Raw genomic sequence first — 60,948 nt, 5'->3', positions numbered from 1 at the left:
GTAAAAGTTGACATGCAATACATGAATTAATAAAAAAGTATCTTAACATTAACAAAACATCTTTTGCCCCCCATGTGATGACGATTACAACGTCAAGCCAGGCATCTAATTCTTTCCCGAGTTTCTGAGTTGTTGTTCTTGCAGACGTTCATGTGCACTTTCCAACCCAGAAACTCATGTTTCCACCATGACTGACAGAACATGTTTATAGTTGCCGTGGAAACACATGTTACACATGTTAAAGGCCGTTACAGGAAGTGGAAACTGCTACTGAAAGCTGCCGTACTGTTGCTGTATGTGATGTTATGTAAATTAGACTTGGATACACCGTCGGTAAACATATTCTCTTCCTCAGGTCGGTTTCACTCGTTCTTCTCGACGTCAGTCAACTCTGAGTTTGTTTTCATCGGGGGTGAAGGAGCAGAGAGAACTCCCATGATTCCCCGCCAGCCTCTACGTCATCTTTTGTTATTGCTTTGATTTAGAGCCCCCTGGTGGCTGAATTTATATACTGTGCGTTTAAAACACGATCTGTAAACCGGACTACAGACTGGTAGACTCTGTTGGCTTCAGAGATCTTGTTGGTAAAATACTTACAAATTGAAAATGACTGCAGTGTTATCTGAAATGTGCGATCACTAATATGAGGATTGAAGTAAAAAATAGTAACGCTGAAGTTACTTTCTTAAGTAAATAGTTACTTTTATAATGCAGTAACTTTTTCATAGTAGTAACTAGTGACTGTAACTAGTTACCCTTTTTTTTTTTCAAAGATTTATTTTTGGGCTTTTTGGGCGTTTAATGGAGAGACAGGACAGTGGATAGAGTTGGAAATCAGGGAGAGAGAGCGGGGTATGACATATGGGAAGGAAGCCACAGGTGGGATGTGAACCCGGGCCACCCGCTTGAGACGACAGCCTCCATACAAAGGGGTGCACGCACTAACCACTGTGCCACCAGTGCCCCACTAGTTACTGATTTTAAGTAACTCGCCTAACACTGTTTTTTGTTAGACTTTAATAGAAAATGACATTAGCTAATAAAACCATTCTTCTTCTTAACTATCAGGTTTCCTTCAAACCAAAAGTAAACATAAATCCCAAACAAGAGTCAGAACTTACAAACACTTGTTCAGGCATGTAGCTGGTTTGACACTTTCCTGAATCACACCTGGTAACGAAACAAACAAACAAACAACATTCAAATTACAGATGTGATTTTTGTTTTACATGTGACACACATGTGAAGAAAACAAGCACTGAATCAACATGTCTAATAATCTTCACAGTATTGACTGTGACACTGACACTCTAATTAACCCGGTAGAATTATTAAAGTATGCATGCACGTGTACGGCACTGTGGTGGATGTAATCATGTCTCGGTGTGGTTGCACGTGCAGCAATTACAGGATACTTTTTAAAAGATTTATTTTTGGCTCTTGTGCCTAACCCTAACCTGCCTCTATTGTAGAGATAGGACAGTGGGTAGAGTCAGAAAGACAGTCAATAATTTACTCTTGAACCACTCTTCTGCAAATTAATTTAATTGCAATTTTATCTAATTTATTGAGCTCTAATTATATCAAATATTTTGTATTTTTTCTTTATTTGCTCATGTTTATTAACCATGATGATAACTGTAGGAGTCTACTTAATGTCATTGATGTTAACATGAGACTGTGATAGAGCTGGGGTTGTTTCACCAGAGAGTGGAGCCATAGTGACCTTTATTTGATGATCTCAGGGGGTCGTTAGGTTGACTGGAATTAAGGCTGAGACAGGATTTCCAGCATGGCCGTGCACCGCCACCTTAGGGCTTCCACAGCCTCCTCTGTAGTAGCAGATGGGTGACGTCAGTGAGGCTTTTTTATAATAATATTTAGTCTATGGTTGAGACAGATATCTTGTAACATCAATCATATCTTGTGTTTGGATCAGTTGCACAACACATTGTCATGTTAGACATGTTGTGGATTTGTCACACAGATGTTATTGCTTAAAGAAATACAAAACTATTTATCGGTTTGGTAACCTGATATGACCAACAGTATTTGTGTGTGTGTGTGTGTGTGTGTGTGTGTGTGTGTGTGTGTGTGTGTGTCTGTGTGTGTTAATCAGTGAATTGAAAAGTTTTTTTATGCTATCTTAAAATGGCACAAATTAGACCACAACTCAATTGGATAAGATTGAATGAGATGTTTTTTATAAATCAAATCACAGAAGGAATACCAATGGCCAAAATAGTCACATTTCTGTCTATAAGTTTATTATTATAAATTTATTTACATCGACCCTGCTTGTGCAAAAAACTGCCTACAGGACCCCCTGTGGTTCCTCTGATGCAGTTTTGACCCAGTACTAATATTTTGAAATGCTAAAGCTGCCTTAATATAGACCGGAGCTTAAAGTCAGGGTTGGTAATTTTCTCCAGATTTATTTTCTAAGATTTTGGTTGAAGTTGTCTTTAGGTCCTGACAGACATTTATAACTCGTGCTCTGAAAAAGGAATGAAGAAAATCCATCATCTGTAGCAGTTTGTAAGTCTGTAAAAACTTGGACCAATGTCTGCCACGAGGTACCAATCTGATGAACCTGAGCTGCAAAAGCACAGAACAAACAAAGAAGTCGGCTTAACTCTCCTCATTACTTACCTCACACCACTAGCAGAAAATAACCCAGTATATAAAACCTGTTCCGAAAAAAAGAATGTCTGACTTAAGTTTCGGAATCAGTGTGCAAACATGATTGACACCACATGAGATCTTATTTCTTTTTTTGAAAGTCCGTCAATTTCAGACAGAAAAAAAAACAGACTCAGTGTGCAGTGGCCTTGACCGTGAGTAACTAAAACCTATGGTTGCATGTCGACTTAAGAGCTTCTGTAACATGCTAATGCGCTGATTTGTTCAACATAAAAAGTCCCTTGACCAGATGGAAAGTATCGTTGACAGTAAACATGGGCGTGTGTTCACAAACTTAATTACTGTTTATTTATTTATTTTTTATTTAGTGTGGTATAATTACCTGTATGACATCACAGCAGGTAAAAGCAGTTTGGGCAGCGGCTGACTGGCAGCAGAATGTGGGTGTTTTCCCACAGTGGGCAGCAACTGCAGGAAAAGAAAAGAATGCTGATGATGTAGGAGAGTGCTCATTAGCGAAATATGCAGAACACCTTGGCACGAAACTTCCTGTGAAATGTTTTTTGTTTTGTTTTGCTAGTCATCTGAATTTCTTGGTGTTTATTTTGAAAGCTTTATTAAAAAAAGGAAAAGTGAAAATAGCTCAACTCTTTCTTTCTTAATGTTCAAAATAAATGAATGACAGAAATGTTCCTCTGATGATAAATGATTTTACCATAGGTTTCCAGCCTGAGGTAACAATATAGGATGCATGTGTTTTGTAGGAGGCCAGTAACTGGTCATGATCCTGCTCGATGCTGCATGGAAAGCCATCAACAAGAACAGGCTGGGGTACCGGTAGCGCAGAGGTTTGTGCGCGCGCCCCCCCCATGTACAGAGGCTACAGTCCTCCAGGCAGGCGGCCCGAATTCAAATTTGACCTGTGGCTTTTCCTGCATATTGTTCCACTCTCTCTCTCTCTCTCCCTGATATCTCACTCTATCTACTGTCCAACTCTACAACGAAGGCATAAATGGACCAAAAATAAACCTTTAAAAAAGAAAGAAAAAGAACCGGCTCATGTCTGAACCAGCAGTTCCTAAACTTTTTTGCAAAGGTGAAAATATTCAAGCCCCGCATCCCTCCCCTCCCCACACACCCCTCATCACCTGACACAGCGACATACACTAAAAACAAAACCCTATATTTTTAGACTTTTTCCTCAAACACTGGCTGCAAAAAGTACACAGCAGCAGTTCAGTGTGACGACAAACCTGAAAAGAAACTGACAAGCCCCAAAGTAATTAAAAGTGATACCGTAACATGAAACTTCCAAACGTGTAGATTCATTTTCAGCCTCGTGTTCACCTGGAAGTCCTCTCACAGAAGGTGCCCTGCTTTACAAACAGTGAAAAACAAAAGGTGTGCATTGTTTCATAACTCCGGGCCCTCCCTAGGGGTCCTGCGCCCCACTTTGAGAATCACTGGACTAAATCAGAATTTAGATCTGGGCTGTAAAGTATAAAGTATATTCATTTAAAAAAAAAAAAAAAAAAACAGGATTAAAGAAGATAAATGATATCTACGCTGGATCTTTACGATGACTTGGCCAACTCTATGGTGTGTTCTGGCAAACGCAATCGAATAAACAGTGAAAGATAAGGATCAGCAAACGCCAGGCTTCATGTTATCACTGACTGTAAGGTGAAGATAGATACATGATGTAAATAAAAATCTGCTGTTTTTCTGTTTAAAGATAATTATCTTGGACTTATCTTGAATTCTGATGTGCTCGTGTTTCCCTGCAAGGTGAGTGGGGTTTACGTCTGAGCTGCAGAGATCGAAGTTAAACTCACAAAGTCGACAAACTAACACCATCTACGTTAAGAAGTTTCTCCCCATGTTACAAATCCAAACAAAGATAAAACGGGGGTTAAACTAAAACAGTCTGGCAATGTTTGCTCCCATATGTGGTTGAAATGAGAGCTTCTGTTGGGATTTTGAGGTACTGGTTTCTCGTTAATTTAAAAAAACAACCAGAATGTGTATGCATTACACTTCTGCACTAAGAGGACACGTATCCATTCATTTTATTTTCCCCCTTTTTTTCTGTAACTAATATATTAGACTTGTTATCTCAGTTTCTTCTTATCTCAGGATATCAACGCTGTTGTCTCACGATAACAACATAAATGAGTCCAGATCTTAAGTAACCAACCAGGAAATGACTTATACTGTATATATATATATATGTTATAATGAAAACAATGCATTAATTAAAATGTATGGATGAAATAAAAGTCCACTTAGGGCCTCTGTAGTTACCCTCTTTATTTTCACTCCTTTTCCTTTCTTCCTATTTTAAACTCTAGGTGTCAGAGTTACAAAATGCCACAATGTTTTGACACTTTGGTACTGTTTAGTGTTCGTCCTGGTCTGGTTGTAATTGGTTTTGCGGAGGTTTCATTTAAAGAACGTTGTATTCTTTTAAATATTAAAGCACCTTGTTCTGCACGTCTTTACATTTAAATTGATTTGTTTACAAGAACAATCTAGATACATATATACATTTAACTCTTTGCTTGTTTATGTAGGTTTGCATCCCTTTAAGTTTTCTGAAAATTTGAGCGATGCAGTTCAAAGAGTGTTTTATTAAACCTGACATTGATATAGAATAGAATAGAAAAGAATTACTTTATTGATCCCAAACTGGGAAATTGTGTCGTTACAGCAGCAGGTTGTCCAAACACACAATATGAGTAAAAAACACAATATTAGCAAATTTAAACACAATATAATATTAAATACAAAGTAAATAAGCACTAAAAATATCAAAACTAAGAATGTGAATATATACAACCAGGATTTAACTAAACATTACTAGTCTTAAATATGAAAGATTAAATGTAAATGTGCAAAAACAGAGTTGTAAATGGACAGTATTGACGTTGAAGTTAAAGTGCAGGAGTGTAGACATATTATTAGCAGAAACTATTCAATATAATGATGAGTGGGGAGTGGAAGGAGAGGTTGGTTCAGGTGAAGTTCAGACATGTTTGACGTACATGAATGTGCTGTGATTCTGTAATTCTGTGCCAGCTGTGACACATAAGTTTGACAACGATAATAAAAAGTTGACGGCATGCACCCAGAAGGATAAAATCCAAACACTGAGTCAAACATGTTCTTGTTATTTGACTCACATCCTGATTAGAAAATGTGTCACGCTGCATCTGAAAAAGCTTGATTGTGCCTTTAATGTGGATTAATGGTAAGGAAATTCATGTGTTTCCAATTCAAACTCAGGATTTTTGTTTGTCATTTTTTTTTAACTGCAGGTAATCGCTCATCAGTTCTGAACATATCTGCAGTGACAGATAAGCCCCATTATCCAACAACGTTATCTTGGCTCATTTAAAACCATCGAACCTCTTACTATTCCTGCAAATGTTTGTCGTTGGGGTTTTAACGAGGAAGTTACAGAGAGGTAAGTATGAAGTTATCAGACATCTGATCGGCCCTGTGGGTAAATACATTGTGTTATTTAAGGGAATGGTGTGAGCCTGAGGAATGCATGCAGGTCAAACTGGAAAAGTCACTTCACCTGGCATGTATCTGAGCTGTTCAGATCGGCTTCTGAGATTTGGATGTGATAGGAATTGGTGAAACGTTTCACAACACCCAGCTTTCTTTTTTTCTGTTAGAGTTATTTTTTTTGGCATTTAGAGAAACACACAGCATATTCAGAAATGCTGCACAAATGCAAACACCCCAAAAAAATGTGAATATACTTCAACAAAAACAAACGCGCTGCAAAAATAAAAAAACGACTGCATTAACGGAAAATGAACAAGTCCAAAACACAACAACTGTAAATACAGAAAAGCTGCAACTTCAGCCTTTTCAACAGAAGTACCTACTCCATGCCTGTAGGGGCGCTCTCTGGGACAGTTTTTTTTTTGGGGGGGGGGGGGGACAAAATGAGGGATTCCAGGCACGGAGAGATTTGACTTATTTCACCACTTTTGGGTGACGATAACCTTTTGGCTTTGGGCCATGCATGCGTGTTACGTCCATGAAACTGTGAAAAACATTTTGCAGGAAAGAAAACGCTAAAAAATCTTATCTAACATCGACGGCTACTAGGAATGGAACAATTCTCTATATAAATATTGAACCGTTCTTTGCGGCGTCCATGGTTCAGTACGTACTTGTGAATCACATTTTTTTTTTTACAGTTTTGTGTACAACGAGCTTTCTCTCGCTGAATTGGTTCTGTTTCTGTGTGCCTATGAGTTCACGCGCTGGGATGAAGAAAAGCTTTACTGTAAGTGAATATCCAATCAGTACGCGCTAAAGTTGCAGGAAGCGGACAGCACTGGTGTCAGATTACATACATTACTTAAACATGGCGTTGATGGAAGGCTGCAGTATGAGGAAACGACGCTCTTTTCCATTGCTGCGGGGACATTTCTGTTTCAGTGTCGAGGATAATGACAAGAAAGGAAAAACGGTGGAAAATTACTCTCTGCAGACATTGTTTCATAGGTGTCGTCTTCTCTAATGGAAAAACTTAGGAGTTTCTCAGACAGACTACTTCTACAAAATAATGCACACCGCAAAAACTATGGCGACGGCCGACGATCTCCTTGGTGTGTCAGGGCCTTAAGACTTGCATTAAACTCCTATGAATGGAGTTTTAGGCAACAAAAAAAAAAACAGCCATTAGCACCAAATAGATAACCAAGTTATGTATTGAACTGTGGGCTGACTGTATTGTTTCCTAAGATTTATTTTTGGGCTTTTTGGGCTTTTATTGTAGAGAAAGGATAGTGGAAGAGAGAGAGAGGGGAAAGTCATGTGGGAAACGAGCTGCAGGTCAGATTCCACCTCGACCGCCCAATCGTACATGATTCATGTGCACTAACTAGTGTTGTAGTCAAGACCACGCTAACCGAGACAAAGACATTCAGAGTGCTCCGAAACCGAGACATTTAGGGATCGAGACCGAGTCAAGACTAAGACCATAAATATCAATTAAAAAATCACTCACTAAGAACGTAACATCGGGAATTTTGCGGCCTTAACCGAGGGATAAAAATCAGACAACAAATGTATTGAAGTTATTTGTTCTTAAAGAAAGACGAGTGATGACGTGGAAAAGTGACCTATCAGTGGTGGTCTTGACTGGTATTGATTTAAAATCCAGAGTCTGCCCAGTGTGAGACCGAGACAAGACAGAGTAAAAGTTCTTTTGATTCCGAGTGGACACCTTCAAAAAGTGGTTTCGAGACCGGTCTTGAGACCAAGACAGATTTTGAGTACCGGTACTACAACACTAGCACTAACCACTGCACTCTGGACCTTCTTAAATTAAGCTAAATAACATGTTAATAACAGTCCTGCAGCTTTGACCGTCTTCTCATTAAAGGGGTCGTGCTGACCGGCATCTCCAGAGGATAATAGTCACTATTAGGTAACAGTATTACCAAGTAGCTACCTCATGCAACCCCACTTCAAAAAAAAAATGAACCCCACCCTTTAAGGATTCCATAAGAACTTTCACCTACACATCTGACGGTCACACCTCAATAAGTTGAAGGGTAAAGATGGCAAGAAAAACAACCACGTACAGAAGTGAGAAAGGCCTCTGGCGGTGACATGACACGTTCCAGATACACAAGTTAGCACCCAGTGTTCAAAATGGGACCCACAAAAAAAACTGCAAGGTCATGTATATTTGTTCTGGCCCGTGAGTTATGATTGTAAACTGGGATAATGTAGCTAACGTGTAGCATAATGCAGACTCTGTGTACTCTAAATCTGTGTCACCAGGGATGGAAGATATATTTTCACTTCCCTTCAAACCTTTTTTATCTTCTAAAGGAAGAATGTGAAACTGAAGCTTTAGTGTTTATCCAGCTCTGCATGGGTCTGTAAACCTTTCTGTGTTCTAACCTCTCTCCATTTTTCAAAAGCATCTCCAATATTGATCCTAGTTTGAGCACGTTTCTGCTCGTGGAGCTTATTAGAAACATGCAGAGGCTTTTTAGGTCGGGTACAGTCACTTCTATCTGAACCACTTCTCTTGACCCGCTTCCATCGCTGCAACACCTGTTGACCTGATAACTGCTCTCATATTTGACAAACTGAGGGGCGTCCAAAACGGCCATGTGGGAGGGTTGCTTTAAAAGCGCCTACCTTCTCTGGTCCAAACAAATCCAGAGCATTCAGGACCAGAATCTAAAGTTAGAAGGAGGACATACTGACTGCTGCATTGTTGTCAGAGAAGCCAGCACTTCAACATAGCATGTTTCCTTAATGTCTGATCAGATAGTAAGATACCTTTATCATCTAAATCAATAGAGAAACACGCAAGTGAAAGTGTACGTAGTGTATACACCTATCCTTTACCAAATCGGGGTCACAGGATCCCAGCTGTCATTGGAGCACAGTGTATATGCCTAGTATTATTATTATTTTTATTGTATTATACTTCCTTTATTTAATTCATACTGGATATATATTTGCTTTTTTACTTTTTGCAAGTTATATTCCTGTTTTTTTGAGCTGTTGTAACAACAACATTTCAATAAAGTTTTATCTCATCTTTATTTGTTCTTCTTTGACACCAGCATACTGAGATATCTCAGGCACCTCAGATTCAACTTTGGAAGAGAAGTCGTTTAAACTTTTCTCTCTTAGTTGCACAATTTTTTAAGAAGTTGCTTGATATCTTTGTCTTTTATTTATGATACAGAAACAAAAGAAACCTACAACTAACACTAAAATATATAAAAACTTAAATAAAGAGAAAATACAAAATGAAAATCAAATCCCAAACCTGAAACCTTGCTGTCTATCATCATAGTAATTATGATGCAAACAATGTTGGGTGTTTGATTTTGTGCAGGTGTAAGCGTGTGTATGTGTGTATGTGTGTATCCACCCATGAGCGAAACCTGTTGGTAATTTCCACCGTCGTCACAGCTTCTGCCTCTTTTGTCTTATCTCGACACGTCTTTAAGGTCAAACGCAGGTGGAATTGGAAAATCTGATAGTGTGTGTAGTGTTTCCTCATATTTTGACCCCATCTGGCTTCTTCTACAAAGAAATTCCTTTCCATCTCTGCCAATAAGTGCAAGTTTGTTCTTAAAGCTTCAAGGACTTAAAGCTAACTCTGGCTGAGATTACACAGAAAAGGAAGCATTTGACTCTAAAAGATCCTGTTCAGAACATTTTAATGAAACCTAAGACAGTCTGCATATAGTGACCTCCAGCTGAAAACATGACATTTTACTAAACATTTTTTAATTCATTACAGTTTGGAAATGTAGACAGGAAGTGTCCGAATCAATGCTAAGAATGCAGATCTTAACCTTTTGACTTTACAACAGCTTAAACCTCAGTGTGCAACCACAGTGCTTTATGGGTAATGGCTCTGAAAGGACAGAAAAAAAACACAAAAATGCAGAGCAAGAGTCAAAGAAAGGTGGAGTAAGAAAAGTTATTTCATCGTAGAACAATAAGTATGGAAAAGGTAAAAATACATGAAAACTTTATCGAACAATCTGTAAAACATTTACCATGGATGTCAAACGATTACATTTTTATTTGCGCTTAATCGCTACATTTTAAAAGTTAATCGTGATTAATCAATCGCATGTTTAAAATTCCATTATTTTGCCTTTAAAAACTGTTTTTTTAAGCTGTTATTTTCAAATGTTGTACAGTCTTAAGATGAGTGTACTTTACGCTTTATTTTGAAAGAACATAAAGAAATTCCTGAAGATAAAACGTTACGACATTACCTTAACCGCGGATGATTGATGTCACAAGGTGGATATTACAGGAAGAAGGATAAAGACAAACCCAGCAACAAATACAACAATGAATAAAACAGATTTAAAGCTACAAGTGTGGTTATAGACTGACTTGTCAACTGAACTGTCCGGGAGTTTTTTAAAGGCAGAATGTGCAACATGTTACACATAAATACAGCCTCTGAAAATAACTCTGTGAGTCATGACTGTCTACAATGGGTGTAACACCCGAGTCCCACTGTCTGTGATGTTTTCAGAGTTTTCAGAGTCCTATCTTCACTTTGTTTACATCGCCAGGACAGCTGGCTGACTCCTCCCCTCGAGTATAAAAGTTGTTTAATTGAGGGACTAGAGAAAAGAAGAATAACATACTGTACTCACTGCTTAACTGTGTTTCTAGATCACGCTCATTTCAGGTAAATTTACATGCAGTGTGAAGATACCAGCATAATAAAGATCGCTAGCATTAGCATGCTAACACAACAATGCAGCGCGAGTTGTTTTGGTTTCATGCTGGTGCTCAAGGGCGACACCTGCTGGATCAAAAAATCACATATAAAGCCTTTAACCAGGTAGTTAACAAATCGAGATCAAGACCTCCTTCAGACCGGTGACCGGGGTCAAGAGGGCAGCTACACACATCACAACATGTGTAGAGAGTTTGAGGATGAATGAACTGCAGTAACACCTTCACCACCTCTAACTTTTTCTGCTTAACTGTAAGATAAGCAAAACAAGCACATAGAAGGATGAGTAATAATAACAAACAAAACTGACTCATCTCCGTGAATGTCCTCAATCCAGTCAAGTTATGGGAGCTATGTGCCCGTCCGTGAATACGCCTAGTGAAGCTGGGTGTTGGCATGAACAACACAAACAGAAGAACGGTATAGCTGGAAATGAATGAAGCATATTGTTTAAGTTCTTTTGTTCTTTTGTGCTTCAGAAGCACTTATTTAATATGACCTTTAACTGGACTCGCTCGCAGAGCTAATCTCCAAATTTAAAGTGGCATGTCCCAGCAGTGAGCTACAGGGATTCATGATAAAGTTTGTATTTGCACATTTATAAAATACTCTGTATCAATAAAAAAATATATATTTTCTATTAGTGTGCATTAGTCTCTACTTCTCTACTTCTAAATCCATTTGTATTCATCCCTCCTTTGTCACTATTTTATGTTTCTTTTTCAGTCACTGTAAAGCACTTTGAATTGCATAAATAAAGATTGATTGATTGAAGTCTTTCCAAAGTGATATGGCTTTATCCGAGCTGGTTGTTTTTTCATTAAGATACAACAGTATAAATCAGGTAGCTGGTGCAGTCATGTTGTATTGATTTAAGAAATATCTGCTAATCTATACCGACACTTCCATCATCTCACACTAATCCTGAGGACATGACTTCCCGTATTGGTTCTTGAGATTACAATGAGATTTAATTGCTTCAATTATGTCTGTATGTGTTGCTTTTGTTTGAGTGACCGTGGCTGACACAAAAAAAGAAGCTGACCTGTTGAGTTCAGGCTTGACCGGTAAACGTGCGTGACCTGGTAGTTTCAGTGACCTGATTAAATTCACAGCTGCACGCTCTCTCCTACTTGTGAGCGATTTGTCACGACTATACACGAATATGATGTAGTGTAACACCATTTAAATTATAGCCTCTCAAGAGAGTCGCATTACAAAGAATCCATTGTCATATTTTGATTATTATTCTATTGTGTCTTAATTAAATAATCTTTCGTAATTGACTCCATCTGAATGTCGACTGTTCTCATATAGGATGATGACATTGATGGATATTTTTATTTATAGAGATATATCAAGGACTCAAGGAATGAAAGAATCCATGAACAACATGAAAATTTAAAAGTAAAGCCAGACATCTGGTCTTCATAACAAGGTCACATGTTATCCTCTTTTTTCAAAAAGTTTAAATAAGTCTCAGAGCTCCCTAAAACATGTGTGTGAAGTTTCTTGTTCTAAATCCACCCTGATCCTGTATTTGATCATGTCTATAAACCCCTCTATTTCAGCCCTGCTCAGAACAGGCTGTTTCTGTGTCTGTACCTTTAAATATGTAAATGAGCTGTGAATGTGAATGTACCTTTTAGTCTTTGTTATACAGTTTGTACCTTTAAGTGTTTTACTGTGTTGTAGTTTGTGTTGTGTGAATATATAAGTGACATTCACTTTAGCGCAACAAGGTTAATTTTTACATTTCAGGTTAGCTAATTAACTAGCTTGCCTGCTAGCGTAACCATACGTTTGCATACGGCGCATGGGGGCTGGAAGCCATGGCAACAGTGAGTTCCACCAATCAGAGGCATCGCTGTGACACTCTATGATCGGGGGCTAGTGTAGTTCTTCTGCCCCAATATTGTCAATAAATCATATTTTTTCTTAAAAGGAGGTTGACACAGCAGGGGTTCAGCTCGGGACCCCCCCCCAAAATAACTGTGCTAGGCCGGGGCCCCCCACTGTCGCACAGTGGGGGGCCCCGGCCTCAGAACACATCGTCTCAACGTAGTACAATTTAATGAACAGACACAGCGGTGATGTGTTGTTGCAGTTATGTGCAAACTGACATTTAAAGGATGTTGTTACAGATCACTTTTATTTCAGCATAGATCATGCAGAGCAGTGAACCAGATCCCTGCGGAACTCCCTGTAACACATGACCGTGTGGTCAGGAACACGGTTACAACTCTTTCAACAAGTTTTCTAAGGACACCGTGATCATCTGGATCATCACAATGAAAAGCATGTCCAGGTGAGGTGAGACACCTGTCGCCATGATTCAGGACTAACCATCCTCACAAACAACACATTCCCTGGAAACTGAAGTGACACCTGTGAACACCTTGAGCGACCCGCCTGTCCTCAGTAAGAAGAGGCTGACATCGTTTACACATAGACATGTTGAAGAGCTGAATAAAAGTCTGCATGCAGGGCTCCAAAAGGAAAAGCAACTCCTCAGAGCACTTCAGCCAATCCTCCGTTTAAAGATATAACATGAAAAAAGCTTTTTTCTTCAGGAAATCTCTGCAGCAAATTTCAGCAGATCGACTTCAATCAAACATCTGAACTGAGCTGGAGCTGAGGTGGGTTTTAAGCCTACTGATACACTGTGACATTGCACCCGCTTGTCAATGATGTCAGCTACGTGCCTATGGATAACACATATCCTTCATGGAAACAAAATCCCCCCATCAGACCAATATTGTTTTTTTTGCACCAGGCTGTAAACATGTTAATTTCTGCTGTATAAAAACTGGCTTTTTTAAATGGGGTGTGTATGTGACTTCCAGGGTTCCTGCAGCCAGCCTCAAGCTACAGTATACTCTCGACAAACTGCAGGACACTGGAGGTTGGTCTGCAACTACGGCTGTGTCGTAGGTTATGTAACTGATCAGTAGCACGTGAGAGTGAGTCATATGAGGAGTTTCTTCACAGAGCACTCTAATCCTTTCATTAGGGCACATCTAGTGTTTGTTTTTTTTACAGAAAATGAGTTTAACACAACAAAAGCACTTTACAATCCACAATCCATGCACAAGTTTAGAAAATATGACCGACATTAAAGGACTCAGTAAAAATAACAAAAGTAACTGCAGAACTGAAGAAACATTGTAATGAATTCAAACTGAAGAAACAAGGTTTAATACTACATAACTAAATAAAGACATATAAGATAAATTAAAATCCTAATTCAAAAACAGACCTACAGACCTCAAATGTGTCTTTGTTTTTTATTTGAAATGATTGACTTTCTGATTATTTAAGAGTTTGCTCTTACAATTATGAAATGTGCCTTCAAATAGACGATTGAAATTTTAATTCTCCCTCTGCAGCATTGAGAAAAAAAAAGCCCCACTGCAGTAAAAAAGTAAGTCTCAGAGAAGTTTGGATCTTACATGAGGATTACATAGCTCAGTCTGAACCCGAGGGTCGCCGGTTCAAGTCCCAGTGCGGATCAAGTCACTTGCTGAGCACTGTCGAAGCGCCCTTGAGTAAGTATGTCACACACTGACATCCCTCCATCAGTGCATGTCCACAGGATCATGTTTGTGCATGTGTGTGTGTTTCAGCCTCTGTGTGTGTAGCATGTTCAACAACAGAGTGTAAAAAAAAGTTTCCCCTCACAGGATTGATAAAGTATATCTTCTTCTATGAAGAGAAAGCTTTCAGTGGGAGACACATGAACGCTAAATGCTTATTTCCTCTGCCCTGCTGCCCTCTAGTGGTCCACTCAGAATCTTTCCGCAACACTTTCTTTTAACATGAATTTGGTGCTTAGATTCTATTAATTTCTCTTTCTCCACATATGAGCTCAAATGCAGAATGTAAGACACGAGTTTATCACCAAAGTAAGTTAGGTTATTTCTGAACATACATCTGGACCGAGGTTATTATCATTCACAAAGATTAATGAAACATCAAAAACTTTATCGTCAAAAACATTTTTATAAACTGAAAATAAATAAAAAATACGACTTTACAAAACAGATGACTCACGCAAACTGTATTATATATTTTTATTTAAAAAAAGATGAATATATCTACATAAATATTTGTAGTTTTCTGTCGTTGTCTTGGTTACTGATGTCACAAGTCCTCTGACTGACACATTTATCTGATGGTTTGTTTTTGTGTATGACTGTGGTTGTTCATATTTTGTAGGCTATATGAATACTTTTTTATTTCAATGGTTTTTAATAAAACAAGACATCTGGGCCCGTTTTTGACTGGCCCCTGACAAGTATCCAATAAAATAAGACTAACACTGAAACCAAGACAAAAATAAACTAAAACAATCAAACCAGCATTAAAGACTGATTTCAAAGAAAAAAAAAAGCCAAAACTATCATAACTATACAACCTTAAAGAAAAACGATATCACCTGCGCCGGCTCCCTGTTTCTTTTAAAGTTTATTTTAAAGTGATTTTAATTGTTTTGTAAAGCTCTACGCGTTATTGCTCCTCCATATATCACCAAACTTATTTCCTTTCATGTTCCAGCAGAACCGGGAGCTATCTGGGTGTTTTTAACTGTAAACTGAAGACCTTACTTATTTAATCTGGCTTTTTAATCAGGAGTGATTTAACTGACTTTTACTTCCAAGCCTGTTGAGGGGCAGCTGGACATCTGATCTGATGTTCAGTTCTCAGTGCCTTCCTCACAGAACGAGGCTATACTGTCTCTGATTGTCTCTTTTGTTGTGTTTCCTATGGTCGTCTTTGAATGTTTTATCCTGCTCTGTCAGGGTTTCTTTTGTTCTATAATTTTGAAAAACAAAATAAAAAATATGATTCAAAAAAGGAGTGATTTGACTTTTTACTTTTGTCTTCATCTTTTTATTTTACATTTCTTTTATCTCTTTTTATTTAAAGTCGACTTCTTACCACGTGTTATTAATTTACTGATATTTCTTTCCCCGTTGCACTGATTTACTTTTATTTATACTTTTTGATTGACTTAATTTGATCCTGATTCATCACCTTCCCTTTTGTTTTAATCGCTTTCTTCCCATTTCTGTTCTTCCCTGTCTGTTCTTTTGTGAAGCACTAAATGTTTTTATGTATGAAAGCTGTTACATAAATAAAGCTGAGTTGAGATAAAATATAGAAATATAGTACTTGGAAGTTTAGCTATTTAAAACGAGCCTTTATTAGACTATTAATTAAACTTCATGCATAAAGATTTAGTGTTTTTATGAAGTCTGCAGCTCAGGAAACAATTTCAGTCTCATTTTATTAACCTTCAAACCCCAAAGCCTTAAAGACTCTTTTATAAAATGCTTATTCTCTTATTTTACTCTTTTATATGATTAACTTTGTTTCCTATTTTCTCTTATTTTGCAGCCCTGCTCAAATCCTTGTATGTGTTTATAAATTAGCCTCTGTATGAATGTCACTAAATGCAATAAAGTTATTGTTTCTTTTAATTTAACGTGTATATGTAGTTGTCTCCAGTGCGCCTGCGCGTCAAATCTACCGTTGTGATTGGATGATACGATCAAGCAGTAATTCCGGTACAGCCCAAACAACACTCCTCTGATGTAAATAAAAATCCTCCGCACTGTTTCTCGTCTTCTTGCTCCCGAACATCATGGCAGCTTCCGGTTTCTTCCTGGCTGTCCTCGCGCTGTCTCTGAGCTCCGGTAAGATGAACGTTTACCGGAGACGGTAAATAGTCTGCATCACTGTCACCTGACGAGCCGCCATTTATTCTGTTGGCCAATATCACAGGGTGTTATTATTGTGGGTTTAATGACACAAAGCATGCTGTGTATTTTTAACCGTGGTAATAATTGTGTGTGTTTATTGTTTTTTATATATTTCCCGTTAACGGTTTCTATAATTCCTCTTTCTGTCTCGGTTTAAAGGAGACTCCAGGTTCATCCTCGACTCTGTTTCACTTTTACCGCAGAAATATCTGGTAAGCCTCACCTTGTTTTCCTGTTTCACCCCTACAGCGCACAACATCTGTGTTCATTTTGGTACTTCAGGGCCTCCGTAGTTTAATATTTATATTTTTATTATTATTATTATTATATTATATATGTATATTATTATTTTTATTATTATTATTATTATTATTATTTAATTATTTTTATTTTTATTATTATATTATATATTATTATTTAATTATTTTTATTATTATTATTATTATTATATTATATATGTGTATTATTTTATTATTATTATTTAATTATCTATATTTTTATTATTATTATTATTATATTATATTATTATTTAATTATTTATATTTTAATTATTATTATATTATATTATTATTATTATTTATTTATTTATATTTTAATTTTTAGTTTAGTTTTAGTTTCCCATCATACCAGTATATCGCATAATGTGTTTTTAATGACCGACTGCACAAACCAAACTGTATTAGAAGGAGTACACTGCATTGAAATGTCTTATTTCATGAGTCTGAGCTTGTTTATTAAATTAAATTATGTATTATATATTGGTGATGGTTTTGTGAACTGCAGTAGTCATTTCGCTTTTTCCTAACAAACACGATCCTGATCCTGGTGGAGGTTTTCTTCATTAACTCATTAACAGTCAGGGGCGCAGCAGGGGATTTTGTGCCCCATAAAATAATTAAAATACTTTAATATTTAAAAAGAGATTATGATACGATATGTTTCACCTTATTGTCCCCTTGGGCTAATTTATCCTGGGGTCAAAGTTCAGCGAACATTAACTACTGTTGTAAGATTTTTATAGCCCCTAGCAGGAATTGTCCTCATTTTTCTCTCCCGTCCCGTTCAGCGCCCTGTTGACAGGTAACATGAGGGACCTGGTTAATTGTTGTTGTTTTTTTAACTTAAGTTGTGCCTACCTCAAACAAATATCAAATGTTTCTTGAAAATTTTGCAACTACACGGAGCCCCTTAAGTCCCAAAAAGTAAAAAATAAATGCATTTTAAAAAAGTAATAAAAAAAGACGTAAGATATGCAACAGCATCGTGGTGTTTTGACCCTTTTCTTGTATTTATGCGCTGCTTTGTGCAGATCTTATACAATATGTGTGGGTTTTCATTGTCTTGTGCTTCACTGTTTACATGTGGATTGTTTGTTTTTATTGTTTTGTATTCATTGATGCTTCTGTGGAGGCAGATACATGTGTGTGGTGCTTGAGGCCAATTATTACATTATTATTACAGTATCTTCATTTCTGATCACGTTTCAGCACTAAACCCTGGAGAAGGTGTTTATGTGGCAGGTTTCTGGTTTCTGTTGGAGTGCTCCTCGTTAACATTTATCGCGGTTTCTCAAATGTGTTTTCCAAACGTTGAAAAGAAGAGTACGACGTTCTCATGAAGAACACATGACACTTTAATTAAAAGATGAACATATCCGTCTTTATTTGTGCATCAGGTCTGGTGAGAGTCTCTACACTGACATTATGATCTAACTTTATCCTCTCTGTTGTTTCAGTCGCTGGATATTTGTTCAGAATGCAGCCAGGTCGTCCAGCTGTCCGCCAACATGATCTCCAGCAGAGACACCAAGGTGAGAGCGTTCAGTTTCACTTCACCTTTACATCAATTGTGAAACACAACATGTGTTTTTAAAGTGTGTTTTTTCCTATAATTTAAAGGTTTTTCAAGCTCCTTAAAGTGAATCTGCTTTTAAAGGTTCCAGATAATTAGATGAAAAGTGTCTGAGTGAGAGATTGTGTTTTTCAGTTCGATACGGAAACTCATTCAGATGTTTTTATTATCATAACTGATCATTTTATTGTTGTTGTTGTTGGTATTATGTGTAACCCCCCAAATTTCAGAGCAAAACCGTGGCACTGACAAAACAGGAAGCAGCAAAAACTCAGGTTTTCAAAATAAATCTTTTAAACTGAAGTGTAAGAAATGACTTTTGATCTCATAGAAGGAGCTGTTGCATCTCATCTGAACGTCGTCATGGAGACGGCCTGTGGACACTTCTTACAGTTCAGTCTGAACGTCTTCAAAGAGAGAGACTGTGTGAGCTAAGAATGTTTAAGAAGTGCCCGATTATCTTTCTTGATCAGTGGCGTGGATTGAGACCGTCAGTCCGATACGTAAGATTATGTCAATATCGGACCTGAAGATCGGATCAGTCCCATCTCAAACAACTAACAGCTGTTTTAAACGCGCGCCAACTTATTACACTTCCTGCCGTGTGTTTCAGGAGACCGTCTATGAAGCGCTGCACGCTCTGTGCCGCCGCCTCCCCGGGGAACAGGCGTCAGAGTGTGAATCACAGGTGAAGACGTATTTACCTAAAGTCCTGCAGCAAACACCTGGTCACCTGGTGAGTCCAGCCTCCATTCAGGCGTCTCTTTAGACTTGTGAATGAAGGATAATCACTTTTCTGGTTTTCTCTCACGGTTTATCACCTGTAATGTGTGTATGTTAGAAACCGGCGCAGACCTGTGCGGTGTTTGGACTTTGCGTCGCCCACAAGGAGGAAGAACAACTGAAACTTCCTCACCAAGCAGCTGACCAACACCAACCCAGCCCTGTCCTCGAGTCAGCCGCAAACACACATGTGAGTGAGAGAAAAGAGAAGTGGATGTTACACTGAAGGTGAAATGAAACTTGTTTTATGTTCTCATACTATAAATATCTGCTCGTCTGTAGGAGCTCTTCGGCCCTGTCTGCAGCCTGTGCGTGATGGTCATCAAGAAACTGGAGACCTTGCTGCCTGAGAATGTGACAGAGGTAACTTATTATTACTTTTGTATCATCAGACACATACCAGCACCACATGTGTTAAAGTACTCCTGATCCGTCTTTGTCAAGGCCTCGTCTCGGGAGCAGACAAAGAGGCCTCCGGATTTTAATACAAGACCACCGCTGATTTATGTGTCTGCTTTATTACCGTCTTGTTTTCATACATGTACCTCACTGTTTTTTTTACTGCACCTTAAAGGAAGAATGTGCGTCATTTAAAACATAAATACAGCAGAAATCAAGTTTATCTTCTCTGAGTCACGACTGTCTACAATGAGTGAGAAGCTCGAGTCCCTCTAGCTGTGTTGTTGTCAGAGCCGTGTTTACATCATCATCAAGGATCCTGAATCAAAACAAAAATGTCCTTCTCTGAATGTAACCAATAACCTAAATTAATTGGTAGTTTGAATTTATTTCCCTTTAACGGCAACAACCTTCTCTGCCTCTTTTTGCACAAGTGGGAGTGTGTGGAGACGACCCAAAGAGAGGTTGAGTGTGGGAGCGCCGATAGCCTAGCGGTAATGTCCCGCGCCCTGTTTAGCTCGGTCTTCACCTTGGTCTAAAGACCGGTCTCCAGACCACTTTTTGAAGGTCTCAGTCTCATCTCGGAATCGAAAGAATTTTTACTCGGTCTTGTCTCGGCCTCAGACTGGGAGGACTCCGGATTTTAACTCCAAGACCGGTCAAGACCACCCCTGAAAAACAAATGTTCCATGTCATTACTGTGATTAGAGGGAAAACGCCTCTTTTTAAAAGAACAAATAACTTCAATATATTTGTCTGATTTTTATCCCCAAGTTACGGCTGCAGCATTCTCAGTGTTATGGTCTAAGTGACACGGCCCCGAAACACAAGATGATGACTTTTCATTGATAGTCTCGGTCTTGTTGTTCTTGTCTCGGTCTCGCCCTGCCTTGGTCTCAGTCCCTAATGTCTCGGTCTCTGAGCCCTCTGGTCTCAGGTACATCTTGGTCTCGGTCAGTGTGGTCTTGACTACAGCACAACGTGATCCCTTAACAGTCGGTCTCGTCTTGGTCCGGGTACACTCTGCTCTCAGTCACTACAGAACTCCCTCACTCTACACCTCGTCATGTTAACATCTCTTTTCCCGCAGGATGCTTTGATGAAGCTCATGGAGGAGGTGTGTGATCTGATACCACAGAGCTACAAAGACGAGTGTGATGATTTTGTGGACAAATACGGGACGGAGATCGTCGAGTTCCTCCTATCGTCTGCCGCTCCTCACACAATATGTACTCTACTACACCTCTGTATGTTCAACGAGCAGCCTGAACCAGGTCAGTCACATCATGTATTAAGTCAACATCAGGCCGTTCTTCATTAAAGGGTTTTAACTTCCCTCTTCCTTCATGTTCACCCAGAGGTTCTCCCTCCCTCTGACTGTGACTCGTGCCGCACGCTGGCTGTTCTCAGCAGACTTCACCTGAGTCCAAACTCCACCCAACCTGAGTTTTCCTCTTTCCTGCAGTCTGTGTGTGTCCAGCACCCGAATGCCATCCCCAAGGTCTGACCACCAGCACATCATGAATCAAATGATCCCTCAGAAATCACAATCCTTCATACAAGTTTGAACAGGATATCATACGAGGTCTCTTTCTACTTTAATGTAATTAGGTGGATTATGATTTCCTGTTTGAATGTTAAGTAGAGGTTTTAGTAAAGTGGCTGTTTCAGCAAAGTAGACTTAAGTCCTTTCTACACATGTGCAAAACTCCTGAAAAGAAAAGTGTGAATGCTAATGGTGAATAGTTTTCCTGCCAGCTCCCCAGTAATTTCTGCAAAAAGTCAGGGTGAGCCAAGAGAACCCCCAACCCCCACCCCCCACCCCCAGCAAGTGGGCAGGTGTGACAATTTGGGGTCATTTTGCACATAATCAAGCTGCTTCTTACTTTTTTTTGCTCAAGAAAGGATTCTAGACATTGTTAGGAGCTCAAGATGCTTAAGAATAAAATCCCCTCTCTCAGTCTGTATTACAAATCCTTCTTTTTTCAGTGCAAGGCTTTCCTAACAGTCTACGGATCACGACTGCAGGAGGTTTTGGGAAACCAGATGGACGGTCCACATGCCTGTGAAGTAAGAATAAGACTTCTAAAAAAATGTGTGTGTGTGAACAATGACCTTTCACACTATCGGGACAAAGAGGAAAAATTAAGATCCACTTTGTCTACACTTAATATAACAGTTAAATAATATTCATTAACTGACATAGTTTGCAAGTCTTTAGCTAAATAGTGAAGCCAAGAATGTACACTTTATCAAGTCTGCTGCTTCATTTTCTGATCTCGACCTCCTCTGATTTTATGGCTCAAGTCAAAGACACATTTCTGCAGTTTGCATGCTAAAAGTAGACCAATAAGTGTTTGTTAATCATTTCCGTCTTACAGAGAGCTGATCTCTGCATCGCCTCAAAGAAGGTGGAGCTGCTGGGAAAGAATCGCTGCACTTGGGGACCAAAGTACTGGTGCAGGGACGTTCAGACTGCTAAGAAATGTGGTGTAAGTTTTCATCAGTCATTTGCCATCATCTGAAATTAACATGCAATAACACGTAACATCTGTCAGACTCTTAAATGTTAATTGTTAGCATACATGTGTATAGTGGAGATAGAAAGAATAAATATAAATGCTTCTTATGCATGTGTCTGTACAAACTTCACACCGCCCCTGAATAAGTCACTGCCCCAGTTTGACCGCTGTGATGAAAAAAGTCTGGCTCCGCCCCTGAGTAGTGTTAAACAAATAAAGAAGGGAAGGCAGGAATTTCTAACTCTCAAGGAAATGTTAAACATTTAGACCATAACAAAAGAAATGTAAGAGGCATGAAATTCCTTTTATCGCTCCGTAAAAAAGTAGTAACACCATGAACGCACACGGGTCTCCTACCCCCTCTGTGCTGATCACCACTGTTCCTGTTTGGACTGATTAAAGTCATGCTGTGGTTTCCAATGTTTCACATCCTGTTTTGTGTTTTGATCTGCAGAATCAGGCCTTCTGTGAGAAGTTCATGTGGAAGGAGTGAAAGCTCGGGTCTGCTCTGAAAATATATCTGCACTTTCAAATAAAAATGTTATTACACTAATCAACGATTGAGTTCTACATATATAATGCACTGATCAACTTTGATTTCTTGAGATTAGGATCTTGTTTGCTTTTTTTTTTTATAATTAACTGAATTGAGCCATAAATGAATGTCTCGTGATTTCCTCCAGCTTGCATGTAGTGTCATAAGACTTGAGGCTGGAGTTCAGTCTGGAGGGTTTCCTGTTCTGTGCACTGTGTCATTCACTAAAAATGCTTCAAATATGTTTTTGTGAATGTGGAAACTGTAAGAGCCGTTGTCCATCTTCACATAAGATGAACTTTCAGTATGTAATAAAACACTATTGGACAACTGACCACACAAAGAAGTGTCGCTTCTTTTTTGAACTTGTTGCTGTGGGGTTTTTATTTGTGCCTTCATTAGAGAGATCAGAGAGTGGATAGAGTCAGAAATCAGGGAAAGAGAGGATGGCATGCGGGAAAAGGGCACAGGTCAGATTTGAACCCGGGCCGCCCACCTGAAGGACCACACAGCCTCTGGCACCCAAACTAACCCCTCAGCCACCGGCGCCCCTGTTGCTGTATTTTGACTCAAACACTCTTGAATAATTTCTATAACTCATTTCAAATCCGTAACATTTGTAACTCATATTCCACAACCAGAAACACGCTGCTTGTTTGTTTTGGAGCTTGTTTATTTAGAAACTTCCACAAAGTAAAAAGATAAAACCAGACATTTACATTGATTTGAAACTTTGAGAACAAGTTTTGTCACACTCCCTCTGTATGCTGTGTTTTTTTTCCCCATTGATTAAATAACCCAGTTCATTTCCAAAAGAGGGACAAAGCCGTTATCAGGGTCGCTCACACACTGAGGAAAATGCTGCCTCACTTACAGCCCTGTGTGGTTGTTTGTGTCATCGTCATCATCGCCTCCTTGTCTCTTCCAGATCTAAGAAGAGAAGGGAAAAAGATTTTTGTTAACTAAACTTCACAGTCGTATTGAACAACGATGTGAAGTGAGATCAGATTCAGCTTGTACTGAAAGCTGCTGACGTCGTCTTCATACTGAAACTCCTGATAATATTCAGGTTAACATTAACTAATTACAGGAAGAATTTAACCCCTTAAACACCAGATGTCATAAAGTGTCATAGCAGCTCTTCAGGGAGGAATGATGCAGCATTAACTGAGGCGTAATGGTGGGACGAATTGACCCCTCCCCCCCTCTGTACCGTCTTCAGAGGTAGTAACAGAGGCTTACAAAGACCATGATGACAGCTGAGCTTAGTTAAGACACTTTTGGAAAGGGAACATCTGAAAATGGCTTCTTATACATGTTTTTAAATATTGGCTAACACTTTCTTTACCTCAGCCCAAACTGTTTTCTAACAGATACAAGTTATAAACAGGAGTCAGTTATTCTTAAAAAGACAGTGTGTGAAATATCAAATACATCCTATCCACCAGGCCGAGCCAGGTGCTCGGAAAAAATGGAAGAAGAATTGATAAAACCAAAACTGTAGATTAAAACAAGACAACGAGACAACTATGTACATCTCCAGCTTTGGTTTCCTCACCTGCATCCAAAAATGTTTATTTTTTGTCAACCTGAGCTGATCTCAAGATTAAAATGTCGCCAGGGAAGCAAGGAGGATTTTTAAGTTCTGTAGAACTCGTTTCTGCTGTTTCTCTGTCACCTCGGACCTGTGCAGTTGCCGTGCGCTCTCCAGAAGTGCAGCTGCAGGCTAAAGGAAAGCTGCTCTTTATCATTTTTAAATATTTCATTTGGAAGTAGACATGGAGAGAGAAAACAGCAGGTGCTAAAATCACAGATCCTCCTTTTGACTGAGTGCTTTGATATCACCAGTATCTTTGTTCTGTGAAGAACAATAGTGGAATACTTGTTAGTTTATTTTAAATCACTAGCTGCTCCAGAAGAGTAGACCTTCTTTACCCTGTACGTTCATGGCAGTAAAGATGGCGCACATACTCTGTTATGTTTGATTCATACACTCTGTTTTGTGTTTTTTGGTGAGTGTTGTCTGTTGGACAAAAAGGAATTTCCCCAAAGGGAAAATAAAGTCTAAAATAGTCTACTACTCAAATATCAGAAGCTGCATTATAAAATATTGAGGCACAAATATGTTTCAAATAGCAGCTGATGAAAAGTGAATTTATTCAAGCCTCTGTACAATTTTGCAACCTCAACAGAACGAGCGGGAGGACTTACCTGGATGTAGGCTTCGGACAGTGTGATCATCTGGGGGAGGATATCGGTCACCTGCAGGTCCTGCATCTCGTACCACTTCCCGGTCCCCTGATCAAACACAGAGAGGTGTAGTGAGGAATAAACACAACGCTGGCTTGATTTAATCACAGCTACTCGCATTGTTAAGAATGTTTGCAGCAGGGACATCAGAAATCATGGAAATATTTGTCTTCAACCTACATGATGAAGAACATGTATCCTGTACGCTCCCTCGGTGGGTTTCCCATCATGCACTACGTTGGCGACTAGGTCATAAGTTGTGTGCTTCTCTGTAACTTGAGCTTCTTCTGTCAAGTACTCACGAAGGTCGACATTCCTGTTGAAGCAAACACAAAGTGACTTCATGAACAAGTGAATATTTAAAATAAAAAGGTCACATATTATCCAAAATCCACTTCACCATGTTTTTCTAACACTAATGTATCCCTAGTCTGTCTACAAACCCCCCAATGATGAGAAAAGTCCATCCTCTCAGTCTTCTGCCTGCTCCACTTTTCAGAAAATGTGTGCTCAAACAGGCCGTTTGGAGATTTTCCCTACATGACATCACAAAGGGCAGTAGCCCCTCCCCCAGGTGGGTGACACTCCCACAGCTAGGTGTTTGTTCTGCCCTCTGAGTCTGCCTTCTCACTGTAAACAAAAGGACATGGAGCGAGAAAGCCTCGAGTACACCCAAGCCCTTCCAGAGAGGGGGTGTGGTCAGACACAGCTCATTTACATATTTAAAGGTACAGAAACAGTCTGTTCTGAGCAGGGCTGAAATAGAGGGGTTTATAGACATGATCAAATACAGAATCAGAGTGGATTTAGAACAAGAAACTTCACACCATGTTTTGAGGAGCTCTGAGACTTATTTAAACTGGTTGAAGAGGAGGAGAATATGTGACCTTTTACAACAAAATACACACGCCTGTGACAGCACTTTTCAAAACAACATTACACATGAAAATGATAATAATCATACTTTAAGATTATCAGTTGGGATGCACCAATGCTTAACGATATCGGCCCTGTTGACACATATCAGCACATCTGCAAATAATGTGGCATGAACTGATGTTTGTCTGTTGTGCCGTATAAATGTAATGCTGCTACCTAGTACACCTAGCTGCTGATTCAGAGAAGAGCAGCAGAAATCACCTGTCAGACAAACTCTGTTCTATTTCATGCTAGAACACAAGTACCAAACATCAGTATCACAATCAACAATCGGCTGCATCCCTAATTATCCGCATGTACCTAATGTACTTAATCTTTAGTTTTACTGACATGAACAGCACTCACGTGATCGGGAAGTTAACAATGGTGGGGTTCTTTTCCACAAAGAAGTTGTTCTTGGTGAATCTTTTGATGCAAAAGACGAGGTATGGAGGCAGTTTGGTCAGCTGGAACTTTTTGAGGAAGTTCTCTTTGTAGGTTTTGTATTCCTGAGGTAGGAAATGTTGCATTAAGTCATTTTTTATACTTTGAATTCATCATGCACATTATATATATATATATATATATATATATATATCTCAGGATAGAAGGTGTGAGTGAACTGGTACCTTCTCCGTGTTGCCATTGAACTTGCCCAGGATGTTGAAGAGCGGGACCTGGGGGATAATCAGCTGCTCCTTCTCGTCCTTGTAAAGTGGAGCTGTCGGGAGGTCGAGGGTCAGGAACAGAAAGGTGGACTCAGACATCTGCTCCTGGTACTCCTCTGTTACCAGCAACGCCTCTTTCTCCTCTGGTAGCTGGAAAACAAGACCATGAAATACATTTAAAATAAATGAGGACGAAAAAAAACATTGTGTGGTGTCAAAGGATTGTAGGGAGGTAAACTTACTAAATCTGGATGTGGAAGTTTCTTGGAGAAGATTCTCATAGAGCCTTGAAATGCTTTTGTAATGATTGCTATGAGAGCAAAAAAACAGAAAGAAGGAACAAAAATAAGATTCACACTTAAACTGTAGACTGTCTCCAAAGCCTTATTCACACATGCACAAAACTTTCACAAGGTCTTTTGGGTGAGGTGTAAACACTGATTTAATTCTTAATATCATTCCCCAGAAACACAAGTAAATAAACTTTATTGGGATCGAGTGCAGCTCTCTTTTTATTCACAATATTACCTGCTGACGAGAACGAGAACTACCGTTCAGAGCCCACAGAGGTTCGCGGTACACACATATATTTGCAGGTTTGTAGCGTTCCTGTGTCTCTCCACCAAATCAGTGGGCTGCTGTCTGCAGAGAGACGAGTCTCCCTCATGCAAGTCTGAATCTCCTGAATCACGCCCCCGTTGCTTTAACCACAACATAACTGTCTTCATTTACTGAGGTTAATATAGCATGCAATGGTTAAGTTACACTGAGAGCGCCCTCTGCTGGATCAAAATGCAAACTACTTCAGACGGCCTGGAGCGCTGATAGAGTGTATATTTTAAATTTGAACGTCTCACTACAGTTTGAATGTGAACTTCCTCACCCAGGTTCGAATTAATGATCAAACTTCAAATAAAAAATAATGATAGTCCTCATGCAGAAGCTTTAATTTTGAACCGGCTTACACAAATACTTTCTACAGTTATTGTAGCATCGTTAGAGAAATCTTCCTGTGGTGAGGGAATCATGTGAACGAGCAGCTCAGGAAGATTTCAGGGGCAGACGGTCTGAATATTTCAGGAGTGCACGTTTACAAAAAAGGCTCAGGTGTTTTATTTGACACTCGTAACATTAGTGTACTCTTCAGTATACTTTGAATATATCAGTAAATTAGTAGAATATCATATGTTCTACTTACAAGGTTTTTTCTTTGTGCCTCCCAGAGCGCCATGCAGAGCATTCAAGAACCACGTCATGAAGTCGACAGAATCTCCTGCAGAACAGAGAGCGATCAGTCAGCACCACACTCTTCATCTTCACAGTGCAGCATGTCTTAAATCCTGCTTGTGTCATGTTCAGTATTATGGGTTCTGTCAGCTGAAGCGTTACCTTGCTTGGTAATTTGGAAGTTCTTCTTGCTGCACAGCACCACGGCCTGCAGCATCTCGTGCGGTGACACATGAGCCTTGAAGTTTCTCGGATTCCAGAGTTTGCGCATCAGCTCACCGAACCTCTGCACCAAGAGGAACATGATGTCCCCCGGCGGTCTGCGGATGCCCCTGTAGTTTTCTTCCTCCAGGAAATAGTTTCTCAGCGGTGGAACATTAGAAAAAGCCTAAGAAGAGAAAGTAGATATCAAATGATTGGGGACACATTAGAAGTTGTCAACACGTCCAGAAAAAGGTGATCTGAGGCGTTTCTTCATACCTGTAACACGGCGTTGGCGTAGTCATTGGCTTTGATGTTGTTGAGGCCTACGATGCCCGGCAGGTAGGTTGTTCCATCGTATGCTCGGTACAGCTTTCCCTGCTTATCCAGACCTGCGATGTGCTGCTTGGTGAAAGTTGGCTTCAGCACATACTGTGGAGACAATCAGAAAGAGTCAAAACAATTAAAAACACAGAGGTTCTGTTTCAAAAAAGTGGCATTTAAAGACTTAAAAGCTCTTTTAAGTATGCTTTTTTGAAAATGTGATTGATTGCATCTTTTCTAAAACACTGTTTATCTGGCAAAATGTCCTTTACTTTTCATTTCCCAATGAATATCACAGAAAGAAAAATACTGTAACGTTAGCTCTTTCCAAAATTGTGCAGTCTTAGTTTATAAGCTTTGTTATAAATGAAATAAAGTACTCCAAAATACAATGTTTTCTTACACAATAAATATAGATTGTTTACGTTTTAGCTCTAACTAGTGTTGTAGTACTCGAAATCGGTCTCTGTCTCCAGACCACTTTTTGAAGGTCTCGGTCTCATCTCAGAATCAAAAAGCCTTTTCTCGGGCTCAGACTGAGCTGACATCACATTACTGTGATTAGAAGGAAAACTCGCCTCTCTAAAAGAATCATTCATTTGTAGCTTGATTTTTTTCTGACCATGGTCTCGGTCAGTGTGGTCTTGACTACAACACTCGCTCTAACCTTGACAGCACTTGGTGAGAGATTTAAGGTGATTTTTTTTTGAGGATGGTGCTGAACATCAAATTGAATTCAACATTTGTTTTAAACGTCATCATGAGCGTGCACCTCAACGTCTCTACTCACCGTGATGTCTTCCAGTGAAGAGTCGATGATCTCGTAGTTGTCGGGCAGACAGTAGAACTTGAGAGTGTGCAGATTCAGGAACACGTGATGAGTGAACTGCACACTGTGAGTGTAAGCATGGGACTTAAGACCTCGACCTAGAAGGAAGTGCATGAAAAAAAAGATCAGTCCAACAAGTAGAGCGATGTGACTGATCTGTGGGTAAAAGTCAGACACATCACCTACCTTGAAAGTATTTCCCACATATAAGGCAGGCATAGACATTGATGTGGGAGAGGGAGATGGAGCAGAGTTTCTCAAAGTCAAAGTCCAGCACACTCCTGATGGATACAAAAACAAGATGAGAATCAGCTGCTGGCTGAAGAGGACAGGGCTGAATGGAATTTGGCACCAACAATACTTATACAATTACATTTTTTCATACCTGTTTATGGTGTCGAGGTAAGGACAGTGACGACTTCTCCGGTCTTCTGTTACACGTCCTCGACTCATTTTAGGGGCAACTGAAAAAGGAAGAGGAACAAAATATAAAAAAACAGATTGAATATGTAGCAATGGTAAAATATTACACATGTATTTTTTTTTTTAAAGGGTTACATTTGGCCTTTTTATGCTTTTATTTAGAGATAGGACAGTCGATAAGAGTCAGAAATCAGGGAGAGAGAGTTTGTTTGTTATGTTGAGATGTTTGTTATGTTGAGATGTTTGTTATGTTTGTTATGTTGAGATGTTTGTTATGTTGAGATGTTTGTTATGTTGAGATGTTTGTTATGTTTGTTATGTTGAGATGTTTGTTATGTTGAGATGTTTGTTATGTTTGTTATGTTGAGATGTTTGTTATGTTTGTTATGTTGAGATGTTTGTTATGTTTGTTATGTTGAGATGTTTGTTATGTTTGTTATGTTGAGATGTTTGTTATGTTTGTTATGTTTGTTATGTTGTTATGTTTGTTATGTTTGTTATGTTGAGATGTTTGTTATGTTGAGATGTTTGTTATGTTGAGATGTTTGTTATGTTTGTTATGTTGAGATGTTTGTTATGTTTGTTATGTTGAGATGTTTGTTATGTTTGTTATGTTGAGATGTTTGTTATGTTTGTTATGTTGAGATGTTTGTTATGTTGAGATGTTTGTTATGTTTGTTATGTTTGTTATGTTGAGATGTTTGTTATGTTGAGATGTTTGTTATGTTTGTTATGTTGAGATGTTTGTTATGTTTGTTATGTTTGTTATGTTTGTTATGTTGAGATGTTTGTTATGTTTGTTATGTTTGTTATGTTGAGATGTTTGTTATGTTTGTTATGTTGAGATGTTTGTTATGTTTGTTATGTTTGTTATGTTTGTTATGTTGAGATGTTTGTTATGTTTGTTATGTTTGTTATGTTGAGATGTTTGTTATGTTGAGATGTTTGTTATGTTTGTTATGTTGAGATGTTTCTTATGTTTGTTATGTTGAGATGTTTGTTATGTTTGTTATGTTGAGATGTTTGTTATGTTTGTTATGTTGAGATGTTTGTTATGTTGAGATGTTTTTTATGTTTGTTATGTTGAGATGTTTGTTATGTTTGTTATGTTTGTTATGTTGAGATGTTTGTTATGTTTGTTATGTTTGTTATGTTGAGATGTTTGTTATGTTTGTTATGTTGAGATGTTTGTTATGTTGAGATGTTTGTTATGTTTGTTATGTTTGTTATGTTGAGATGTTTGTTATGTTTGTTATGTTGAGATGTTTGTTATGTTTGTTATGTTTGTTATGTTGAGATGTTTGTTATGTTTGTTATGTTGAGATGTTTGTTATGTTTGTTATGTTGAGATGTTTGTTATGTTTGTTATGTTTGTTATGTTTGTTATGTTTGTTATGTTGAGATGTTTGTTATGTTGAGATGTTTGTTATGTTGAGATGTTTGTTATGTTTGTTATGTTTGTTATGTTGAGATGTTTGTTATGTTTGTTATGTTGAGATGTTTGTTATGTTTGTTATGTTGAGATGTTTGTTATGTTGAGATGTTTGTTATGTTTGTTATGTTGAGATGTTTGTTATGTTGAGATGTTTGTTATGTTTGTTATGTTTGTTATGTTGAGATGTTTGTTATGTTGAGATGTTTGATATGTTTGTTATGTTTGTTATGTTGAGATGTTTGTTATGTTGAGATGTTTGTTATGTTTGTTATGTTGAGATGTTTGTTATGTTTGTTATGTTTGTTATGTTGAGATGTTTGATATGTTTGTTATGTTTGTTATGTTGAGATGTTTGTTATGTTGAGATGTTTGTTATGTTTGTTATGTTGAGATGTTTGTTATGTTTGTTATGTTTGTTATGTTGAGATGTTTGTTATGTTGAGATGTTTGTTATGTTTGTTATGTTGAGATGTTTGTTATGTTTGTTATGTTGAGATGTTTGTTATGTTTGTTATGTTGAGATGTTTGTTATGTTGAGATGTTTGTTATGTTGAGATGTTTGTTATGTTGAGATGTTTGTTATGTTTGTTATGTTGAGATGTTTGTTATGTTGAGATGTTTGTTATGTTTGTTATGTTTGTTATGTTTGTTATGTTGAGATGTTTGTTATGTTTGTTATGTCTGTTATGTTGAGATGTTTGTTATGTTGAGATGTTTGTTATGTTTGTTATGTTGAGATGTTTGTTATGTTGAGATGTTTGTTATGTTGAGATGTTTGTTATGTTGAGATGTTTGTTATGTTTGTTATGTTGAGATGTTTGTTATGTTGAGATGTTTGTTATGTTGAGATGTTTGTTATGTTTGTTATGTTGAGATGTTTGTTATGTTTGTTATGTTGAGATGTTTGTTATGTTGAGATGTTTGTTATGTCTGTTATGTTGAGATGTTTGTTATGTTGAGATGTTTGTTATGTTTGTTATGTTGAGATGTTTGTTATGTTTGTTATGTTGAGATGTTTGTTATGTTGAGATGTTTGTTATGTTTGTTATGTTGAGATGTTTGTTATGTTTGTTATGTTGAGATGTTTGTTATGTTGAGATGTTTGTTATGTTTGTTATGTTGAGATGTTTGTTATGTTGAGATGTTTGTTATGTCTGTTATGTTGAGATGTTTGTTATGTTGAGATGTTTGTTATGTTTGTTATGTTGAGATGTTTGTTATGTTTGTTATGTTGAGATGTTTGTTATGTTGAGATGTTTGTTATGTTTGTTATGTTGAGATGTTTGTTATGTTGAGATGTTTGTTATGTTTGTTATGTTTGTTATGTTGAGATGTTTGTTATGTTGAGATGTTTGATATGTTTGTTATGTTGAGCTGTTTGTTATGTTGAGATGTTTGTTATGTTTGTTATGTTGAGATGTTTGTTATGTTTGTTATGTTTGTTATGTTGAGATGTTTGTTATGTTGAGATGTTTGTTATGTTTGTTATGTTGAGATGTTTGTTATGTTTGTTATGTTGAGATGTTTGTTATGTTTGTTATGTTGAGATGTTTGTTATGTTTGTTATGTTGAGATGTTTGTTATGTTTGTTATGTTGAGATGTTTGTTATGTTTGTTATGTTTGTTATGTTGAGATGTTTGTTATGTTGAGATGTTTGTTATGTTTGTTATGTTGAGATGTTTGTTATGTTTGTTATGTTGAGATGTTTGTTATGTTTGTTATGTTGAGATGTTTGTTATGTTTGTTATGTTGAGATGTTTGTTATGTTTGTTATGTTGAGATGTTTGTTATGTTTGTTATGTTGAGATGTTTGTTATGTTGAGATGTTTGTTATGTTGAGATGTTTGTTATGTTTGTTATGTTGAGATGTTTGTTATGTTTGTTATGTTGAGATGTTTGTTATGTTGAGATGTTTGTTATGTCTGTTATGTTGAGATGTTTGTTATGTTGAGATGTTTGTTATGTTTGTTATGTTGAGATGTTTGTTATGTTTGTTATGTTGAGATGTTTGTTATGTTGAGATGTTTGTTATGTTTGTTATGTTGAGATGTTTGTTATGTTTGTTATGTTGAGATGTTTGTTATGTTGAGATGTTTGTTATGTTTGTTATGTTGAGATGTTTGTTATGTTGAGATGTTTGTTATGTCTGTTATGTTGAGATGTTTGTTATGTTGAGATGTTTGTTATGTTTGTTATGTTGAGATGTTTGTTATGTTTGTTATGTTGAGATGTTTGTTATGTTGAGATGTTTGTTATGTTGAGATGTTTGTTATGTTTGTTATGTTGAGATGTTTGTTATGTTTGTTATGTTGAGATGTTTGTTATGTTGAGATGTTTGTTATGTTTGTTATGTTGAGATGTTTGTTATGTTGAGATGTTTGTTATGTTTGTTATGTTGAGATGTTTGTTATGTTGAGATGTTTGTTATGTTTGTTATGTTTGTTATGTTGAGATGTTTGTTATGTTTGTTATGTTGAGATGTTTGTTATGTTTGTTATGTTGAGATGTTTGTTATGTTTGTTATGTTTGTTATGTTTGTTATGTTGTTATGTTTGTTATGTTTGTTATGTTGAGATGTTTGTTATGTTGAGATGTTTGTTATGTTGAGATGTTTGTTATGTTTGTTATGTTGAGATGTTTGTTATGTTTGTTATGTTGAGATGTTTGTTATGTTTGTTATGTTGAGATGTTTGTTATGTTTGTTATGTTGAGATGTTTGTTATGTTGAGATGTTTGTTATGTTTGTTATGTTTGTTATGTTGAGATGTTTGTTATGTTGAGATGTTTGTTATGTTTGTTATGTTGAGATGTTTGTTATGTTTGTTATGTTTGTTATGTTTGTTATGTTGAGATGTTTGTTATGTTTGTTATGTTTGTTATGTTGAGATGTTTGTTATGTTGAGATGTTTGTTATGTTTGTTATGTTGAGATGTTTCTTATGTTTGTTATGTTGAGATGTTTGTTATGTTTGTTATGTTGAGATGTTTGTTATGTTTGTTATGTTGAGATGTTTGTTATGTTGAGATGTTTGTTATGTTTGTTATGTTGAGATGTTTGTTATGTTGAGATGTTTGTTATGTTTGTTATGTTTGTTATGTTGAGATGTTTGTTATGTTTGTTATGTTGAGATGTTTGTTATGTTTGTTATGTTGAGATGTTTGTTATGTTGAGATGTTTGTTATGTTTGTTATGTTTGTTATGTTTGTTATGTTGAGATGTTTGTTATGTTTGTTATGTTGAGATGTTTGTTATGTTTGTTATGTTTGTTATGTTTGTTATGTTGAGATGTTTGTTATGTTTGTTATGTTGAGATGTTTGTTATGTTTGTTATGTTGAGATGTTTGTTATGTTTGTTATGTTGAGATGTTTGTTATGTTTGTTATGTTTGTTATGTTTGTTATGTTGTTATGTTTGTTATGTTTGTTATGTTGAGATGTTTGTTATGTTGAGATGTTTGTTATGTTGAGATGTTTGTTATGTTTGTTATGTTTGTTATGTTGAGATGTTTGTTATGTTTGTTATGTTGAGATGTTTGTTATGTTTGTTATGTTGAGATGTTTGTTATGTTTGTTATGTTGAGATGTTTGTTATGTTGAGATGTTTGTTATGTTTGTTATGTTGAGATGTTTGTTATGTTGAGATGTTTGTTATGTTTGTTATGTTTGTTATGTTGAGATGTTTGTTATGTTGAGATGTTTGATATGTTTGTTATGTTGAGCTGTTTGTTATGTTGAGATGTTTGTTATGTTTGTTATGTTGAGATGTTTGTTATGTTTGTTATGTTTGTTATGTTGAGATGTTTGTTATGTTGAGATGTTTGTTATGTTTGTTATGTTGAGATGTTTGTTATGTTTGTTATGTTGAGATGTTTGTTATGTTTGTTATGTTGAGATGTTTGTTATGTTTGTTATGTTGAGATGTTTGTTATGTTGAGATGTTTGTTATGTTGAGATGTTTGTTATGTTTGTTATGTTGAGATGTTTGTTATGTTGAGATGTTTGTTATGTTTGTTATGTTTGTTATGTTTGTTATGTTTGTTATGTTGAGATGTTTGTTATGTTTGTTATGTCTGTTATGTTGAGATGTTTGTTATGTTGAGATGTTTGTTATGTTTGTTATGTTGAGATGTTTGTTATGTTTGTTATGTTGAGATGTTTGTTATGTTGAGATGTTTGTTATGTTTGTTATGTTGAGATGTTTGTTATGTTGAGATGTTTGTTATGTTGAGATGTTTGTTATGTTTGTTATGTTGAGATGTTTGTTATGTTGAGATGTTTGTTATGTTTGTTATGTTGAGATGTTTGTTATGTTGAGATGTTTGTTATGTTTGTTATGTTGAGATGTTTGTTATGTTGAGATGTTTGTTATGTTTGTTATGTTGAGATGTTTGTTATGTTTGTTATGTTGAGATGTTTGTTATGTTGAGATGTTTGTTATGTTTGTTATGTTGAGATGTTTGTTATGTTGAGATGTTTGTTATGTTTGTTATGTTTGTTATGTTGAGATGTTTGTTATGTTGAGATGTTTGTTATGTTGAGATGTTTGTTATGTTTGTTATGTTGAGATGTTTGTTATGTTGAGATGTTTGTTATGTTTGTTATGTTTGTTATGTTGAGATGTTTGTTATGTTTGTTATGTTTGTTATGTTGAGATGTTTGTTATGTTGAGATGTTTGTTATGTTGAGATGTTTGTTATGTTGAGATGTTTGTTATGTTTGTTATGTTTGTTATGTTGAGATGTTTGTTATGTTTGTTATGTTGAGATGTTTGTTATGTTTGTTATGTTGAGATGTTTGTTATGTTGAGATGTTTGTTATGTTTGTTATGTTTGTTATGTTGAGATGTTTGTTATGTTGAGATGTTTGTTATGTTTGTTATGTTGAGATGTTTGTTATGTTGAGATGTTTGTTATGTTTGTTATGTTGAGATGTTTGTTATGTTGAGATGTTTGTTATGTTGAGATGTTTGTTATGTTTGTTATGTTGAGATGTTTGTTATGTTGAGATGTTTGTTATGTTTGTTATGTTGAGATGTTTGTTATGTTTGTTATGTTGAGATGTTTGTTATGTTGAGATGTTTGTTATGTTTGTTATGTTTGTTATGTTGAGATGTTTGTTATGTTTGTTATGTTGAGATGTTTGTTATGTTGAGATGTTTGTTATGTTTGTTATGTTTGTTATGTTTGTTATGTTGAGATGTTTGTTATGTTGAGATGTTTGTTATGTTTGTTATGTTTGTTATGTTGAGATGTTTGTTATGTTTGTTATGTTGAGATGTTTGTTATGTTGAGATGTTTGTTATGTTTGTTATGTTGAGATGTTTGTTATGTTGAGATGTTTGTTATGTTGAGATGTTTGTTATGTTTGTTATGTTGAGATGTTTGTTGTGTTTGTTATGTTGAGATGTTTGTTATGTTGAGATGTTTGTTATGTTTGTTATGTTGAGATGTTTGTTATGTTGAGATGTTTGTTATGTTGAGATGTTTGTTATGTTTGTTATGTTGAGATGTTTGTTATGTTTGTTATGTTTGTTATGTTGAGATGTTTGTTATGTTTGTTATGTTGAGATGTTTGTTATGTTGAGATGTTTGTTATGTTTGTTATGTTGAGATGTTTGTTGTGTTGAGATGTTTGTTATGTTGAGATGTTTGTTATGTTGAGATGTTTGTTATGTTTGTTATGTTGAGATGTTTGTTGTGTTGAGATGTTTGTTATGTTTGTTATGTTGAGATGTTTGTTATGTTTGTTATGTTGAGATGTTTGTTATGTTTGTTATGTTGAGATGTTTGTTATGTTTGTTATGTTTGTTATGTTGAGATGTTTGTTATGTTGAGATGTTTGTTATGTTGAGATGTTTGTTATGTTTGTTATGTTGAGATGTTTGTTATGTTTGTTATGTTGAGATGTTTGTTATGTTGAGATGTTTGTTATGTTTGTTATGTTTGTTATGTTGAGATGTTTGTTATGTTTGTTATGTTTGTTATGTTGAGATGTTTGTTATGTTTGTTATGTTGAGATGTTTGTTATGTTTGTTATGTTTGTTATGTTGAGATGTTTGTTATGTTGAGATGTTTGTTATGTTTGTTATGTTTGTTATGTTTGTTATGTTGAGATGTTTGTTATGTTTGTTATGTTTGTTATGTTTGTTATGTTTGTTATGTTGAGATGTTTGTTATGTTTGTTATGTTTGTTATGTTGAGATGTTTGTTATGTTTGTTATGTTTGTTATGTCTGTTATGTTGAGATGTTTGTTATGTTGAGATGTTTGTTATGTTTGTTATGTTTGTTATGTCTGTTATGTTGAGATGTTTGTTATGTTGAGATGTTTGTTATGTTTGTTATGTTGAGATGTTTGTTATGTTTGTTATGTTGAGATGTTTGTTATGTTGAGATGTTTGTTATGTTTGTTATGTTGAGATGTTTGTTATGTTGAGATGTTTGTTATGTTGAGATGTTTGTTATGTTTGTTATGTTGAGATGTTTGTTATGTTGAGATGTTTGTTATGTTTGTTATGTTGAGATGTTTGTTATGTTTGTTATGTTGAGATGTTTGTTATGTTGAGATGTTTGTTATGTTGAGATGTTTGTTATGTTTGTTATGTTTTGTTACAAACACAAGAGAGTGAATATCAGTTAGCATAACAAGCTCGCTAACTTAGTTTTTGTGATGTTATGAAAAGTTGAGTTTTATTTTGAAAGGATTGAACTGGAAGTACCGTGTTTTTAAAACTCTGTTTAAACTGTACTGTAGTGGTGACACACGTGTTGATGTCAGAACAGAAACGAGAGTTAAAAATGTTTCTCTCATTAGCTCTCAGGCTAACAGCTAACCGCTAACAGCTAACAGCTAACAGCTAACAGCTAACCACACGTTGAAGAATCGTGTTTATAACTTACCTCTGTCGTCATCATCATCGTCCACCTCAGCCTCTCTTTCTCTCTTCACAGAAACCATCACAGCAGATAAAGAGTTATTATTATTATTGTACAAAGAGAAGAAGAAACTTCAGCTGATGAATGAAGCTCACAGAGCGCGTCGCGGTCCGTCCTCATCAACCGTCCGACAAGAGCGCGTCGCGGTCCGTCCTCATCAACCGTCCGACAAGAGCGCGTCGCGGTCCGTCCTCATCAACTGTCCGACAAGAGCGCGTCGTGGTCCGTTCTCATCAACCGTCCGACAAGAGCGCGTCGGGGTCCGTCCTCATCAACCGTCCGACAAAAACCTAACCCGGAGTTACACATAAACAACCCTACAAATAACAACAACATTTCTCCACATTTAGCCCTAAAACATCACTTTTTATTCACATTTAGAGAAATATTTGTGAACTTTGTCATATTTACTTTTGTGAATAAAAATTTAAGATAATTTCATTGGCAAATATAAATGTTAAATATTATATCTTAATGTTGAATGTTTTATATAAATGTTAAAAATACATGTCCTGATTCTAAATATTTAGCTACGATATTTAAATATTTAGCTTTGATTTCTAAATATTTAGCTACGTTTCTAAACATTTAGTTTAAATTCTAAATATTTAGCTAATTTTCAAATGAACTCTACCGCCCACCGGAAGCACCAAAATAAAAGGAAGCCGTTAGAAAAGAAACGTACTGTGTGCTGTGGTGGCGCTGTGGAAGATCCTGTGGCCGATACCGAAGAAGTAGTGATTTGAAAACACTGACTTGCAGCCAAAACGGCCCTTCCAATATTCTCCGCTGATTCGTTCGACAGCCTCCTGTAGGAGACGATGGTTGGATCGCTTCCTCGAACTTTTATTTTGGTGCTTCCGGTGGGCGGTAGAGTGAATTTTAAATATTATATCTATATTTTAGTACAATATTAAAAATATGAACAAGTCCAATCGTTGTAAATAACATAACTGTACAACTAATAACAAGGCAACACTATTATTTACTTTATTTATTCAATCAAACTTTATTTATACAGCACCTTTCAGACAAATTAAATTGCAGTTCAGAGTGTTTAACAAGAGTGCAGAAAAGTTGTTGACAAAAAGGTAGTTTATAAAATCATTGAGAGACTAATGCACACCAATAACAATTTAAAAAATATGTATAAAAATAAATAAAATAAAATACGACACATAAAAGCAACAAGATATTAAAATAAATACATAAGAGGAAAATATTTAAAATTGTAGTCTGATAAATAAAGTAATGTTAAGATTTGAATTGATATAAAGCTGTCTTTTTGTCTTTGTCTGTCTTTTTTAACCTACGACAATTTTAAATATTTTCCTCTTATGTATTAATTTTAATATCTTGTTGCTTTTGTGTCATATTTTATTTTATTTTATTTTTATACATATTTTTTAATTCTTATTGGTGTGCATTAGTCTCTCAATTATTTTATAAACTACTTTTTGTCAACAACTTTTCTGCACTCTTGTAAAGCACTGCAATTTAATTTGTCTGAAAGGTGCTGTATAAATAAAGTTTGATTGATTGATATAAAGCTGATTATTGATCATTATTGAACACCCTTGTTTTCTATGTTGAATGTTTGTATGCGTTTTCCCAATATGAAGAAGTTTGTAAGAGGATTTGGGCAAGGCATAAAGGTTCTTATCTTTCTTATGATGGTTCTTATGATGGTTCTTATGATGGTTCTTGTGATGGTTCTTATGATGGTTCTTGTGATGGTTCTTGTGATGGTTCTTATGATGGTTCTTGTGATGTTTCTTGTGATGGTTCTTATGATGGTTCTTATGATGGTTCTTGTGATGGTTCTTATGATGGTTCTTGTGATGGTTCTTGTGTTGCCTGGGTTCTTGTGATGGTTCTTATGATGGTTGTTGTGATGGTTCTTGTGATGGTTCTTATGATGGTTCTTGTGATGGTTCTTGTGATGGTTCTTATGATGGTTGTTGTGATGGTTCTTATGATGGTTCTTGTGATGGTTCTTATGATGGTTCTTATGATGGTTCTTATGATGGTTCTTGTGATGGTTCTTGTGATGGTTCTTGTGATGGTTCTTGTGATGGTTGTTGTGTTTCCTGGGTTCTTGTGATGGTTCTTGTGATGGTTCTTATGATGGTTGTTGTGATGGTTCTTATGATGGTTCTTGTGATGGTTCTTATGATGGTTCTTATGATGGTTCTTGTGATGGTTCTTGTGATGGTTCTTGTGATGGTTCTTGTGATGGTTGTTGTGTTTCCTGGGTTCTTGTGATGGTTCTTATGATGGTTCTTATGATGGTTCTTATGATGGTTCTTGTGATGGTTCTTATGGTGGTTCTTATGATGGTTCTTGTGATGGTTCTTATGATGGTTCTTGTGATGGTTCTTATGATGGTTCTTGTGATGGTTCTTATGATGGTTCTTATGATGGTTCTTGTGATGGTTCTTGTGATGGTTCTTGTGATGGTTCTTATGATGGTTCTTGTGATGGTTCTTATGATGGTTCTTATGATGGTTCTTGTGATGGTTCTTATGATGGTTCTTGTGATGGTTCTTATGATGGTTCTTGTGATGGTTCTTGTGATGGTTCTTGTGATGGTTCTTGTGATGGTTCTTATGATGGTTCTTATGATGGTTCTTGTGATGGTTCTTGTGATGGTTCTTGTGATGGTTCTTATGATGGTTCTTGTGATGGTTCTTGTGATGGTTCTTGTGATGGTTCTTATGATGGTTCTTATGATGGTTCTTGTGATGTTCTGGTTCTATATGTCTGTTGGGTATCGTGCACTTTGGGTTCTTTTCTGTTGAATTGTATTTTATTATTTTTAGTATTTTGCATTTGTTTGTTCTTGTTGTTGTTTATGTTCTTCTGTGTTTGGTTTAGTTTGTTTGTTTTTGTTTATGTTCTTCTGTGTTTGGTTTAGTTTGTTCTTGTTGTTGTTTATGTTCTTCTGTGTTTGCTTTAGTTTGTTCTTGTTTTTGTTTATGTTCTTCTGTGTTTGGTTTAGTTTGTTCTTGTTGTTTATGTTCTTCTGTGTTTGGTTTAGTTTGTTCTTGTTCTTGTTTATGTTCTTCTGTGTTTGGTTTAGTTTGTTCTTGCTGTTGTTTATGTTCTTCTGTGTTTGGTTTAGTTTGTTCTTGTTGTTGTTTATGTTCTTCTGTGTTTGGTTTAGTTTGTTCTTGCTGTTGTTTATGTTCTTCTGTGTTTGGTTTAGTTTGTTCTTGTTCTTGTTTATGTTCTTCTGTGTTTGGTTTAGTTTGTTCTTGTTGTTGTTTATGTTCTTCTGTGTTTGCTTTAGTTTGTTCTTGTTTTTGTTTATGTTCTTCTGTGTTTGCTTTAGTTTGTTCTTGTTTTTGTTTATGTTCTTCTGTGTTTGGTTTAGTTTGTTCTTGTTTTTGTTTCTGTTCTTCTGTGTTTGGTTTAGTTTGTTCTTGTTTTTGTTTCTGTTCTTCTGTGTTTGGTTTAGTTTCTTCATGTTTTTGCTGTTTGTCAAAGCACTTTGTAAACCTGTGTTTTTAAAAGGTGCTATATAAATAAAGTTATTAATATTATTATTAAGTTATTATTATTATTATTATAACAAATTAATAAAATGAGGGAGATTTTTTCCCCGATTTTGCGAAGAAAAAGGTCGAAATGTTGCGAGAAAAAAAATTAAATTGTCAGGAATAAAGTTTGAATACAATTAAATTAAATTAAAATTGTGTATTTCGTTTATATTCTTCACATTTTACTCGCACTCATCACATTATTTATTTCTCATGCCTGGCACTAATCCTCTTCCGTAAAAACGTCCGTGTGTGTGTGTTTGCTTGTCTTTAGACGGAACTACTCGTGAACTCCGGGATAGTTACAGTCGGACAACAATTTCCTGAGCTAGCATGTAGCTTTTTGTCAGTGTTCATGGATCTGACTGAGACTTGTTGCAACCAGATCCTTTAACCGTGCTGAAACTGTTTGTTGACATGGATATTTTGGGGGACGATGAGTCTCTTGAGCAGAAATACAAACGTTCAGGTCGTTTGGATATGAGCCACGGCTTCCTGCACCATATCCGGAGGAACCAGATCGCTCGGTGAGTCCCGTTAGCTCCTGCAGGCAGCTAGCAGCTTAGCTCCAAACAAACTGCTTCTCTTTCTCACCTCACACACAAACTTATTTAGGGGATTTCATCTGATGGGTGAACGAAGGCTCACAGGTGTGTTTAAGACTAATACACTGGATGTAAAGGCTCCAGGTGTAATGTAAGATGAGGCCTGTTGTCCAAAGATTCAGGTCACTGGAGCAAAAACAAAACATTTACAAATGTTGTTGTTTTCATACTCACGTTTCTAAACATATCGCGATACTGTTTCAGTTGTTATTTATTCCGTCTGAATTTTTATGGTGTCTTAACTCTCTAAAGCAACACAGCTATATAGAAATGTACAGACTACAGCAACAACAACAGTATTTATAGTCTCATATTTTAACTTAATTTAAAAATGAATGTTTTGTGTGTTGAAAACTCTTTGTGCTTTTATTCTGTTACAAAAGCATTCTTACTCTTTTTAAATATTTTAATCAAATTCTTTAATTGCACAAATACAAGAAACTGCAAACAAATCCACAGACCAGAAGCAGAGCTCTTTAATCAAACATTATGAGTGTCCTCAGTGCAGGTTGGCCTGTAAGTAGATTCTCTCCACATGTTGCCAACAACTGATGTCTTGTTTTCAATCGTCAAAGATTGCAAGCAAATCTCTGCACACTGTTTTTAAATCTTACAAAAACACTGAACCCAAACGCTGCCGGTGTTTTCATCCTTCCTCTCCCAGCTTAAGAAATATCTTTAAAGCTTCTGTACTTTTAATGACAGTACAGTGCTGCTCCATCTCACTCTCCCACATCAGTGTCTGTAATAATAATAATAATAATAATAATAATAATAATAATAATAATGATCATTCAAATAACAGAGATTGTGTAGTTTTAAAACACGTGGTAATTTAACATTTTGACGACCTGTCTGAAAACTACAAACAGAATATTTGCTCAGTTTGCAAATCAACCAAGAAGCAGGATAACTTTGAAATGTTGGCGGTGGAATACTTTGTAAAGGAGCAAATTTACTTTTCTATAAGAAGGTTGAAAAAAAAAGAAGCTGAAGAAAGGGAAGTTTAACCCATACGCCTCTAAATGCATTTTGGACAATAGTATTTTAGTTTGTTAAACGGAGTGAACATAATAAATTTATTTATAAAGCGCTTTAAATCAAAGTGCTGTACGACGCAATACAGTTAAAATACAGGAAAAACAAGAAATCATGACTCATACTCAACAGTAAACAGATGATCTTTAACTTTGCTTTAAAAACCTCAACAGAACAAGCCGGCCTGATGTCCAGAGGTAAACTGTTCCAAAGTGTCGGTGCACGGAAAGAAAAAGCCCGCTCACCAGCACCAACATCAGCAACAACACGTTTTTTTAACCAATAAAGTTTTGAGCATTTCCAAACAAAATTCAAGATTCAGCTGATTTGTTATTCATCAGTTTCTCTGCTCACACAAATATATAAAATCGTGTTCCCGCGGTAGTGACAGTAACAGAAAAGAACAAACATGTACATCTGAAAATAACCTCTTAAACGTTGATTTCTTGTTTCCTGAAGAGATGATTATGACAAGGAGGTGAAGCAAGCCAAAGAGCTGCAGCGGCGGAGGCACACCACCACCCCGAGGCGCCCCCGCAGACCCGATATCCAGGTGTACCATCCTCGACGCAGACGTGAGTTTGATATGACTGTGCTATGTTTACACCTTCACAGTTAATCAGTTTATGTGTTTATTAAGTGTGCTGATTGTTTTCCAGACGGATCCGAGCCGGGTGCCGGGGCGGATGCTGAAGAGTGGAACGAGAGCGGGTCGAGCACAGAAACAGAGTCACATGGGACTGAGCTCTTCTGGCTGGACTATCAGGCCGACTCTGGTTCCATCACCTCCTTCCTTGTGCACAAGGTTAATTAATGCACAAAAATGTTGGTTTCTTTTCTTGTACTTACCTGTGTTCTGCTCCTAATGCACGCCTGCTCTTTCACTCTCTAAAGGAGGATAAACCGGCGAAGGTGGTGGAACGTGTTGCAGAGAAGAACATCCTGGATTCAGCCATGAGAGCAGCTCTAGAGACTCGAATCCGAAAGGAAATCGACAAAAGACGAGACAAACGCTGAGGGAAGTCCGAAACAGCAAGATGATGATGACAGCAGGACTACAGATACAAAAAAAAAAGAAAAAAAAGGGGAGCAATACTTCATTAGCAGTTCAAGGCTTCTTTAAGCCGTTAACACTGTTGACGGTGTCGAGTTGAGACTGAGGACTCTGGGGTCGTGTGCAGGAACTGTCAGAGCAGAGATCCAGTTTAATGAATATGTCTTTTGTTTTTGAAGAAGAAACCGTCCTTGACGTCGACGGCAGAGAGACAGTTAAAGGTTAACTTTGTATTATCCACATCGAGCTGTTCCCTCGTCCTCTGATTCAGAACATAAGGGACACGTTATACACCTGAAGAAGTTGACTTGTCCTACAGAATTGAACTGTTGCTTTCCAACAATAACATTCATAAGAAGTAGTTTCTCTCAGTGCACATGCATCCATACGTTTTTATTTACTCTGTTTCCCCATGATGAGTCGTATCCCGTTGTTTTCTTGAGATCTCGACTTATTGACCTCGTATCCCCAGAGTTGCAAAAGAGAAGTGGGTTCAGCTCACCTGGTTAGTGATATCACGAGAGCACGAGCGTTATTACCTCGAGATAATGAGATCAATGAACCTGTTATGATGGGAATGACAAGTGTTGTCACCCTGGAAAAATGAGATTATTAATAAGAAGGAGGAAACAACCAGAGATTACTCGTTTTCACAGGGAAATTAAGCTAATAGTGTTGTAGTACTCGAAATCAGTCTTTTTGGTGGACTCGTCTCAGAATCGAAAGCATTTTTACTCGGTCTTTACTCGCCTCCTTTTTAAAGAATAACAAATAACTTCAATTCATTTGTAGTTAGATTTTTATCCCCCGGTTACAGCTGCAACCTTCCCGGTGTCACGGTCTAAGTTAGTGACACGCCCCCTGCACACACGATGATTTTTTCGATTATTTTTCAGAGATATCTTGGTCTCGGTCTTGACTCGGTCTTGTCTTGGTCTTGACTCGGTCTTGTCTTGGTCTTGACTCGGTCTTGTCTTGGTCTTGGTCTTGACTCGGTCTTGTCTTGGTCTTGTCTTGGTCTTGACTCGGTCTTGTCTTGGTCTTGGTCTTGACTCGGTCTTGTCTTGGTCTTGACTCGGTCTTGTCTTGGTCTTGACTCGGTCTTGTCTTGGTCTTGTCTTGGTCTTGACTCGGTCTTGTCTTGGTCTTGGTCTTGACTCGGTCTTGTCTTGGTCTTGACTCGGTCTTGTCTTGGTCTTGACTCGGTCTTGTCTTGGTCTTGTCTTGGTCTTGACTCGGTCTTGTCTTGGTCTTGGTCTTGACTCGGTCTTGTCTTGGTCTTGACTCGGTCTTGTCTTGGTCTTGACTCGGTCTTGTCTTGGTCTTGTCTTGGTCTTGACTCGGTCTTGTCTTGGTCTTGACTCGGTCTTGTCTTGGTCTTGGTCTTGACTCGGTCTTGTCTTGGTCTTGACTCGGTCTTGTCTTGGTCTTGGTCTTGACTCGGTCTTGTCTTGGTCTTGACTCGGTCTTGTCTTGGTCTCGGAGCACTCTGGTCTCGGGATGTCTGGGTCTCTGTTAATGTGGTCTCGACTACAACACAAACTGTGTATGGATGCATGTCCACTAAGGGTCTCTGTACTTTTCGATAGAGAACACTGAGAACCTTCCTTCATTGGTGATCCGGTCCTTTATTTCATACGTTTACAAAAGATTTAGTTTTTATAAAAAAAAAAAAAAAAAAGATTTTCCTTTTTTTTGTTGTTAAAAAAAGAAGAAGCTGTGAACGGATCATCAGTCTGTCAGCGGTCTCGTGTTTAGAAATGTGAGGAAAACGTTTTGTTTTGTTTCGACTCTGAGAGTTTCGTGGATGTGGCCATGGTCGTGTTTTTTTTTTTATGTGTCATATTTTCATTGTTTTCAATATTCTTATTTATTTTGAGATGTATTAAAATATTTCTATTTTTGATACTGTAATATTTTTTTCAGAGTCACAACACTTTAAATATAAAAACTAGATAAAGCCATTTATTGTTGTCTTAATGTGTCTTGTGGATTTGAACGGTCATAAATTTGTGAAATGTCTTCTCGTATTGTCTGAGTCTAAAACATGAATCAGACCTGAACCAGGCTGTAAACGTTCGTTTCTGCCTTAAAAACAGGCTTTTTTTGAATGGGGTGTGTATGTGGTTTCCGGCACTTCTGCAGCCAGCCTCTAGTGGACACTCGATGAACTGCAGGTTTTTGCACTCTCGCATTAGCTTCATTTTTCAACACAGGAAGTTGCTGCTTGCCCGTGCGCCCTATTAGCGTGTAGCTGTAGTCCTCGTTGTCGCAGCTGTGGGTTTAAATCAGACATGTTCGGTTGTTGCATGTCCTCCCACTTGAAAGATGCAGTATCATTTTTTAATTGTTCTATTCTTTTCTACTCTATATCACACACTTAAGTTGTGATTCTTCGTATTTCACAGACGATGTTTCAAATGAATTCTAAAGATAGAGGAGTGTGTTTGGAAAGGTCACGTCTGATAGTGTGTTTTAGTTTATGGATGCATGTTTATGTGGTGACATGGTGAGGGGTTAAAATATGTTCATTTAGGAAAGTGGAGAAAAACGTTTGGTAACCTCTGCAGGTGTGGAACTGTGCACATGGTGTGTGATTTCAGCAAAATACTTTCTCTGTTTCCCTTGAGTGATGAGTGTTTCTCATCAAGTCGTCAGCAGGTGGCGGTATGGCGCAGAGTTTCAACCGCAGGTGTCCCAACATGTGTGTAGTCCAGGGTCAAATTGTGTTCTTAAATGCATGAAGACAGAAACAACAGTAATGGACAGAAAAGAGTCATTTTTCTTTACTCATTAAACATCAGGGCTGGGCAATGAATCCAGTTTTGGATTTCTGTTACTGTTATGTTCCTCGAGATGGAGAGGGGATGAGGGGAGTAACAGTAAAATAAATAACCCAGGGAAAAGAAGGAGGGACTAAATACAAGCAAAGTTTAAAAAGAGAAAATAAGAAAAAGGGTACAACTGAAAAACATGCTTCTACCATAAAAAAACAAAACAACAGAGGAGCTGATCTAATCCTGAATTAAAGTTAGAAACTAACAGGCAAAATACAACTCTGCAAGAACAGGAAGGCCTCAAAGAAAAACACACTCGTTCCACAAAAGGAGTTTAATGATGTTTGATCGATGTCAAGACACACACACAGCTGAAACGGCCCGCTGGTTACTGGCTGCATCTCCTCCTGCTCTCCTTTCACCTCAGAGAGAGGAAACTCAAACACACTACAGCACGTAACAGTTTGGATTTTGGTTTCCCAGCATCATGAAAACAAGATAACTGAGATTAAACGATTGCTATGCTGCACGTTCTGTCACGTGTGGGAGATGTTTCAAAGTGTTTGTTGGTATATTTTGGCCATTAGAGAACGTCCCTACTACCTCAAAAACATAGTGAATTTGTAATATATATTATTATTTGTATAGATTTATATTTTCTTATATTCATTTATTACTTGTTTTTCAAACAGATGTTAAAGCAATAAGAGTGTTTATTATGGATAATGCATGAGATGCAGATGTTGCATTTTTATTTCTAATGAATTTGGGTTTTAAACTTCCAGAAACAGCAGGGCTGGATAAAAAACAATGCACTCAACACATGTACTGAGTAATATTGTGTAAGATAAAGGTGTCTCAAGTGGGAGTCGGTCGTCTCATAACCAGAAGGTCGGCTGTTCCTGTAGCTACATGCCCAATGTGTTATGCAAGACACTTAACAACCAAATTCTTCCTGCTGCATCGTCTGCGTTGTATAAATGTATGAGTCATGGATTTAAGTTAATACAGTCAATCAGTTAATTCTGATAGTCTGTTTACACAGCAGCCTCTGCAATCAGTGTGTGAATGTGTTGGTGTGACCTGCAGTGTAAAAACGCTTTGAGGAGTCAGAAGACCAGAAAAGCCCAAGTCCATTTACCATAATGTAGCTTTATGTTGACTGTGAAGCTTCATGAAATGTCACAACGACTTAAACATTGACAAGAAAATATGTATCTCACGCTCTGCTTCAACTGTACAAAGGTGGGTATTGAAGAACGACCACAGTGATTGGTGCACCTAAAAGTCTTCACTTCCGACAGCAAGAAGACAAACATTATGTTTGGAGCTGCTCGGGGACGACTTCCTGTTGTGTTGGTTAAATACATTCCCATGGACCCTGCTTGATCCCCTTAAGGATCACTTTGCTTTTATGGCCACCTGGGACAAAACCGAGCAAGTTCAGACCAGCTGAAAGTGTTTTTGTTTTCCCAGTAATCCCATCTCTTTTCAAAGACCCTGAAACTCTGAAACACACCATTGATGCTAAGGGAACGGATTTAAGGCTGCGGATCACAAACCATGACCGAGCACAGAAACACCAACAGGGAGTTTGTTGTTTTCTGTTACATTCATCTTAAAAAACTTACAAACCAGCAGTTTGTGGTGCAAAGTTTTTTAATGTGTCTGTGTTACAAAAACAGATAAATAGCTGACATTTTTTCCCATCGCCGAGCTGTAAAGTTGAAACAAAAAGTTCCACTACCCTCCCCTGTCTGTGGAAAAAAAACAAAGATATCTAAACCGATAGACTGGTCCAGGGTAGGAGATTAAGTCTTTGTTTTTTTTAATGCATGAAAATATGCAAACTTCATCCTCTGACCACACTGCGGGCCAAGTGTTATGCAAAGCCTCCACAAGGAGGAGTGGCCCCTGGGATGCTATTGGTGCAGCAGAGACACACCCCCCTCCTCCAGCTCACTCCTCATTCTTCACTCGGCATGTGACTCAAGTTATGAGGTGGGTGGGGGGGTGCATTCCCACCTTTGGATAAGGGTTTCCCAATTGGCTCTAAATGACCCAATCATAGCTCACACCTTCCCTCCATCCCCCCACTACAGTACAGCAACAATGTTATGCAACGCACAAACTGATGTCTTAATTTACTCCTCAGGTAAAACCTATTGTCTCTTTAAGTGGAAATAATTATTTACTGATGTACCTGTCGTGACAGGCAGCCTGGAACTTTTTAATTTTGTAACATTGGAAAGTTTCATAATTTGTGACATACAACCTAGTTAGACTTAAAGCACCTGTGAAGAGTCATTAGCTGGTTATAAAACAGACTTTAATTAATATGGATGCCTCTTTATGACCTTCAAAGGCAAACAATGACCATCAGTGATAAGATTGATTATTTCAATAAAGCTATTTTTTTTATGTTTGTACAAGCTGCTGCAGGGTAGGGCGTCAGACAAAAAAGTACAACATGCTGCTAAAACAGACATTTTAGAAAGGTTCCTTCGAAGGTTTTACACAGCACATATTCTCCATGTGTGAAAAAATGTCACTGTTAAAAGAAGCAGGAGAAGATTTCTTTATCAAAAAATACTACATACAAGACATAATCTGCAGAGATAAGAGAAACTGCTTTGTCCACAGGGGGCGCTAAAATCAGCACTAAACCAAACTTCTTCAAGCTTTACGACTTATGTCCAATGACGGCGTTTTTGCACTGCCAGCGGAAATTTTGGATAAAAAACCAAAGTGTTTTCAGCGCTCGGCGTCCTGAGCACAAAAACACCCTCGGTGTTAGCTGTTTGTCGCTGCACTCACTGCCGTCTTAGTTGAAAATAATCACAGTAATCACTTCTCCCACACCAACCAATTGAAATCAAGAAGGGGCGGGACTTCTGATATCAGATTTGTCAACAAGAACGGTGGATGAGACGCTAATCTGACACTGGCTGTGTCCGAAACCACAAACAGTATGATCCAAAATCATGGTATGTAATTCTGTGTATGCAAGCACACTGGTCGTACTAAACCGCCCCACAATGCACTGCGGCTCTCAGACTGTCCAATTGCGGAGCTCGACAGCCAGCCAACTAGCAGCATAAAATGAAAGCTCCATGCTGAAAAACATTTACATGTTGGCAAATGCTGTTAAAATGAACATGCCTTTGTATTAGTATAATGAACATGATTTCACATAATTTAACTTTATCCTGAGCTAACTTAGCTTTTTTCTCTCGTGATGACGGGATCATTTTAAGGGCGATCTAGAATTCAAAACAAAAAATGTTGGTCACTGTAAAAGGTCATGACACCATGACATGCCATGCTGCCATTTCCACCAATAATGAGGTTTTTCAACTCTGAGGAAATAAGAACGTTAGGGTCTTAGAAAAAAGAAGCGGGAAATAATGGTTACCATGGTTAAACGGAGTAAATGAAATGTATGGTCTCCTCTGGGCTTCAATATTCAGACACACAAACTCATCCAGTGTTTGCACCGCTGCTGCTAGCAATAATCAAATCTCCTTTTGACAGACGCTCAGGCAGCTGATCATGACCATCATGTTTGGATTCCTACAATGAGGTAGACTTTAGGATTTAAATAGTATAAACAGACCTTCATTGTTAAACATTCAAGTACACAATATATCTTTGTTTGGTCGTCTGAGTAAACAAAGTTATCTTTACTTTTGGAGGCTGAATGTGTAAATCTACATCCTGTTTGTCCTTCTTATTTATTTTCTCTGTTATACGGAGCTCCAGGCTGAGGATCAAGTTTCAATGTTTATTATACAACCAAACATCAAATAATTTACCTTAATAAGCTAATCATTCTACAGTTCACTTAGCGGACGCTTTTATCCAAAGCGACGTACATCAGAGAGTAAGAACAACACAAGCAAGGATCTAGAAAAAAGGGAACAATGTCAGTAAGAGCAAACGATCAGCTTTGAGTCTGATTGGACACACAGGTGCTGACAGGAAGTGACCAAAGGCAAAGCACAACATCGACAGATGTACTAAAGAGTTCTAATCAGCATTAAAACATTTCTAAAATCAGCATTATCAAACAAAATCATCGCCAGCATCATCATCAATATCATTAAGTGTGTAGCTGTTCATGAAAGAGCTGGGTCTTTAGCTTTTCCTTAAAGGTGCAGAGGGATCAAATGGAGTTTGGAAGTTTGTTTTACCACCGGGAGGCGGCAGAGAAGAAGAGTCTAGTTAGAGACGAAACACACATACTGGAAAAAATAAAATCTAACCGTATTTGTCTAATTTCTAGCCAGGGGAAAAACAACAAAGACAAAGAAAAACACATTTTTAATCAAATATTGGATTTGTTTTAGATCATTTTAAAGGCCAGGGGGAAAAGGTTTTGAGCTGTGTTTTGAATGAGTTTAAAGAGTTAAGGCCCCGACACACCAAGGAGATCGTCGGCTGTAGGTCCTAGTTGGACCGTTGGTGAGCGGTCGTCGCTGTCCGGCTCCGTCGGCCTTTTTCGGCTGATTCAACATGTTAAATCGTCGTCGGTGACAAGAATCTCTCTGATTGGCTGTTCGGAGGTTTCATGTAACCTATTTGACTCCTTTTCCTCTTCTTTTCTGTTTCCACTAAAAGACAAAGGGCTGACATCACCAGCCCCATTTTCAACTTTTTATCCGACATTATTCTCCATTAGTAGGCTACCTGTAATACGAGTAGTGCGCCACGGCGGTGTGAAAATGGTCTTCTCGTATCAGAACAAAATATCGTCCAATGCAGCAGACAAATCATAGTAGAGTGTCTGGAAATTAAATTCTGTTTGCCAATATTTCTACGTAAAACAAACAAACAGTAAAGGCTTTTCATATCTTTAAATCAGATGTTTCTCTGAACTTCTCAGGTGAACGTGGATCACATAGAGTGTAACAAGATGTTTGACAAGAAATGAGACAAAAACATTTGAGATGAGATTTCAGTTTTTGCATTTTTAAGTTTAGTTTCTTCCCATTTTAAAAACTGGCTCTTAAGCTCTTCTCAGCTGGATTGAGCAACCTGAAGAACAGATGTGCAACACTGTTGCACAGTAACAGAAGCACTGTGCAACATACTCGAGTTTAATTCAAACAGTTTCACAACTAAAAACATTTGCGTTATAGTTTGGTTCACAGTGACTCAGCTTTGTTTTAAAGGGGCACTTAGAATCAGTTCTACCTCAGGAACTTTTTATAACAGAAGAGATTAACTGACATAGTGAACAAAGAGACAGTTCATACTGGTTTCATCACTGGTGCCAAATATCTATAAAAACATAAAATACAGGATCTCTAAACCCATTCAGAAAGCCTATTTGACCCACGACCAAGAGAGCTGCATAAATTACATGATTGAAGGTGGCCTAGTCCACATGTAGGCAGGTATTTATTAAAATATAGCTTTGTCTGCAAAAGGTCACTGAAAACGTCCCTTTAGGAAAAACTGCTTCAAGGGTGAATATTTTCAGAAACTCTGTTTAAGGTGTTTAAACGTGTAGACGGTGGAAACAGAGTGTCGGGGCTCGTAATGTCAAACTGTGCGCCGGTTTCTACTCCGTTTGACGTCATTGTGCGACGCTGTCACTTTTGTTGACATGAGATTAGCGTAACTGCAGACGTAACCGAACTGGTGCCGGTGTTCACGATGCTAACTGGACTGCTCACACGTACATACACAGTTACTCTCCCACTATGTTGACGAGCAGAGGCGCCTGAATGGAAAACTTTGTAAATGAAATGATGTCATTGAAGGTGAGAACATTTTTTGCTTGTCAATGACATCGTTTTTGCTTTTCATATGGACGAAGATGTTTCTGAGAATTTAGCGTGTGTGGACGGGATCGTTTTTTTAAATGGAGGTAGTAAATGCACAAAAACTTCCACTTTTTATATTCTTCAGTGAATCAGATATTGTGATGTATCATAAATTCTGATTGTCTTGCAAGACATGAATTATCACAGAATCGCTGTATCTTCATATTATCGTTTTCACCGGCCACACATCCTGTATCGTATGGAACCATATAATATCCTATTGTTGCCTTTTGTATCATATCATCGTTGCGTATGTTACTGTGAGATGGAGATGAGATTTATTTTTGTGAAGTTATTTTACAGATCTTTATTTTTCTCAGGTTGCGATAATATACATTATGTGATTTAATGCTAATTTCATTTATATTTACGAAGAAGAAGTTGTACTTTACAAGAGTATCTGTTTAATATGATGCACTGTGCCTTTAAGGTTACCCATGGTTACGGTTGGAGGAGTGATACTGCTTTAAGAAAAGTAAGGTGTCGCTGCTGTTGTTGGGCAGTCTTGATGTGTCATGCTTTGTTACGGACAGACATTAAAAAGTATGAGACGCACAGCAGAAGTTGTCCCCCTGCTTTTACTTAACCACAACCGAAGAAATATCTTTAATTAAGTACGTTGAGTGTTATAGTTAACGGCAAGACAACAGAGGATAATCATCATCATCCAAGAAGCATCGTTACACTAGCTTAGTGTATTGTAACGTACTGGATTGTCTAGTTTTGTATCCTATTGTACTGTTTCCTGCTGCTTTGTATCGTGTTGTATCATTGAGAACACTTTACAATAAGGTTCACACATTTTGCATAATTAGTGGGAAACAAATGGGAAACTAACCAATAAGTAACCAATAAGTAACCAATAAGTAACCACTCAGTAATCACTAAGTAATGGGTAGGTAGGGAGTTATTTTTCACCATATGTTCATGAGCAGCTAATGATTATCTAACGGATAATGGACGCTGGATAAACCACACAAATTGTTGCGTGGTTAATGGGGAAAGAACTCACGACGGAGGATTAGGGCCACGTTAAAAAATAAATATATATATATTGAGATTAAACTCGGAAATTTATGAGAATAATCTCGTAAATTAACGAGTTCGAGACCAGCCTGCGCAAAATGATGAAAGTAGAACTCTTAAAGTCTTTTCCTCTGCAGACAACCTCCTCCCAGTCAGTGTGCTTCTTTCTTCAGTTTCTTCAGTATCTTTTCAGGGTGCTGATATTTTATGACAATGTGAAGATGATGATGTGCCAACAGCATGTGTAGTTTCATATCTGCATAAGTAAACAACACAACTATTTGTGTCTGTTATCTGTCTGCCTTGTTAAAGTGTCTCATGTGCAGAGACAGTTTGTGTCCTGTTCATCATTTTACAGATAAACAAGTTCTTACAAGTTGAAGTGAAAACTTCTCTTGAACTGTTTTTACCGACTACACAAGGAAGTAGCCTATTTCCTTATTAGTGAAACCTTTAGGACAAGATGCTCCATGTTTGTCATTTGAGAACAGGATGCTGCTGCTCTTCTGATATAGACTAAAATAACCACTTTATTCTAAAGATGTTAAGAGTTCTACTTTTATCATTTTCCTGCAGGCTGGCCTTGAACTCGTTAATTTACGAGATTAAACTCGCAAATTTACGAGTTTATTCTCGTACGACTTTAATCTTTTTTAATTATTATTTTTTTAACGTGGCCCTAATCCTCCGTCGTAAGAACTAGTTAACCATTAGTTAATGGGGAGATAGTGAGTAACTTCTGATCCAATTCTATAGAGTAGCTTCTTTTTTTTTTTTTTTTTACTTGGTTTTATTTCAGTTTCATAACTTCTCCATCCCCACACATAGACCACTTACAGAAGAAGGTGTTTATTGGGGACCACTTAACCAAAAAAAATATCTGTTTTTAACGTTAACTTTGCATTTATGAATTCCATATTATATACCTCTTTAACTCTTTTTTTCCACGGCGTTAATGTGTGATTTAGCCAGGAAACTGTTATCATCTTCTTAGCAATTAGAAGAAGGACTCTTAAGATGTTATTATTACCTTCTATATTATCAGGCAATATTCCTAAAATAAAATAAGAAGGTTCTAGAGGCATGGATTGTGTTTTTGTAAATTATAGAGTAGCTTTTGATTACTTAAGAGAATGAAGTGAGGCATCATACGGGGTAGTTAATCAGAAGCATTGCCTAACCATTACTTAATCATTTTGTGTGAGTAACTACCCAGCATGACGCCTCACTTCATTCTCTGAAGTAATCAAATGCACGTATCATTTGGTAACAAACACAACCAGTGGAAGCAGGAAGATAAGACTCCAAACTGCACAGCTCACACAGGGTGCAGGGTACGATAAAAGGGCAGAGTAATTTACACTCCAGGTCGGTACACAGGTAAATCAAAGAAAGGGAAAACAAATGTACAAAAATCAGGCAATGCTCAAACTCTAGTAAACAAACAAGTACGAATGCTGAAACAAGGAGAGACTAGGGAACACACAACAAACTGAAAAAACATGAGTGAGGACACACTGGGATTATAACACAGACAATCAGCGGAGAGGCGGGGTGAGGGTGAAACTGGGTGGGGAACACTGGGAGCAGGGTCAAGAAGACAAGTATTTCAAAGTAAAGCAGGAAATGACAAAATAATCAAACAAACAGAAAATACAACATGACCTTAGGTGTCATGTTGTCGGGTCATGTTGTCATGTCACAGTGTCAGTGTTGTGAGTAAACCCTGTAATTCCCACCTCACATAGCAAACTGCATATCCATCATACATTATGTAAAAAGGAGGAGCAATTCTAGGTGTTCATTTCACTCTAACTACAATAACTACAATTCACTTAGCAGACTTTTATCCAAAGCGACGTACATCAGAGAGTAAGAACAACACAAGTAAGGATCTAGAAAAAAGGGAACAATGTCAGTAAGAGCAAACGATCAGCTTTGAGTCTGATTGGACACACAGGTGCTGACAGGAAGTGACCAGAGGCAAAGCACAACATTGAGGGCAGTTCTTGAGAGCTCTAATCAGTATAGAAACCATCTTATAAGAATCTAAAGGAAGTAGAGCAAAAGCAAGATGCAACAGACATTGCATCAGCTGTCACCCAAATCCTTACGAGTTATTACACTGACCTCGACTGACATCTGACCTCCGACCTCTCCAACCCTCTACTCTGCAACTCTGAAACGTTCAGGCACACAATGCAAGGAATGTTATCGCTCAGCCTGGGAGCCTAGGAGTGTTTGGTCTCACTCTCAACACCAGCATCTGTTTTGGTATCCACAGAGTTATGTTTTATTTGCATGTAAGGGAACAGGTGGTGTCGTCCATCAGCGCTCACGTTCAGCATCACAAGTGAGTGTAGAAGGAGCGCGGTGCAATTCTCCTGAGTAACAATTTTTAAAGACTTTTTTCAAATTTACAGCCAAGTGCATCTCAGGTGCAGCAGCCCCCCCCGTCAGTGCTGCCGTATGCTGCTGGTGTAGTGTGGACGAGGAGAGCCTGCCCATTCAAGGCGGTGAAAGTGACACCCCAGAACACCCCCCTCTGAACCACTCAGAGTTAAATATAGACGTTAAACTGAGCCAGAGCGGTCGTGGAAATGCACAGCTGCTGAGGCTGAACTGGAGAGAAGAGTGCAGGGCCCTGAATCTGATGCTGACACTTGATCATGAAAACTTCTAGTGCTTGATATACTGTAACTGTAGTAATGAACTTTGTAAAACGAGCTGACGAGGAGTACTTCAAGAATAAATAAAATGGCAGCGTGTGGTCTCTGATTGTAATGTTTGGAAAGGGGAATATGTTTTTTTTATAAGTGTTAATTGATTCTGGAAACAAAGCCTGTTGGGTAGAGAAGGTTCTTCATGCCCCTTACACTCATGCACTCCTGAGAACGTTTTTGAAAATGTCAGAACAACAGAACCTTGGAAATCAAACAGAGTTGCTCTTTCACAGGTGTCTCTCAAAAGTGGGAGATTTTCCATGTGGGACGGGAAGGGGTGAGGGGGGTGGGGGAGGCAAGACATGACAAAACAAGGATACTGCAGAAGTCACAAAATGTGTCTCATTTCAGGGGTCGCATCCTACGAAGGACCCTAACTCTGTAGCCTGCTTTAACCGCCAAGGTCAAACTGTAACGAGGCGGTCCGGTCTTTGAAGCAACAGCTGTCGTCAGCTGTCGCCTAGCAACAGCTGCAAAATAACTGAACATCCTAACCAGTGGCACAGAACCCAACCTTTTGATTTTGACATAATTTTAAGTTTTAAGTTTCAAGCCCCTTTTTAATTTTTGAATGAGTAGTGGTAGCTTTTGATTGAGTCGAACAAATAACTTCTATCTGATGTTGTTTTTAAAGTGGCTGGGGGAACGGAGGATGTATTTAAAGAGGAGTTTGACTCTGTAATCGATCTTCCAATGCGCCCTCCGAAGGATGCAGCCCCTTGATTCAAACCCAGCTAGAGTGTAATGTTTACAACATATTTAATATGGCTGTTGGGAGTTCGGTACCTTGCTCAAGGGTCCCTCTGCGGTACTGGGAAAGTGACCTGGCTCCTCTCCAGCTACCAGACAAACTTCCATACTTTGGTCCAGACCGGGTTTTGGACCAGCAAGCGACCCTCCGGTTCCCAACCCAAGCTACTGACGGCCAGGCAGCAGCTCGAGGTGCATTTCTCAGCCCAACATCGGCCCCACAGTTGCACTCCTTGGGGATCCAGATTTGCTTTTGAGTCACCACATAGCAGCCTGAATGCATCTCTTATTGACACAGCTGATCCTGACAGATCAGAGTGGGGGTTCGGTCTGAACTGCAAAGATATAAGATCCCAAAATTGACAAACTAATAACACCACCATCTATGTTACCTAAAGACACCAGTTTCTCCCCATGTCTCAAACCCGAAACACAATAAAACTCAGATAAACTGAACAGTCTGGGATTAAGAGATCTGAATGAGAGTTTATGTTGGGATTTTGAGGAACATGTATCTCGTTACTTGATAAAAACAGCAGATTTTTTCCTCTTTCTTAAAAACATAACTCGTAATTCCTATTTAATAATCTTGTTAATGCAGAAAAAAGGAGCACATTATATTTCCTCATGCACTTCTGTAGATCTGTGTGTCACAGTCACAGAGCAAGCGATATTGAAAAAGATCATTGGATTAGTGGTTCAGCACTGAAAAAGGGCTCCAAAGGTCTTTAGTTAGAACAGGATTTGATGCTCAAATCTCTCCGACTGAATGAGTTTCATTCAACACATGGACGCACTGAGAGGTTAAAAAAAGAAAGGTTTATATCCCGGACAAGTACAGAGAAATCTGTGTTGATAATCAGGTTTTGATTCTCCTTTATGTTATCGTATAGGTTGTTTATCTTTCCCATAACTCACCTCTGCTTTAGGAGCTGTGTTGATCGTCGTCTGACTTTTGAGATGTGGGTGTTCTTTCCGACATCACAGGAGCTAATAATAATAATAATAATAGTAATACTTTATTTGTATAGCACTTTTCAATACAGGTAACAAAAGTGCTTCACAAGAGAAAATAAAACAAACAGGACATCAGGACAATCAACAGACTAACTCTAACTCGAACTGGCTCTGCAGGTCTGATCTCTTCTGGCATGCTGTTCCAAAGTCCCAAAGGGCTCTGACAGTAAAAGCCTTGTCCCTTGGAGCAGCCAGTCGAGCTCTGCCTGAGGATCACACACTTCATTCTGGTTCATAAGGGGTTAAAAGCTCAGAAATATAGAAAGGCCTTAAAGGCTTTATATGTGATTTTTCACACTTAAATATAATAGAAAGTATATCCTGCAGTGGTCTGCTGGGGAGGAGGGAGCACGGAGAGAGACAGGAAGAGACTGAACAGACTGATCAGGAGGGCCAGTTCTGTCTTGGACTGTCCTCTGGACTCTGTAGAGGAGGTGGGTGAGAGGAGGATGAAGCTGACATCCATCATGGACAACCCCTCTCACCCTCTACATGACACTGTGGGGGCTCTGAGCAGCTCCTTCAGCAGCAGACTGAGACACCCACCCTGCAAGACAGAGCGCTACTGCAGGTCGTTCATCCCATCTGTAGTCAGACTGTTTAATCAGACTGTTTAACAGCATCACCACCTCATGCTACACACTGTGTTTTTTTAATAACAATCCCTTAGTTACTGTGTAATTTTACATTATTGTATTTTTTTTATTTAAATGATGTAAATATGTTTGATTTGATTTTAACTTCTATTTTTATTTTTGATAAGTATATTCCTGTAACCTGTTTTCTGGAGCTGCTGTAATGCACAAATTTCCCCCACAGGGGATCAATAAAGTTTATCTTTATCTTTATCTTTATCCTGTGAAAATAACTCTGTGAGTCATGACTGTCTACAATGGGTGTAACACCCGAGTCCCACTGTCTGTGATGTTTTCAGAGTTTTCAGAGTCCTATCTTCACTTTGTTTACATCGCCTGGACGGCCGGCTGACTCCTCCCCTCGTGTATAAAAGTTGTTTAATTGAGGGACTAGAGAAAAGAAGAATAACATACTGTACTCACTGCTTAACTGTGTTTCTAGATCACGCTCATTTCAGGTAAATTTACATGCAGTGTGAAGATACGAGCATAATAAAGATCGCTAGCATTAGCATGCTAACACAACAATGCAGCGCAAGTTGTTTTGGTTTCATGCTGGTGCTCAAGGGCGACATCTGCTGGATCAAAAAAATCACAAAGTTAATACATTTACTTGTGACTTATTTCAGATTTAGTGGTGGTAGTTTACATTCAGTTACAGAAAATATTTTCCTGATAGTCAGACATTATGTACTTTTTTTTATGAGCATTGCTAAGGAGTCCCAGTTTAAATAAAAACATTGGTCATATATGGTGATAGTGTAACATAATTCCATTAAAAACATATTGGGAGGCACTGGATAGCCTAACGGTTATGTCGCGCAAAACATGTAGGCTACAGAGGCTCTGGTCCTCGGGGGTACGATTCCGATCTCGGCCCTTTGCTGCATTTCACCCCCCTCTCTCTCCTCCGACATTTCCTCTCTCTTAGCTTTCCTTTTCAATAAAGGCAAAAAGGCCCCAGAATTAAATTTAAAAAAGAAACATATTGAGTTATTTTTGTCCTCTTCGGGTTCATGTACCCTCTAAGTTCTGCACACATATCAAGTTGAGTTTGGACTTTAACATTCATTTACTTTGTATACATTTTCAACAATATGTTTTTTATTTTATTTGGCATCACACATTTGAAGAAAGTATTAAAACAGAAGAATATCATCACCACAAAAATCTTTAAATTAATATCTATGAAGCTCCACTGTTGCCTAAATGTGTCCATTTGTTTAAAGTGTTATTTGGGGCCTTTTCACCGTTTGGAAGAGAGAGAGAGAGGGGATGACATGCAGCAAAGGGCTGATGTCGGATTTGAACCCACAGCCGATGCAAAGAGGACTACAGCCTCTGAACATGGGGCGTGCAGAATAACCACAAGGCTATCGATGCCCCTAATATGTAATATGTCCTAATAAGCCCTGTGATTGGACCACTGGCTAGCATCGTATTTCCTGCATTTACTAAATTCTGTTTTCAAAATTCTGCAGGAGGAAGAACGCTAGAAGCCAGAATAATCAACTGCTGCTCCGTATTTATTGTCTCCAGCTCCAACACATTACACTTGTTTCAGTTGCCATGGTTTCTGACAGTCAATGCCTAACATTTCACCGTCAAGCTTCTCTTCCTATCTCTCCTTTAAAAGCCCAAAAATAAATCTTTAAAAAGATTTTAAAAAACAAGAATGCTGGATTACAACCGGGAAAGTGTATTTTTCTTTTCATGGGGACTTGACAAACAGGACCCACCTGACCACGCCCTCAGTCTACATGTCATTTAAAAAAATCCCCTGTGCAGGTGTTAAGTCAACTATTTCAGTTATGTGTTTCTAAAGGCTTTACCTGTGCACCGACTTGTAGGAGGAGTCTGCAGCAGAGCTAACTAGAAAAACTGCTTAGTCACTCCTTGACATTTGCTCTCATTCCTGCATAGTGGGCTATTTATTCTTTTGTTACACCGAGGCCCTGCAGGGTCCCTTTGTGCT

The 60,948-nt window shown here is 37.7% G+C and overlaps 3 protein-coding genes across 3 annotated transcripts; 2 read left to right on the top strand and 1 right to left on the bottom strand.

Annotated features, from left to right (window-relative positions):
* The first annotated feature begins 16,473 nt into the window (after positions 1–16,473).
* On the top strand, positions 16,474–23,101 carry sftpbb (surfactant protein Bb). Its single transcript, XM_020650701.3, has 11 exons — positions 16,474–16,611; positions 16,837–16,889; positions 18,413–18,487; positions 19,142–19,264; positions 19,370–19,501; positions 19,594–19,674; positions 20,801–20,984; positions 21,069–21,211; positions 21,700–21,780; positions 22,092–22,202; positions 22,687–23,101. Exons 1-11 carry the CDS (start codon positions 16,560–16,562, stop codon positions 22,723–22,725), a joined length of 1,074 nt encoding a protein of 357 aa, XP_020506357.2. The 5' UTR covers positions 16,474–16,559; the 3' UTR covers positions 22,726–23,101.
* Positions 22,848–38,128, bottom strand: usp39 (ubiquitin specific peptidase 39). The gene is made up of 13 exons (XM_020650708.3): positions 37,940–38,128; positions 29,570–29,648; positions 29,371–29,465; positions 29,146–29,282; positions 28,311–28,463; positions 27,993–28,218; positions 27,802–27,876; positions 26,846–26,913; positions 26,565–26,753; positions 26,302–26,444; positions 25,198–25,333; positions 24,979–25,065; positions 22,848–23,697 (listed from the first exon to the last, which is right to left on the bottom strand). The coding sequence occupies exons 1-13, from the start codon at positions 37,995–37,997 to the stop codon at positions 23,638–23,640; spliced, it is 1,506 nt and encodes a 501-aa protein (XP_020506364.1). The 5' UTR covers positions 37,998–38,128; the 3' UTR covers positions 22,848–23,637.
* A 3,667-nt stretch (positions 38,129–41,795) lies between these two features.
* c2h2orf68 (chromosome 2 C2orf68 homolog) lies at positions 41,796–46,188 on the top strand. The gene is made up of 4 exons (XM_020650715.3): positions 41,796–42,044; positions 43,620–43,735; positions 43,820–43,965; positions 44,055–46,188. The coding sequence occupies exons 1-4, from the start codon at positions 41,935–41,937 to the stop codon at positions 44,175–44,177; spliced, it is 495 nt and encodes a 164-aa protein (XP_020506371.1). The 5' UTR covers positions 41,796–41,934; the 3' UTR covers positions 44,178–46,188.
* Positions 46,189–60,948: the final 14,760 nt, after the last annotated feature.

This window comes from Labrus bergylta, chromosome 2 (genome assembly GCF_963930695.1).
Source record: "Labrus bergylta chromosome 2, fLabBer1.1, whole genome shotgun sequence".
NCBI classification, from domain to species: Eukaryota; Metazoa; Chordata; class Actinopteri; order Labriformes; family Labridae; genus Labrus; species Labrus bergylta.
This window is presented reverse-complemented; position numbering and strand designations above follow the sequence as displayed.

Excerpts from the sequence above, each read along its gene's own strand:
- c2h2orf68 (XM_020650715.3), top strand. The coding sequence starts at position 41,935 with ATGGATATTTTGGGGGACGATGAGTCTCTTGAGCAGAAATACAAACGT. Across the intron at positions 42,045-43,619 it reads CGGAGGAACCAGATCGCTCG|AGATGATTATGACAAGGAGG; the intron begins GTGAGTCCCGTT and ends TGTTTCCTGAAG. Across the intron at positions 43,736-43,819 it reads GTACCATCCTCGACGCAGAC|ACGGATCCGAGCCGGGTGCC; the intron begins GTGAGTTTGATA and ends ATTGTTTTCCAG.
- usp39 (XM_020650708.3), bottom strand. The coding sequence starts at position 37,997 with ATGGTTTCTGTGAAGAGAGAAAGAGAGGCTGAGGTGGACGATGATGAT. Across the intron at positions 29,283-29,370 it reads ATGTGGGAAATACTTTCAAG|GTCGAGGTCTTAAGTCCCAT; the intron begins GTAGGTGATGTG and ends ACTTCCTTCTAG. Across the intron at positions 26,754-26,845 it reads AACTTCCACATCCAGATTTA|CTACCAGAGGAGAAAGAGGC; the intron begins GTAAGTTTACCT and ends CTTGTTTTCCAG.
- sftpbb (XM_020650701.3), top strand. The coding sequence starts at position 16,560 with ATGGCAGCTTCCGGTTTCTTCCTGGCTGTCCTCGCGCTGTCTCTGAGC. Across the intron at positions 19,502-19,593 it reads AGTCAGCCGCAAACACACAT|GAGCTCTTCGGCCCTGTCTG; the intron begins GTGAGTGAGAGA and ends GCTCGTCTGTAG. Across the intron at positions 22,203-22,686 it reads AGACTGCTAAGAAATGTGGT|AATCAGGCCTTCTGTGAGAA; the intron begins GTAAGTTTTCAT and ends TTTGATCTGCAG.